The sequence below is a fragment of the Mixophyes fleayi genome, chromosome 3 (assembly GCF_038048845.1).
Source record: "Mixophyes fleayi isolate aMixFle1 chromosome 3, aMixFle1.hap1, whole genome shotgun sequence".
Lineage (NCBI taxonomy): Eukaryota > Metazoa > Chordata > Amphibia > Anura > Limnodynastidae > Mixophyes > Mixophyes fleayi.
Genome location: NC_134404.1, coordinates 291,810,838 through 291,871,785, shown reverse-complemented (window position 1 = coordinate 291,871,785; position 60,948 = coordinate 291,810,838). Strand labels below are relative to the sequence as shown.

The 60,948-nt window shown below is 39.4% G+C and overlaps 1 protein-coding gene across 3 annotated transcripts; it reads left to right on the top strand.

Annotated features, from left to right (window-relative positions):
* The first annotated feature begins 1,334 nt into the window (after nucleotides 1-1,334).
* On the top strand, nucleotides 1,335-56,369 carry RRBP1 (ribosome binding protein 1). Of its 3 annotated transcripts, none has more exons than XM_075203799.1 (24): nucleotides 1,335-1,492; nucleotides 16,469-17,165; nucleotides 24,470-24,618; nucleotides 25,303-25,425; nucleotides 26,095-26,247; nucleotides 27,863-27,981; nucleotides 30,148-30,301; nucleotides 33,335-33,473; nucleotides 34,459-34,646; nucleotides 36,167-36,204; nucleotides 36,647-36,737; nucleotides 38,546-38,638; nucleotides 40,218-40,310; nucleotides 40,835-40,924; nucleotides 42,861-42,950; nucleotides 45,161-45,253; nucleotides 45,649-45,720; nucleotides 48,085-48,180; nucleotides 50,273-50,356; nucleotides 51,015-51,086; nucleotides 51,950-52,018; nucleotides 53,247-53,336; nucleotides 54,112-54,255; nucleotides 55,886-56,369. In XM_075203799.1, the coding sequence occupies exons 2-24, from the start codon at nucleotides 16,490-16,492 to the stop codon at nucleotides 55,922-55,924; spliced, it is 2,955 nt and encodes a 984-aa protein (XP_075059900.1). In that variant the 5' UTR covers nucleotides 1,335-1,492; nucleotides 16,469-16,489; the 3' UTR covers nucleotides 55,925-56,369. The 3 variants fall into 3 exon arrangements, with proteins under 3 accessions (XP_075059900.1, XP_075059902.1, XP_075059901.1); XM_075203800.1 differs by lacking the exon at nucleotides 1,335-1,492 and adding an exon at nucleotides 2,164-2,181; XM_075203801.1 differs by lacking the exon at nucleotides 54,112-54,255 and having other exon boundaries at nucleotides 1,336-1,492.
* Nucleotides 56,370-60,948: the final 4,579 nt, after the last annotated feature.

Here is a 60,948-nt window from a genome sequence, read left to right as displayed (position 1 = left end):
TGTCTCAAAATATCTCCCAACTCGGCAACTCCGTTCTGCACAAGATCTGCGTCTCTCATCCACCCTCATTACATCCTCCCATTTCCGGTTACAGAACTTTTTTCGGGCTGCACCCACTCTATGGAATTCACTCCCTCACACAATAAAACTCTCCTCTGGTTTACAAACTTTCAAGTGTTCTCTGAAAACCCGCTTCAGATAAGCTTATAATATTCCTAAACCACCCTCTTAACCTCACTACATTACCCTATTACCCATTATACAATTTCACACAAGACAACTACCCCCTGACCAACATTGTTGTGCGACAGGATCATTTAGCTTATGAGTCACTTTTACCTTTACAGCCTGGCTGGGCCGAAATACAAAATGTAGCCTTAGGGCTAGATTTACTAAGCTGCGGGTTTGAAAAAGTGGGGATGTTGCCTATAGCAACCAATCAGATTCTAGCTTTCATTTATTTAGTACTTTCTACAAAATGACAGCTAAAATCTGACTAGTTGCTATAGGCAACATCCCCACTTTTTCAAACCCGCAGCTTAGTAAATCTAGCCCTTAGCCCATACTTGCCAACTCTCCCGGAATGTCCGGGAGACTCCCGCATTTTGTGAGAGTCTCCCGGACTCCCGGGCGAGTGTGGCAATCTCCCGAATTCTGCCCACTTCACTAGGAAGTGCCCCACTTCCTAGTGAAGTGGGCAGAATTAGATCCCAAACGCCGCGATTCCCGGTGAATCGCGGCGTTTGGCCCCGCCCCCGCTGTCAAATGACGCAATTTGCGTCATGACGTCACAGGGGGCGGGGCCGAAATGACGCGATTTCGGCCACCCCGCCCCTTCACGCCCCCCTCCACTGGCTGGCTCCCGGAAGGGAGCTGAAGAAAGTAGGTAAGTATGCCTTAGCCTCATGTGTCAAACTCCCATTATCCCATAGATTGTAAGCTTGGGAGCAGGGCCTTCTCACCTTTTTGTCTGTTCTACCCAATTTGTTTATTAGTTTACTATGTTTGTCCCCAATTGTAAAGCGCTACGGAATATGTTGGAGCTATATAAATGATGATGATGATGCCTGTGAATACAAGACTATTGTTAAAATATGATAGAATAATCCTAATACTCCTGACACAAAAACACTATATGATTATCCTCAACTAGAGTTACAACTATAAGTATTAAGGCGGGTTTTTAATATATAGCACATAAAATGCATTTGAGCAACGAGAGCAACGTGTGTTTGAACAGATTGTAAAAAAAAAACTGACCGCACTGAACTCTAGTTGCTGACATGCGCAATAAAGTTTGATTGAAAAAAAAAGCGAGTGAAAAGAAAAGTGCCACGACTCCAGAGAGTCAGCAGTGAGGCTGAGCCGGCTGTGTGAGCAGGTCTGTGCCAGGAAGATTCAGAGCGCAGCTCCCACTGTCTGAGCATCCCCAAGCAGCGCAGTGTGACAGGGAAACCAACGTTCCTGCACTCATCAGTTCTTCATTGTCCAGGTAAGCCGGCATAGCCAGGATATAGGTATGCAGCAATCATGCAGTACAAAGAGAGCCAGCACTGCACAGCCAGTCTGCACACAGGCACTGTCACTTATAGCGCAGCTGGGCACCTTTTGTTGGGTTCTTAAGCACAAACGAAATGCATAATTTCTTTAGCTCTATTAACATTACCTTAAACTGGTTGTCTGAACTATATACGTTATTTTACTTTAACATCTTCGATTCGATTGTGTTTAAATTGTTTAAAAGTGCAGACTTGCCTAAATAATCTGTGGCTCTAACTGTTTTGGATCTACCAAGGTGAGCTTGCTTGGACTTGTAGTTCCTTAGGAGCTGGAGCGTCTGGCTATCAAGGCATGCTGGAACTTACAGTCCTATAACAGCTGGGAAGACAGTGGTTACGTTCTCTACATTAGCTACTAACTAATTGCTGGATATATAAGTATATCATTTGAATGGTACAGATGGCTGCACAGACTTATATAGGGCTGGAACATAACACGCAGAGTGAATGTCTTTACGGGACTTTGTAATATTGATTTTTATAGAAACTATAGTTCTGCGATCTTGTATGGACTTTGCATGTGTTAGCTAGGGAGGGGGTGGTGTCTATTTTCTCTACGTGTCAGTTTAGTGGGATCCAAAAACTGCTAAGCACTGATGCATTCATTGACCCGCAGCTTTGTGTAAGTTTCATACATTGTCTTCTTTAATCACTGTAAAATGTTGCTGCTGTTTGTTTTACCTTTCTATATTGTCGTGTGTGTGTATCTATATATACTGTATTATCTTAATGTGTTAATTGATAGTTATTATGTATGCAGCAGATTGGAAATGGGAAACAGATGTTTCTGCAATGTACACTAGTTAAGCACTGAAATTGCCTTTGTTTAATGAGAGCAGAGAACAGATTATATGGGATTCCTGTCTGAAGGGAACACCCAATGGTCCAAATGGGGATTTATTGTTGCTTCAGACTTTCTTTGGTCATGGAAAGTTTGAGAAAGAGATGACATTTCTGGCGTGGGGAGCTGCAGCCTGTGACCTGCCTGTGGAAGAGGCTTACGTGTCCACATCTGATCTGAGGGACACGTCTGCTTAACCCATCTAGCGGACTGGAAAGATCATGATAATCTGTATCCGAGAACAGACAGACCCCTAGGGGATGGGCCCCATTAGCATATGGGACGGGGTATATCTCTGCTTTCTTTCTCTGTCTAGTCTACATTGCTGCAGTGATTTTGATCGGCTTTGATCTTTTCTACTCAGATGAAGAAATTGCAGGTTTTCTGGATGCTGACTGGGGTTTTGTGGCTTTTCTGTCACATTACAGCTGGAGGCTGCCTTCGATTGTTATATTACAGTTTTAGCTGTAAATTAAAATAATTATCAAGATTCTTTTGCTTAACCAGCTAGTGTTCAGAATACAGTATTTTTTGCACTGCTTGATGAAAACAATGCTTAGTACTTTTTCTATATATATTGAATTTTGTATGCTACAAAATACAATAATTTGAGTTACAACCAATAGCAGACTTGCAGGTTTTCATATTTGTTTAAAATGGACCTTTTTGTAATTATTCCTACTGATCTATAATCAAAGCACAGTAGCAAAGGTAATCTATCTTTTTACATAATTATGGTGCCAACATCAGAATGTGGTCAGTTTAAATTAAACTAGGGCAACATTGCCATGTGTGGGCATAAGTTGCTTGTGGCGGCAAAATCTGGCCTTATGAGCCTGTTCACAGCACCGGCTACTGGCATTGGGCAGCAGATATATGAGTAAGTTATTTATTACTTGGAAACTCTTTATGCTGAAATTTCCAAAAAGAACGAACAAAAAAAGACAAATAATTGCTGTTGCTCCTGGATTACAAAAACATGACAACTGTCTTCTTTGCAGTCACTCTGAGGAGCACTGCAAAACAATTTAATGAGGAGGGGAATGTTAAAGGCACTTTCAGGTCCAGAGGATCACACTAAGCCTGGTAAGGGCAGCAGGGGGCATCGCACTTCCAGGGCTACATCTACGTCAACATTTTCTTTGTTGGGTGCAAAGGTATTGGAGGATGCCATTTACCTTCCATGGTCCCCTCTCTGCTCTCCGCAGAGTGTTGGCATCAGAGCAAGTGCGGAGGTCGAGGGAGCAGCACATGCACAGTGAAGCGCCGGTTGGGCCTTTCACGGCAGAGGGATGCCAAATAACCGCGCACCGACCCTGAGCATCGTTTTAAAGACTGGAGTAGTTTTGAATTGTAATTTTAAACAATGTGTTCCAAATTAACACTTTTCCTTTAAAACCAAAAGTCCCAAACATTCTGCATTATAGTTCCCACATCTATAGTAATATAGTAAGGATGTAGGTGTATGTAATTCACTGATGCACTTTAAAAAGTTATCACTGCAAGAAAAAAAAAATCAATGCGCTAAAGATCTTGCTTGAATGTCAATTTTTTTTTTAAATGTATTTTTATGTAAAATTTATCTCTAACCGATTGGCAAATGTATATGTGTGTTTAAAGTTCCAGATACTTGGTGTTTTAACTATTTTGCGTTAAACCATTTGGTCTGGAGGGATAGTAGTATGTAGTACTAGACTCAGGGCCATCTTTTCCATTGGGCACAATGGGCAGCTGCCCGGGGGCCCCACGGGCAAGGGGGCCCCATAGGCACGGCTCTTAATGAGAACAAAAAAACCTGCAAAAAAACCCTACAAGGGTCACTGAGCAAGTACTGTGCATCTATCTATCTCTATCTCTTTATATCTATATCTGTATACATCTATATCTAGGGGCCCCGGTGAACTGCTTTGCCCGGGGGCCCATAATGTTGTTAAGATGGCCCTGACTAGACTACAGCTAGCTGCACTCTTTGCTTTCAACCAAACTGACACCTGGTCAGGCAATGACCATTGGTATGCATGCAGACATTGGTCTATCAGAATGCTTGGGTCTCCTGACCTGTGAGAGACCAGGGGGTAAATGTATGAATCTCCGGATTCTTCATCTCCGGCGTGTTCAGCCTCTTCAGCGCTTAAATTTAAAGTGGCGCTGTATTGTAAAGGGAAACTTCCCTTTACAATGCAGCGCCGCTTTAAATTTAAGCGCTGAAGAGGCTGAACACGCCGGAGATGAAGAATCCGGAGATTCATACATTTACCCCCAGATGTGTATAATCTGGCTCTTCACATATGCGACTGATGTAAACAACAGGCAGTTAATCAGTGCGGATAATGTCAAGCAGTTCTGTTGTGTTAATAGGAGTATGTTCTATATGAAATATCCTAAACTCTATCCAGCTAAGGAAGTTTATATATTTATCTGAATATAAATCGTTGTTCTCATTTGATTAAAATTACACTTTAATGTCGTCTACATTTGGTACTCTTTTACAGAAGGAAACTAATATGAGGCATACTTCGAGGCATTTAATTGGAAAATTGGGATCACACTGGAAAATTTTCCGATTTGTATGTAAAGCGTTAAAAATTGTCTAAAGTACTTATGAGTTGGTTGGCACATGGAAGTTTATACAAACATGTCACAAGACATTAGGTAGTGAAGTGAAGGAATTTGTGAAGGGTTGCAGCTATTGCAAAATCCCTTCTACCGTGCCTCTTCTATGAAAGGACGAGTCACTGACATTTCTGGTAAGTAGTAAAATAGGGGGTTAGAGAATCTAGAAAGGGGGTAGCTATCAATATTTCATAAATGCACAAGTCTTTGGATTTACTCAATTGTACATTCTTTCTTTCTTGTTATCCTCCAAATCTGTATAATATAAGTAAAAGTGTATGACTGTCCACAGTGTTGGAACTCGTAACTGGTGTACAAATATAGGCTTTTACTAGTGTTATTTTATTTACTTTTTTAACACCCCCCCCCCCCATCTAAACAGGTATGGAAATAGAATCCATTGTTTCCAATGACACCGTACCCACTAACATTTACCCTTGTGGACGGGAGTGGTTGTGGTGCCATTTTTGATCGATGCATGCTCTATTTTCGGTCATTGCACGCAAGTGTACGTGCTTGTTATCATTGCAAGCACAACGCCATTTGACATGTGGTGTCACTGATGTTTAATGCAGCGCTAGTCGGTAACCAGCTTTAAGCAAATGTTGGCTCTCTATTCCTTAGAGCAACCAGGAAGGGATTTGTTGTATCAAGTGTGAGCTGTGCTAAAACTCAGCAAAATAATAGTCCAGAGAAAAACTTGTAAAGCAGCTTTCCAGCGAGTGGCAGGATGTGTATGTAGCCAGCATTAATGTGCCCATTCACGCTGCAAATTTGGAAAATTACTGTACTGGACAGTTTGTGTGGTCATTATAATTTGGGGGGTGTAAAACTAGCGCTGCGTAATGGAAAATCATGTTAAATAGCACTTTTTTGGTGTTCAGTTGCACTTTTGCATTGTTTTACCATCCAGGGCCATGTGCGATTGCATGGAGCTTATCTGCCTTATACTTACAAGAGGAGCCTGGATACACATCATGACAATATGAAATAATTAGAACAAGTCACTGTGGAGCCAGTCACTGGTACAATGTGATGTTACAGGCAATTGTTAATTTAATGAAAGCATGTACTGTACTACCAGTGCAACAAAGACCTTCTGTCCTTGTAGCAAGGTTAGTACACATTGCCCTTGATGTACAGTGTCACTCATTCTTAATTACAGTTTATAAAATCTTTTTAGACATAAATCATTCAAGGGCAACTAAACCCAGGGATTTGTAATGTTCATAAATGGAGGCAAATCACATTGATTAGTGTAATCTCTATACTGCAGATTTGTTATAAAGGGAAATGCAATGTCCACAGCATCAGATACCACAAGAATGATGTTCCAAAGCTTTGACAGTTATGTGTTTGATAGAGGCCAGAAAGTGAAAATTGCTACATCTTAACCTGTTAATGACCAACCAGTGCACTGGTCAAGTCTGCTTGTGAGTCTAGGTTTCTGCTTGGCCCCAAAGAGAATCTCTGCAGGCACCCTCCTAGATCCCGCCCACTGCCCTAGCGCAGTGGGCAGGACTAGATGATGCAGGTCACAGTGAATCGTGTCATCATGTTGTCGCCCATGCTGTGCTGTGAATTACGGCATTGTGCAGTGGGGGCAGAGCCATTATAATGCACATTGTGTGGCCACGACACCCTCACATCTTATGTGCGTGATTTCCTGGAGAGGACATCTTAAAAATTAGCAAGTATGACATAAAGTAAACAATTCAGAGAATGCTCTGAACAAATGCTTTGTTTCCTTTGTTAAACAGCATGGCACATGATAAACACCGTGGAAGGATACTATGGAAAATGGATAAATGTAAAAGATCAACACTTTATTGTGTATTACAGGTTTTGTTGTAGCTTGATAATGGCAACTGAATGTTGTAATACTCAATAAACGATAAAATGTAATACATGCTGTCTTGTGCTAATACACAAGTGTACATTTATAAAAACTAAGGGCTAGATTTACTATGCTGCGAGTTTAAAAAATTGGGGATGTTGCCTATAGCAACCAATCAGATTCTAGCTGTCATTTTGTAGAAGTTACTAAATATATGAAAGCTAGAATCTGATTGGTTGCTATAGGCAACATCCCCACTTTTTCAAACCCGCAGCTTAGTAAATCTAGCCCTAGGTGTCACCTATACCAACCAATCGGATGCTTTAATTTTCAAACATGCACTGTATTTCTTACTGAATTTGGTACACATAAATATTGGTTTAATATAGACAACAAATACACATTATTTTGGTGAGGTGTTAATAGTAGACATCATTCTATTCACCTTTTCTTCCGTTATCCTTGAATTCCATCATCCATTCTTTCTGATGCATTATAAACACTGTACATCTTAGTCGGTTCTGGTTCTACCAGCCTTCTATTTGGAATTTGTAAATTTGAAACATGTCTCATAACCATATACCATATACTTCTTTCTTTGATGCTGAACTTCGACAACTTCCTTCCTGCTCTCACTCAACATCCTTTTTTTGGATTCAAGTAATGACATCTATAGCTCGCCTTTTTTAAATCTATCAAAATCACTACAAAATTGCCCAAAAAAAAGGTAATTCACTGTCCCAACTCTTAATTTGTGAAACATTGAATTAAAAATCATGATTTCATCAGCAATGTTTTAGAAGTCTCAGAGCTTTTTCCAGTAATTTCAATGATGCTAACAGCATGTGCACTATTCTAGTAGTAAATACATAAACCAGGCAGCGTTTCATCCCAAACTTCAGCCAGCCCTAGCGGTCTACAGGCTGATCTGGTGATCACCATAACAGGAGGTCCAGGAGCGAGGGGACTCCTTGCCTTGTGCAAACAAATTCCAGGCTCTGGGGTGCAGACCTGGTGACGCTATGGGACAAGGGATGGAGAAATCTGAGTCTCCCCCTTCCCAGAGACTACCAGCTCTGCACTGAAGAGCACTGGGACAGTTCCTGAGCTCCCTGGTTTGTGAGGGCTTGGATAATGAACAAGATTGGGAGTCCCGGAGTACCATCCTAGAGGGCCTACTATAATGTAGTGTGGACTCTTCTTGCCCATTATACTAAAATACTGTCCAAAACCCAGTATCTATTACACTAAAATAGTAAAAAAAAAAAAAAAATTGCAAAGAAAATTCTGCATACAAAATGACACGTCCGCTCACTAAATCTAGCTGCTTTGTAAATAATCAAAGCTGTGAGTTCCCTGGCGTCAATTTCACCACCGGCCAATAACAAGTTGTTCCCAATGTTAGCCGCATGCGAAAATGTGCAGATGTCAAAATGAATCATGGGGGGAGGAACAAAGATCATATGGCAGACATACAATCCGGTAACATAGGTGGTGGAAAATAAACCATAGGAAAATGTATAGCATGCGTGTTTTCTGTGTTTAACTTGAGCATGCTGGATTGTACGAAATGTAGAAGAAAAAATCAGTAGTTACTATGTATAATGATAAATTTAAAGCTGTCTGGGACTAGGGAAATGTGCAGAATAATACATTTTCTGTGTTGATTGCTGTTTCTTGTCCTTGATAATGATGACCTAAGCTGTAATCTTCCTGTTGAGTAAGTGCCAATGCTGATTTGTAAACTTATTTCACAACTCTTGAATAGGACATATGGTTAATGCAATGTGCTCATTGAAGATGGCTTTGCCTGATCATTCTTGGTTTGTTACTAGATTTAAATCCAACTTTTATGAGGTATATCTTTGTTGGAACATAGTTCATAAACGGTGGTCGGTGGATCACTTGTTTCAATTGAGACAGCTGTATTGTTCTTAAAGCTGCAGTGAAGATAATTATAGTGACTCCAACATTTTATCCAGATGGACATTTCCTTTTCTTTATCTCTGTAAAAGTGCAATAGGAGTTTACTAAAGAAAAAGGCTCCTAGGTGTGTGTTTGCCTTTTTTATTTAGGATTGGCATTCAGGTTTATGGAGTATACCTGAAGCATGAAATCCATGCTCCAAATAATCCATATGTATGTGGCCTAGCTGAATACAAATAGACTGATCTGTGTCTGTTCAGGAAAAAAAGTATCAGGAAATGCAAACCAGAGCATGCATAGGCCACCAGTGTGTATACATTATTGTGCAGCTTGGTCCATGTATTTGCATAGCTGTAGGTGTACAGCATAGGAATGAATGATCACTATGCACATAGTAGTCATTTTCTTGTAATTTCCATGAGGAACACACAGAAAGTAAATCTGCTCCAGTGAGGAGTATAAGGCAAATACAGCTCCAGATAAGATGTATGATGAGCTGTACAAATTGACTTTGTACTCTCTTAGACAGCATATGGTATGTGACTGCTACAGTATGGTTGGAGTTAGTGGTGCTCAGTGCACATTTCTTTAGCTGCAAAGGCTGAATCTATAATATAAACTTACTTTTGCTTTTTTTTGGGCATTTGGCATTTGTGTTTAATTCCATGCCTGCTTGGCATACACATAGGCTGCGCTCTAAAATGCTCATATGAACCACCTCTGGCAGTTTTTGTTTAACATCTTATGAATGCGGAACATTCCATCTTTCCTGAAAAGATATGCACTTGCCCCAACATGGCATATAACTCCTCATTAAGTTCACCAGACAGACAGCTGGAATATTCCATTATAAATAGTAAGTGATTGTTTTTTGGGTTTGTTTTGTCTTAAACATCCTTTACATCAGCTATTTCGGATATAGTACATAAAGTAGGAAGAGTCTTAAGCAGGGCCATCTTTTCCATTGGCCACGATGGGCAGGTGCCCGGGGGCCCCACAGGCAAGGGGGCCCCATAGACAGGGCTCTTAAATAAAATAAATAATCCTGCAAAAAAAATAATAATCCTGCAAATATATCTATATCTATCTATCTATCTATATATATATATATATATATATATATATATATATATATATATATATATATGATACACATATATAGAGGTAGGGGCCCCTCTGCACTGCTTTGCCCGGGGGCCCATAATGTTGTTAAGGTGGCCCTGGTCTTAAGAGCATTTTATTCCAGATAGAAAGGGTCATATTGAAGGATCTGTTGACTTTATGCATTCAAAAGCCAGGTGCTTCAATGTTACCTGTGTATAAATCTTTGAATGGACTAATTCCTTTCTGTGAGGTTAGAGTTTTCTCCTGTTAGTAGAGCAGCTATGAAAAGGATTACAATGCTAGGTAACTAATTGAAAATAAACCTGGCTACATCTCCGGGGAGTCCTTAATTACAAGCAGCACACATTGCACTGCTGCACCAGTGTTTAGAGACCTCACTCCAGATCATAAAAGGCAAAGTTACATTACAGAGAGCTGCTCTTAATAGTCTTGTTCCTCACACATCATTAGTGTAACCAGCTTCTGTGGAACTCTCCACAACTGATGGTTCTGTGGGATCGCTCATGTCATAGAAATTGGACCTTCTCCACTATGCAAATCGTGTTTCTATAAAATCTCATCATTTTATTTGTAAATTTTATACACATAGACTATTAACGTTTACATGTCTTTATAGGATTTAATAATTAATGGTTTGTATTGTGTAACCCTTGGCCGAGATTTTGATAATTGGGTGTGATTTACTAAAATCACATATCTTTAGATAGTTAGCCTACATTGTGTCCGGTCTGGTTTGCTGAAAAAAACTTTTTTTTTTACTTTGAATGGACAGAATATAGGTAAACTGGGATCTAAAAGCTGTGGATAGTTGCATGTTTAATAAATAGTATGGAAGCTAATAAAGGATTACTAGGAAGCTGTATACCTCTGGCAACAAAAAAGTGTTCTTTGAAATATTCAGGGGCAATCTTACATAAGATGAAACGAGAGCTATGCAACAGAATTCCAGGGATAGCAGAAGTTTAGGTCTTTACCTAGCCTCCAGGCCCCTGCATAATTTTAAGTCCTCTCCCTCCCCTCATAGAGTGAGTGCAGGAATAAATGCACATTAACATGTTTTGCTGTGTGCCTCTTGCACTGGCATATGAGAAGTGTGGTATCTGACAATGGGAACCAGGGAAGCACAAGGAAGAATGGATACTTGCACTCCCTTCCCTGTACTTTCTTTGTTCCAGACACTCGTATAATGAAAGCACCCAGAGGTATATTGCACTGTGCATTCGCTGTGGGAGGGAGGCAAGCAGTGTTGACTTACCACTTATAAATAGGTACAGAGTTATATAGGTACATGCATGTTCATAAAGTATAGACCTCTTAAAAGAGATATAAAGGAGTTTTTAAAGATTCAAAATGGAGTATGAATACTAATACTAGCCCTAGAAACATGTTTGACCCTTAGGCCAGGGGCTGGCTGGCAGACTTTGGCTCAGGGGGCAAGCACACAGCACTGGCCCATAAGTAGCAGCCCACAAACACTTTGCATCCGCATATACAGAATGCTATCCAGTGCACGGGTGGCTGCATCACATGTCACTCGATGCATTCTGTATATGCGGATGGCACTGCATATACAGACAGGTGGCCCAAAGGAGGTACCAGACTGAGCGGCCCGGGGGGCCTATGCCCCAGCCCAGCCTGCCCCTGCATTAGGCCTTGGGTGGTGCACAAGCTATTGGTCCCCATATATACGACAAAAGGGCAGAATCAAGTTACATTGTGAATTGAAAATCAAAGTATAAAGAACAAGTCCACTTGGGTCAATTACAAAACATGAATAGATAGAAGAATTTTGCATCATTAATTTAATGACAAACCATACAGGGATGCTGGGGAGAGTGGTCGTGTATACAGTAGTGAAGGCAGGGGTAAGATGGGAAAGAGGAGGGGGGGGGGTTGTTGAGCCCAGGTCTGGGGTCCTTGGACCAAATAGGCAGAACTGCTCACAAGAATAGGGCTGAAATACTCTGAACTTGATCAGATGGTGTATTGGCTGCTGAGGGACCATTGTAGATGAACAAGTCACCCCAGATTTGGGAGAATTTATGAATCTTCTTGTTGAGGTATGCTGAAATCTTCTCCATGGATGCTAGATACCACATTTCATTGAGAAGTTGCTGTCTGGAAGGAGGGTTAGGATTTTTTTCCAATGTTTCGTTACCAGACATCTGGCCACGTTGAGGATCTGAACAGACAGTTTCTCTGAGTGTTTGTCTATGACCGGGCTCCCCAGTTAGAGGCCATTGACCTCAAATGCATTGAGGTCAATGACATGCTCTTGAATGTGCTTTGGGGGTTAAATAGTGCATTCGAGGACATGCGATTGACCTCCATGCATTTGACTTGCCCTGAATGCAGCGCATCACTCCCGACCATAAGTACAAACGCTAATAGAAATGGGCTCCAATGTAATCTGCCTTTTACATGCTTTTACAAGGCGTGTGTTTACACACCAGTGGGTGTGAAAAAGGCCTTAAATTGAAATGCAGGTAGACATTGTTTTACATTGACCTATGAGCTCCTACATCCAGAACCTCATAGAGACTGTATGAGTGAGTATAACATGCAGTTCAATGATCCTCATAGTCATTTCTATTTTATCTCTTTATTTTACAAGCAGTCATTAGACCACATTCAAAAGTGATCACAGCTATAAGTGAACCATTAATATTCTAGAAGAAGAAACAAGTCCATTACCCACATAAAAAGTTTGAAATCTGTTATATTAGTTTGTGAATGCGATAAGAGACTTTGATGATAAAACTAATTTGTCTCTTGCCAGCCACTGTCCCGGGTGGGTTATGTTCACCTCTGCCAACATGTGGAGCAGCTGCAGGGAAGAAAGGGTGATTGTTTGACAATGACACTGACAGGGGAATATGTAATCTGTGGGGAAAGTCAATCGGGGCAGAGGAGGCATGGAATCATGAACAGCTGATGTTAACCCCCTCCTTCCAAAAAACACTGAGGCCTTTTATCATCTGGCCCAGTGGCTACGTCATCTTCTATATACACTATATGGACAAAAGTATTCGGACGCTTGACCATTATATCAACAGGGACTGTAATGACACTGTATTCATATACATATACTTTAATATGGAGTTGGTCCCCCTTTTGCAGCGATAACTCAACTTGTCTTAATTCAACATTTCCAATATTACATTTTTTCTTTTCTTTTTTATTTTGCTTTAAAAAATTTTGAAGACTAACTGTGTCTGTGTATATATGCTTGTGTAGTTTTTGGCCACTCATGTGAAAAGGTGGAGAGTTCGGAGCATATGATTGGTGCATTCTCACATTAGTAGTAAGATTTTTTTTATTTTATTTTTTTTTAATAATATTTTCTATAAAATATTTTCTATTTCAATACCACTAAAATGTAACCACCACATTAGTCTTCTATCACTACTTTCCTGCCAAGAAAGTGTATACTATTTTACATAGACCCCTACCTGTCACTCAAATATTTAGTGTCTGTTTTGGCCGTGTGCTAAAAATGCCCCAGTGTTGGCAGACATGTCTGCCACAAGCGTCTGTCTGCAGACAAGGCACAGTGCTGCTAGTGTTTTCATTTTCAGGAATATTTTCTGGGTTGCCCGTATAGGCTAATACTGCACTGTTCAGGAACAAAGTTTCAGATGTGGAAAGACAGATGTAGATCCTCAGCTGGAAATATGTCTAGAACCAGAGTTCAGGTCACTGACGGAGACGTAGATATAGCATGATCTGTGTCCCTCTGGTTTTCTTGCATTTATACACAAGCACTGTGTGTTTTTGTTTTTTAAATTCAATGCATTTTGTTTATTTAAAAGAGAACACCGGGGAGGGTAATAGAATTTAAAAATGTTACAGGTATAAACAAATAAATATGAGTTCTTGTTTCACCTGTTATTCCTTCTTTGTGTTCCTATAACCCTTAAATGACCAGAAAAAGCTTGATTTACTTAAAGTATAGGATGAAACTCTATCTCCGAAAACTTAGAGGTGGTGGAAAAAATCAAGTCTATTTGCGGGGATAAAAAAAAGCTACGCGCTCTTGTGCAAAGCAGGAAACTCCTCCCAAAATGTGCTCTCTCCAATCCTCTGTACACGACTGTGAACATCCCTATCTGCTGAACTCCTCCCATCTTGCGTTGCAGACTTTAGAGCTCCTGCAGACTCAGCCATCATGGCCCCATCCACTTGTCTGTAAAACTGTGTGCATTTACACAACAGTAGACAACACAACTTTACAAAAGAGGACTTGTGCTACGGATTGAGACTTCGTGGTAAATGTATCAAACGGTGCTTTGTGGGGTGGTTGTAATCCGCCACACATTACCCTCAAGTGCTCCATTTATTATAGGTATAAAAACACCTAAACCGCCAGAGTTTTATTCAACACTGTCTCAAAACCACCAGAAAAAATAGCTTGTTTTAATACCTACTTCTGATGGACTAGTTTTTGATTGCTAATAATTATTTATCATTAATTGCATCGCAACTGTACAGAAATGTATTACCACCTTCGTCCAATTATTAACCTTCAACACAGTGGGTTTACCTTAAATACATTGGGCGGTTTAAAACCTGCTCGTTAAAAGGCCTGAAAATCGTTCGTTTTGATACATTTACCCTCTAGAGATAGTTGAGCTGTAGGTATAGTGGAATAATAAAATCATTCAAATTACATAGATACATTTGGTCTAGTTACTTTCAGCTCTAATTGTGATGTAGCGAGAGAGCCAAGAGCAATGAACACAATGAGAGTGTGGTTTGATGGTATGTGCAGGTATGTACTCCGAAGCAGTTTATGTGTGTGTGTTTTTCCACATGGTAAAAGCCTAAAACTTTTAAAATTTGGTCCAATAATAATGTTTGCGAGCTCATTCACGCCTATCTGCTTATTTTGCACTTTAATAAATGCATAAAATCACTTCGAAATAGGTCAAAATGGAGTCACCTGTGCTGTACCCACCATTGCCTTCTAAAATGGTAATACCTCTTTTGCAATTGAACAACACAGCATGCCCTATTTCCTCTGTTAACATGTGCTACCAGTACAATAACTTGTATTGGTGAAGGCGCATATGAAATTGACAGACAATTCATCACTAATATGCCTGTTCGTTTTCATGCTCTTTCATCCACCATGTTGGCTCTTTTTGGCTGAAGCAAATTCTTTACTGTACAATCTTTGTTAGACAGATAATTGTAGCTCAATGTAGCTGTGTGTCCATCAGTGTCTGTACACTTAAACATAAAAAGAAGTGATTGTGTGGGGGGGAAAAAAAACCCAATAAACATTTGTTGTTAAACTCTCTATTTGTGAGCTGGAAGTTTTAGGCAAAATGCACCAAGAACAATAATAAGAACAAAACAATATTCCTGCGGGAGAAGCTGATTGGCTAACCTAATTGGAGGATATGAATTTAATAAAACAAAAAAGTTGGACATCTCCTGACTAGACCACATTTCACGCATAGAAAAACTGCAAAATGTGGTCTTGTCATGAACTTATAAAATATCGCCAGTCATGAATGAGTGTCATGTCCACCTTTTTTTTTTTTTTTCTTTTTTTAAATTCATATCCTCCAATTAGTCCTAAAACAATAAATGATAATTTTTCTATTACCTTATAGTGGAAAACAAGATTTAAAATGATCAGTGTCTCCTGGGACACATAGAAAAACTTTTTGTGTGCAAGTTCTTGTGAAGATGTTTCTATTTGGCACTGAATGTAGAACCTCTATGTTCACAGTGACTGGCAGTCCCATGGAGCAGACATATAGCCAGTTGCTTTCATGTCCTGGAAATAACCATGGAAGGATTGTCGATCTGATCTGTGTACTTCTGTTGTTAGTTCAAGAATAGCTGCTACTTGATCTGTCGTAAGCATGTATGTCTGGTCATGGTGAATCTGGATGTTTGTATGATGTCTGAAGTTTTACATCATTAGAGGATCTACAGCCAATTTGCCAAAAACATTATTTGCTGTGCGAGCAGGAACTATCTACTACAGTTGTTTTTAAAAAAACAATAAAATAAATAAAAATAAAAACAATACATTTCAAACCACAAAAGTTGACACATATTAATGTGCAAAATCTCAAGCTTGGTATTTTTTTATTTTTTTTTAAATTAGACGTTGAGTACATAGTTCTGCTCACCAGACCATTGGTAACCCTTAGTTGGCATCAGAGAATATTCCATCTTCCGTTCAAGCCAGCTCAATTTCTTTAAGACTGCCAGAGCTTCCTGTAAGGTCCTTTTCCAAATCTTCTTCAATAGTAACAAATCTTTTGTATGTTTTCAATTTTAGGCACTTCTGGTATTATAATAAGCTCTGTTAAACTATACAATATTTCATATGAAGCCTGTATAACTCGCCTGTGCAAAGGTCAGCAGATAGCATGCAAAATATTCAGAGTACTTCCTGGATACAGTAAATACTAATATAATACGATCCTGAAAATGCCCTTTAGTGAAGCAATGTAATTTCCTACAGACAAACAGAATGCTTGGAATGCTTTTTTTCTGGCTTGCATTAAAATGTGTCTGATCTTGTTTTTTTTTTCTTTTTTTCAGATATCCCAAAAGAAAATCAATATGGATTTGTACGATCCTCAGACTTTAGGAGTAATGGTGTTTGGAGGTTTCATGGTTATATCTGCCATTGGTATCGTTCTGGTGTCCACCTTCTCTATGAAAGAGACCTCTTATGAAGAAGCGTTGGCCAAGCAACGCAAAGAGCAGGAAAAGGGCCAACTACCCAAAATTGATAAAAAGAAGAAAGAAAAACTCCCTGAAAAAAAGGGAAAGTCTAAGAAGAAGGATGACAAACCAAATGGAAAATTACCTGAACATGAACCTCCTGTGGATACCAATGAGCAGAAAAAAGTTGAATCGGAACCTGAAGTTGTAGTAGAGGCAGTACAAGTTCAGGAAACTATTAAAACACCAGTTGTCACCCCACCACCCGAAAAGGCCGCACCTTCCCCTAAAGACAAAAAGAAAAAGCAGGAGAAGAAGGTCCAAAAGGTTGAACCATCTCAGGCTCCAGTGGTGGCTGTGACCAAGGCAGTAACAAAGCATGCTCCAGTGTTAGAGGTTCAAGCCAAAGAAGTGCCTGTGGTTGCTGTTACTCCGGTTGGAACTCAACCAAGCCCACCAGTCGCTAACTCGCATCCTCCTAAAAAAGCTGAAGCTGTTGTCAACCATGACAATCAGAAACATGAGGCGGCTCCAAAGAAGAAGAATGTGGCAAAGAAGAAAGCGGAGCCAGGTGTGTGACATATTTATATTTCTTACATATTAATGGAAATATGAAAAAAAAATATATATATATTAGTATTCGTATTCGCTATAGATAAGGAGGAACAACCTTTTTTCTGTTTGTCTACATTTATAAAAACTACTATGTAGTTTGAGTACACCCTGGGTATTTTTTTTGGAAGAAAATAACAATTTTTCAGCATATGTAGAGGACTTTATACAATTCTCTTCCACTGAAAAGAAGTCTTTAGATCCAGGTAATGTTAGATGCACCCTGTCTAACCTATGGTGACTATTATTATTATTATTATTATTATTATTATTATTATCTTTGACTTATAAGGCGCCACAAAGGGTCCACAGCGCCGTACATACAAACACAGGTGACGGGGTAAAGCAAATCAGGTTATTTCTGGGACAGATAGTGAAAGGGATGGTAGAAATCAGCGAGAAGAAAGCCGAAGCTTAAGAAAACAGGGAAACCAGGGCTAGGGAAGCAGGCCAAGAGGTACAGAGGGTGATGGAAAAGTAGAAGGAGCACACAAGGAAGAGGGCCAGGCTCATGAGAGCTTTTAAGCAAGTAATTATATGAGTGACATAAACTGAGACTTGGTTGTTTTTTTATTAATGTGAAATGACTTTACACAAGAGCAACTAAGTTTTACATTTTATCTTTCATTTTAATTCCTGGATGCAATATATCTGCCTACTGCACTCTATAGTTGCTGTGAAATCAGCATGTTGATATGACTGGCCAAATCCTAAGGGTTCAGCCAGATTTGATCTTGCTAAATACCCATAATATCTAGCCGAATCCTTCTTTGTCTTCATAATACAAAAAGAACGAGTTCTAAGGTTGATATAATTTTAGTTTGGCAATGAAATGGCAGTTTCCACTCAATTATCTAAATATTTACACTTGTTAATATAATAGTTTTTGTGCCGAATAACCTGCACCCATTTGATTTACAGATAAATAACCTGATAATTAAGATATATTTTCCCTAAGAGGGATTTTGGTAGTCAATAAAGACTGAAGATTCTGTCATTACCTCTGCTGTAGAAGAGGTATACAAACTATTGCAATATAACCTGCCTTATCTTTTTTTAAATAAATGCCTCTTACCTCTCAAGCACACATTGGCTATTAGTGATACGCAGTGTTGTGCCAGTAATGAATTGCTGATTTCTGTAGTGTGCTCAAGGCTTCTTGTGCAGTGAGTGGTTCGAATATCATATGGGAAACGATGAATTGCCAGAGGCTTTAATTACTGTACAGAGGCATTGTCTGGAACACATTAACTTTATTGATAACCAGGAAATTGTATCCTTTTGCTTTCTAGTGATGAGATGAGACAGATAGAAAGCAAAGAAAGATAATGCAATACACCACATTGGCCATTATTCAGGTGATCCGGCAGTAAAGTGTATGCGCCTACTTTGTGTATGACTTTTTTTGTTTTTTTTCTTCTTGAATTACTGATCATTGCCTGTTTTGTTTGAACTGGCAAAGCCGTTGCAAGCCAGTACATCTTTAAAACTGGTGGTGCAGCACGGTGGATCAGTGGCTAGCACTTCTGCCTCACAGCGCTGGGATCATGAGTTTGAGGAGTTGGAGTTTGTATGTTCTCCCCGTGTTTGCGTGGGTTTACTCCATGTGCTCTGGTTTCCTCCCAGATGCCAAAAACATACTTGTAGGCTAATTGGCTGCAGACCAAATTAACCGTAGTCTCTGTCTGTGTGTGTGTGTGTTAGGGAATTTATACTGTAAGCTCCAATGGGGCAGGGACTGATGTGAATGAGATCTCTGTACAGCGCTGCAGAATTGATGGCGCCATATAAATGATAACGATGAACTGATGCAGGGGTAATGGAAAAATGTGGCTTTTCAGAATAAGTTATAGAAAAGGTGGATTTGAGTTCATAGAGCATGATCGTTTTTAGATTTTTTTCCATGCACTATTTCATGGTTGTGAGCACAGACTTATACAGCCATATATGACAATTTACCATAGTTGCCAACAACCCAAATTGTAAAATTGAGTCAAATTAGGTCATGACCCAGATCTACCTACTCCCTACCTACTACCTAATCCACTGCTCCCTACATCTCCAACCTTATCTCCATTCACGCTCCATCCCGCCCTCTGCGTACGGCTAACGACCGCCGCCTCTCCTCCCCCCTGGTTACCTCCTCCCATGCTCGCATCCAAGACTTCTCCCGCGCTACCCACCTCCACTGAAACCAGCTCCCCCGCTCCATCAGAACTTCCCCCAACTTGTCCAGCTTCAAACGGGCCTTAAAAACCCACCTTTTCCTTAAAGCCCTCCAGTCCCCCACCTAATTGTCCTCCTCCCAGTCTCCGCCTACCCCCCTCCCACTCCTGCCCTCCCTCCTGTCCCCCTCTTACCTCCCTCCTTTTTTTTCTCCTCTCCCCCCCCTCTCCGTCTCAGCCTCCGTTCTCCCCATTCCATCCTCCTACCTTTGCGTCTCTGTCCGTTTTACCCTCCCCTTAGATTGTACGCTCCGTCGAGCAGGGCCTCCTTTCCCTCTGTTCTCCACCACCTTAACTCTGCTCTCCAGCTCCTTGTCTCTTCCGTGAGGTCCTCCTGCCCTTCTACCCCGCTGGGGGCTCTCACCTCTCATCTAGCTGTACATTGAGCTTCTGAGTTACTGTGCTTTTTGTTAACTGTACCGTGCTGTCTCATCCTGTATCGTGTTTCTGTCTGTCCCTGTACGGCGCTACGGATACCTAGTGGCGCCCTATAAATAAAAATTAATAATAATAATAAATACCCAAAACTCAACCAAAATGAACCACACCCATTTTCGATGAGGTTGCATCAATTTTCACACAGCACCGTTTTGATTCCAAAACCCAGGAATGTCTGGAAAACTAATATCACACTGGTGTCCTGGTTTTAATATTAAATAAAAATGGGAGCCCTATCCCTATATACCATCAGTTTGTATATAGCTCTATTGACTATTTTTCATGGGAGATGATGCTTGTCGTCTGGATATGTGCATTATATGTGGCCCTGGATGGATGGGAACCTGACATAACTGCAAAATAAGTGAGCAGATCTTCTCTTATGCTGAAGCAAGGGACCACAGTGTCCTGCCCTAACCAAAGGAAAAGCTATTTATGTAAAGAATTACACCTTTTAACTTGATCTATTTGCAGTTCATTTGGGTCTATATTTGCACTATGATAATTAGATTTGATTAGATTGGTCCCTTAAGGGAACTGTGACCTCTTTGACATTGGAGGGATTCAGAAAAACAATTCTGAGTGATGGCTTAATACATATAATAAAACACATGAAAAGAGCGCATCACACTGACATGTGCTTTGTAGCAGAACACTCAGTAGAGGGCAAGTACCGCTCGCTGACTACTTCTTATATAAATCATTTTTAAAATAATATGACAAACGCAGAGTTCCTGGAACAAAATAACTTAAATTGTTATTAACAATGTTTTTGTCCCTGTATTTCCTGGATGATTGGTGCGCAGCAGTGTGTTCAAGTACAAGTTTTCAAGCATAAGCTAGACAATAATGCAGTGTTGGCCAGTCTGCAAAAACATAAAAGCCTTTCATTATAGAAAAGGCCAAGCAAGATGTGATGTGGAGTGTAATATTTTCAACATTGTAATTACCTAGCAACTATTTTTACTGCTTCTTGCTACAGGTCCTATATCAACCTATGTGCGAGGTTCATTTTTTTACTTACCTTGTCAGCTCAAGCAAAATAAGCACAATCCCATCTAGTCAAAACATTCAATTGTGCTGCCAGACAGACAGCTTTTATATTTCATGACCGAGTTTGTCATCACACCAACAATTTACCCATTAATATGGATTTCTCTTTTTATTTCAAATGATGAGATTTTTTTAGTTTTGTTTTGTTTAAGCGTTTCAGTAATGCAATAATTCATAGAAACGTAGAATTTAACAGCAGAAAAGAAGGGACATGTTTGCCCTTTTACTGCAGGAGTCCCTACCACAACTACTAGGAGACTCTTCCATGTATCACCCTTTGTACAACTAAGTTTTCCCTTCTGTTACATTTCAGTTTAATGTTATAGTGTGTTCTGTTGTATCTGTGAGCTTTGATGCTGCCTGCGGACATGTTTGTGTTTTTTTTTTCCCTTCATCTCTGCTCACTAATAAAATTGTATCTATCGAATTATAAAGTTGGTACTGTTTAAATGGCACTTTTTCTTTGCCTGTGGTAAGCCCTGGCAAGATTAGAGTATGTAGACAGCAATAGCAAATGTGTCACATTTCTATAATCAGCACATGGAATGATGCAGACTTTGGAACCTTGAAGGGTCTTCACCAAGCTAAGTTCCAGGAGGGGGATTTGCACTCGCCCATTTAGATACTTCCTTATAAATCAGTGATGGACAACCCAATATACTTCAAGGACAACATGTGCAGCCCTCCTACCTCCAAAAGGCCGCACATTAACCTTAATTTCAAAACAACTTCGGCACACCTCATCACTGATCCCAAAATGTATCCACCTACCTACAGTTACCTGCACAGCCGAGCCCCCAGAGGAAGGAGGCAGAGAATGTAGTCCAGAATGACTACACTAACACCTCCTCTTCCTCTGATTGCTGGAGTGAATAGAACTACTACTGGCTGCCATGCACTGTACTTATTGTGCCTTGGCAAAAGGGCACCATCTAAACGATTCTTGACTGCTTATTCCATATACTTTTAAAATGTATAAAAGTGTATTCTTGGAGTACTGAGAAGATGACTTTCAGAAACCTTTTATACAATTTTCACAAATAATGAAACGTGCAGCTTTGTTCTATTGTCTACATAGTTAGAAACAGGTGGAAATGACCCTTTACCAGTTTTAATACAAGTATTTATGATGAAATACTTTTGAGTAGTAGCATTTTAGTGATGAAAAGAAACACAAATTTCTCAAGGGATGATTATACTTTGTACAGATGGGTAACTATGAACATAAGGACACTAAATTCTATGTGTTTTACTAGTGTTTTTAAATGCAAAACAAAAGAACACTGAAATGTAACAGGAACCCTTTAGTAGTGAGTGATACAACATATATTGAAATTGGTACGCATAAGGTAATAAGGTAAATCTGGTTTAGAAACCTATAACAAAAACAACATCGGAGACAAACCATACAGGGCTAAAGGTAGTGATTTCAGAGCCTGTGATAGAGGGGTGATTGTTGGAGCTCATTGTCAGGAGCTATGCTTTGTGGCAATCGGAATTTATTTCACTTGTTTTAGGGGCATTTTATTATACACAATGTTTGATCACAGCTGCTGAGCTCCCCGTCCCTGCTATGAAATAAGTGCCGTTTATTATTTCTCAGGGGCATTGTTGCCAGGGACCTCTTGCTACAGTGCTTATGTATCTAAGGACGTCATATGTGGTGCACTACAACCCCCATCATGATGTTCACTTAAAACATCATACTATTGCATTGCATTATATTTATTATAAATATACTTACATATTATAAGAAATAACGCTCTCTTCCACCATACAGAATAATCTTTGTTTTCTAGCAGGCCAGTGGGAATATTGTCGGGGACAAATCTTTAAAATCTGGCGACTACACTGGGGTGCTTAGGAACTATTAAAACATTTTTGGACAGTGCGACGGCTATCGGGATGGTCTGACATCTGAAAAGCCGGTTGCACAATATTCTCTGGAAGAGAGATAAATCAGTGACACATGTTAGGTCACTGGAATGCTGCAATACTTGTCTCATCCACAAGGTTCAGGACAGAACTTAGCCTAGAGATATTTCACAACCTGCTATGCAACTAAAACCTTTTAACCTGAAATGGGATCTCCTGGCCAATAAATTAAAATTCATTGAATTAAGCAATATTAATTGGTACGTCTCTATTCCCTAGAATTTTTTCAACAAGGAATTATTTAAACCGTATTGCCCATTTTTCCACTGCTAACAACAATTGCGTATTTATTTCTATGAAACATTTAGGGACTTGCATATGTGCCCATCCAGATTCTCATTGTCATGATATTTCTAGTGCAGCTTCAAACCTTATAATAAGCATCTTGTACATAGCTCCACTATATTAAATACGCCACTCAGAGATTTATTTCAGCACACTTGACTAAGGGAATGTATATAGAAATGGTTTATATTCGCTTTTACAATAACTCTTTATCCAAACATTAGAGAATATTGTATTCTGCAAATCAATCCTCAATTATACATGGCATGAATTGTAAAGTTGTCAAAAGTGACAGTTCTGTGACGGTATAAAGACTGGACTAAGTGCTTTTATATAGGTCACAGATCTCCAAGGTGAATTTTAATATCTGTAATGTTAGAGATAGGGGATTGTTGTTCCTTATAATACACTTATTTTCTTAATAAACAATGAAGTATTTACACCAGAACTCCGTCTTTACAGGACTTATACATGTATTGCCTTAACATGTGTATTATATACAGATTTCCAATTGCTCACATTAATGGCAGCTGTGCTGTTGGTCAAATATTTGTGGCTTCACCATACATTAAAATTTGAGCAGAGAATGTTTTGTAGGCTTTTTTTTAGCTACAGGAATTCTTAAAAACATTTTGTTTGCAAACTGTTTCCATATAATATCACTTTACAAAACCTGCAACAATGAAATGTTACTTGTTTTGTATAGTCTTAATACAGAAGTGGAAGTGTGATATTGAGCAATTGACCCAATATCGCACTTTGTAAACTGACCAGGAGGCAATAGTAATCCCATTATCGGACATGGTGATAAATGTGGTTGGAAGATGACCGGTATCAGCCTTTGTGAGGTCATCTTCAGATGGTGCTAACAGCAGGTTGCCCATTACTCCGTCGCAGCCCTGGACACTCAGATCTCATTCTGTGTGGCCATGCTGGACAGTGATCATGGGGTAAATGTATCAAGCTGAGAGTTTTCCAGCGGGTTTGAAAAACCAATCAGATTCTAGCTATCATTTATTTAATACATTCTACAAAATGATAGCTAGAATCTGATTGGTTGCTATAGGCAACATTTCCACTTTTCAAACCCGACGGAAAAGTCTTAGCTTGATACATTTACCCCCCTGTCTCTTAGCTCTCAGGAAAAAATATAATTTTTGTATATTCTTTACTTTTTTCTTTTTTAAAAGAAAACTGAACCTCCAGCACTTAGCTATCATGGATCGGATATAAGACTATGCTGTTCTTCAGCTCGTGATTGGCTTTGTGTACGAACATCAGAGTATAACTCTGACAGTGACCTTCATGTCTGTCTTGTATTTTGCAGTTGCTAATGAATTGGATGGTGCTCTTTTCCTGCCGTACAAGACGCTTGTTTCCACCATCAGCAGTATGACTTTCAGCGAAGGAGAAGCGCAGAAGCTTATTGAAATATTAACTGAGAAAAATGGCATCAAGCAAGACACATGGCACACAGTACTAGAACTTTGTTATTTTCTACATTGACAAGTACAATTAATGACTTAAAAAAGATTGTGCTTTGTGTGATTTTAGAGCCCTCTTAGAAAGATAACATTATGACATGCCTATTTTTTTCTTGATGTGTAGCCTACCCTTTTATTAGTGACAAATCGGCTGACACCACTGTTTGTAGGTAGCTAGAACACTTTAAAGGGTATATTTACTAAACTTTTGGCTTGAAAAAGTGGAAATGTTGCCTATATCAACCAATCAGATTCTAGTTATCATTTATTTAGTACATTCTACAAATTGACAGGTAGAAGCTGATTGGTTGCTATAGGCAACATCTCCACTTTTTCAAACCAGCAGTTTAGTAAATCTAGCCCTAAGAGTTCAAAACGGATTATATTACTGGAGCAGTCAGTGTGCAGTATTACATGACTATTTTATTGTATGTTTTGTACTCTGTGGCATGAAACTTTTGGCACTTTAAATTTATAATGTTTTTGTAAGTTAGAACAGTTTTTGATAGTGTTGTTTTGCAAAATAATGCTAACAATACAGAATAACTGTGCCTAAAAGTGAAAAAGTTGTATATGAACAGGGATTACCCTTTTTAGTATTGTTTTGTTGAAGGACACAATATCTCAGAGCGATATAGGTTAATTGTTTTTTTTTTTTTTTAAATCATATTTTCAGGCCACTCAGAAGGGAGATCCAGTTACAGCTCTAAAACGGCAGCTGGAAGAGAAAGAAAAATTACTGTCAGCGGAACAAGAAGATGCAGCGGCTGCTAAAAATAGACTACGTGAAATGAATAAGGTGATTCATTGTGTGGCCTTGGAACACCTAACAAACTGCATAATCACAAATCGCTTTAATGATGAGAGCAATAAACCAAGAAACGTGCTCACAAATATATATGCAAATGTTTTGAACAGTCATCAGAACATAAAAAATGTTTGAGTTAAGGCAGTAAGTGTGGGATAGGCCCTGTTTCACACCATAGACTTTCAGTCTACAAACAGATACATTTATTGTATTAAGCCTTTTAGGCCCCTATTTACTAATGTCCGCATTTTATGAAAGATAGTTTTCAATCCTCGTCGCATAGATAAGGATTGAGCTATATTTCATATTTATTAAAACACCTACACAGGAACAGCAGTTCCGAAAAACTGCTGTTCCTCCGAAGTAAAAAACAAAACTTGCGTATCACTGCCTCTTCTCATGCATTCTGGATTGCGATCTTGTTTCCTCATTACAATCCCTGTGTGCATGAGCCGACCGAAAACCTCGGGCATGGGCAGAGAGACCTTTACTGTACAGCATTGACTGACGAACCTGAGTCATGTGACCGGGAGTGATCATATGATCCCTACACACCTGCGCTGTATCTTCTTTGTCTGCAGGATTTTTGAGAGTCTGAACTTCTCGTTATCTGTATATAGAAAACTAGCTGTTCCATTTTTTCTTTATATTACGTTGCAGGAATTGGCAGCTGAGAAAGCCAAGATAAATAGCGTTGAATCCAAGGCCAAGGAACAGATACTGTCCCGGGACCAGGAGATTAATGCATTGCAAGCCCGAATGCAGGCCAGTTACAAGGATCATGTAACTGAGATCCAGCAGCTACAAGGAAAGGTAAAGTACTGTGTAAAATGTAAAAGGTGATGTGTATTATGTGTAACACGGAATCAAAAACAGTGGAACTTTCTATGGAATCAATAAGCAGTTTGCTTACACAAGTCCAGCAGGCCACTCAATGTTCACTTTAATTTTAAACATATCCACTGTGCTATAAACTTGTAAGCCTGTGTATAGTGTAGTGTACTGGTTATTTGGGAGTAAGCTATAGTCTATGACCACATGCACCCTAGTGGTTATTTCTTATCTCATAAACGCCACCCATCCTTCCATGGTGACTGCCAACTGCAGTAAAACAGTAACGACAATCTAGTCCTTATAATATTGTTAATCCAGATGGACTCTAAATTCTGTAAATATATTTATTCTAGGAGAGCTATCGCAAAAATATTATTTTTTTTATATCGAAAAAATACTAAATATTTGAATTTGGTCATAATTGATTTTCATAAATTAAAAAAAGAGACTTTGGAATAAACCCCTATGCTCAGCAGACACATCAAACCTCTTTTTAATTAGTACAAGGCAGCTGCTGGTGGCAGATTTTAATATACCTGTTATTGGGTGGGATTTTATACCAGTCTTATCAGAATTCTTAAAAATAGGTAGGCATAATGTGTGTGCTGACCATAGGATGATATGAAATAATGACTAAATTCAAATACTTATTATTTTGCTGTAATTTGTTTGTTTTTTACATTTAATTTTTGATTTCTTTTTAATAATTTACAATGACTAAATTCTGAACTGTCTGGGGAAAACCTAGCAGTCATAGTCTTCTTTCTTTTTACCTGTTTACTGTTTTGAAAATAGTAAGTTTCATTTCATGCTTTTCCCCAACCCGTTTACAATCTTGGGTGTGGTTGAAAGAAGTTGAAAAATGTTATTCAGTGTCTAAATATAGATAAGAGTGCGTATGACAGGTGTATATCATATTTTGTTATGGGTCACCCATTAAAAATATTATTTAAATTATTGCTATGTATAGGAAAACATTTTAAATAAAAAATATTTAGATAAAGAACTGTTATTTTATTACAGTAAAAATGTTGTTTCCGTCTCCATTTCTGAATTGAAAGCCAACACACAAGGGTTTATACAATTTAAAAAACGCAATTTGCGTCCCTTGATAAATCGGGTCCATTATATTTAAAATAAATAAATAAATTTGCATCACATTTGCTTGCGTAAATTAATTTTGTTGCCCATCTCAAAATTTTATACATATTATTACAACACTATTATTTATAAGCGCTTGCACAATGAATTGTGCTGTCTGCCACAGGGTTTATAAATTCAGTTTTGTAGAAAGGTCTACTGTTGACAAGCTGTAGTTCATACTGTTGATACCTCATTCAAAATCTTTTTTTAATCCTCAATCTTCTTTACCACTCATATTATTTCTATAAATACACAGTATTCTGTTTTCTTTCATTCTTCAGTAAAGATTTTGTTTCCGTGACTGCCATGTGTGCACAGACTTTGTACAATAACATATTCAGGGCAATTCTTATATTTGTGAGCACTCAGAAATAGCTTCTTGGTTTTTGTTTTGGTTTTCGTTTTTTTGTTATGTCACCCATTTATGTTTCTTTATTGTTTTTAAAAACAGATTCGGACTCTGCAAGATGAGCTTGAAAATGGCCCCAAAGCACAACTTGCTCGTTTGCAGCAGGAGAATTCTATTCTAAGGGATGCACTAAACCAAGCAACCAGCCAAACTGAGAGCAAGTAAGTTTAAGCTATATGCATAAGCTATTGTCATCACTTACTAAACGGTATGGAGATTAGTGTTTCCTTGCTGGCAATATGCTATTGCAGTACTGGCTATACTAAATTTTGTTATCCTATTTTATACTGAATCACACATTTGTTTTGCCAGCATAATATACCCAAAGCCAGGGGCGGATTGGGAACTTAAAGTGGCCCTGGAAAAAATTATTGAAGTGGCCTCATGTCGGCGGGACCAAAATAACTGTAGGTGGGGCCAACACAAAAAGTAGGCGGGATTTAGAACTACAGGAATTTGGTTGTAGTAAAATTTAGGAAAACCTAGACGTGATGACTTTACACACAGTGAGTCACCTCTAAAGCCATGCAGGGCAAATGTATAGTATAGTATAGGTAGCCCCCTAATAGTATAGTATAGGTAGCCCCCCTTAGTATAGTATAGATTGCCCCCCTTAGTATAGTATAGTATAGGTAGCCCCCCTTAGTATAGTATAGTATAGGTAACCCACCTTAGTATAGTGTAGGCAGCCCCCTTAGTATAGTTTAGGCAGCCCCCTTAGTATAGTTTAGGCAGCCCCCTTAGTATAGTTTAGGCAGCCCCCTTAGTATAGTATAGGCAGCCACCTCTTAGTATAGTATAGGCAGCCACCTCTTAGTATAGTATAGGTAGCCCCCCTTAGTATAGCATAGTATAGGTAGTCCCCCTTAGTATAGTATAGGTAACCCACCTTAGTATAGTGTAGGCAGCCCCCCTTAGTATAGTGTAGGCAGCCCCCCTTAGTATAGTGTAGGCAGCCCCCCTTAGTATAGTGTAGGCAGCCCCCCTTAGTATAGTATAGGCAGCCACCTCTTAGTATAGTTTAGGTAGCCCCCCTTAGTATAGTATAGTATAGGTAGCCCCCCTTAGTATAGTATAGGTAGCCCCCCTTAGTATAGTATAGATTGCCCCCCTTAGTATAGTATAGGTAACCCACCTTAGTATAGTATAGGCAGCCCCCCTTAGTATAGTATAGGCAGCCCCCCTTAGTATAGTATAGGCAGCCACCTCTTAGTATAGTATAGGTAGCCCCCCCTTAGTATAGCATAGTATAGGTAGTCCCCCTTAGTATAGTATAGGATCCCCCCTTAGTATAGTATAGTATAGTATACGAAGCCCCCCTCACTTACCTCCAGTTGCTCTGAGCAGCGTCTCTTCTCACGTCAGGCAGACAGGAAGTGAAGTCACCGAACAGCACCATGGGAGCCTAGCAATTGGCTGCCTGTTGCTGCCCACTGAACACCAATATTTTAGATTGCTTTCCTGTACCTGCCTCCACCCGCCGCATCTAAACGCGCCCCTTCCCCCTGGGAAAATCTGAGGTGGCCTCGTTAGGCCATCGGCCTACCGGGAAACTTCCCTGTAAGGTCTATGGCCAATCCGCCCCTGCCCAAAGCCAAAATTGCACAGCACTGTACCGAGTATATACTATTACACACACTAGGGCACATTTTTATCAGCAGCCCACGCAAACACGGGATGACTATAAAACTCCACACCGATAGGGCCCTGCCTGGAATCAAAGCCATGGCTCCAGCACTGCGTAACAGCAATCCTAACCACACATGTTGTAGTTTCTTGCTCTTGAATATGAATGTCTGTTTCAAACTTCCCTTGTGTTCCTTTGAGTTATAATAGAAACCATCCTTATAATGGCACATATGCACATTACCATTCTGTGGGATGCAGGTGTGAGTAACAGTAGAGGGGATTACAGGCAGTGTTCTTTTTCAGGACAAATTCATGTTATTTGTCCTCTTTGTGACATTCTACTAAAGAATGAATTCATTAGGTTTAATGTGTATAGAGATAATAATTACATGTTTTATTTTTTACATACAGCCCCCTTTACTCACCACTTTCATGCTGTTGTATATCTTCTCCATTAGTCTTCCATGTCCTCAGCCATATTTGCGATTAGAATCATTCCCTTTAATTCCCTTCCACATCTTCCGCATTACCAAATGCCATCTGTTTGTATTTCTACCATAGTCTATCTCCTCTGTGAGCTCATCTTACAAAGCCTCATTCTTTTTTCTTACTCTTAACCCTCATCACTCATTTCTTCAATTGTATTCTATATAATACTTCAGTGCCATTTACATGACCGTAACATGCTGCCCTTTTAGGCAGAATGCTGAGCTGGCTAAGCTTCGTCAGGAATGCAGCAAACTATCCAAAGAGCTCACTGAAAAGTCAGATGCTCTCCAACAAGAAGAGCAACGGCGTAAGAGTCTGGATGGAAAAATCACTGGGTATGAGAAACAGGTCTCCCAACTGCAGGTAAGACCAGCATAAAACCTTCTCTGTGTGAAGTCCAAGGCAGAATGCCCTGATACCTAGTGGTCTATACTGATATAGTTTCAAATTGGTTTAGACAAAGGGAGGGGGTGCTGCAGTGAGGTAATTAGGAAAATGCTCTTAAAAATGTCTTTGATGGGATAACTATACAATTTTACACCATATTGTATTAAAAGTGTTTAATTTGGATAAAAATGGTCAATTTATGTCTTTTTTAATCATGCTTTCTTAAGAAAATTGACACTTTTGAGATGTTTCTAAGCCACTTGTGCTCATTACCATAAGATGTGGCAGAAATAATTGCTGTACAACATTATAGGTTATAGAATACAAAGAAGACTAATTCTACAAAAAAATAACAATTTGTAAGCGAGTGACATCATAATTAAAGATCGCACCACGTGCAAGGAACCTTTATAATCTTGTTGGATGCCTTCTTTTTGTGTGTTCAACATAAATATATGACTGTATTTGATGCAGAGATTATAGCTCAATATTGTCTTCATCAAACCTTCCACAGCATTGCAGTTTGGTAGTAGACTTAAAGCGGCTTAAAAATAGCTATCAAAAAACCATCCCACTTTAATACTAAGTCCACAAACACCACCATGTACATAAACATACAGCTCCAGGATACCCTCCAGGTCTCCATAGATGCTGAATGACATTCTTCTTTACTGACATATGGAAAATGTTCCTGAACAATGCGGCCATTATCTAGATAAGTTTCCAGCCCCTCCAAAAGGAAATGTGAAATAAAAGTATCTTTGGGAGAAGAATCATCATAAAGGGCTAAACCCTGGTAAACAAAGCCAAGATTTATACTCTGTAGACCAGGATCACATGGTGACCTCAATTGACTTAAACAGGGGAGGATTTTTGCAAGAATACAGTCTGAATATATGCTAAGCCGATTGCCAACAGTCTTGTTTCTCTTATTCCCAATCTCATCCACCCTGACCAGGTGGGGTTTGTGTTGGGGCGACAGGCACACATTCACTACTGATGGGGAAGGTTCTGCGCTCCAGTGTCCATTAGTTTCCATTATCCACTCACTCCTGCCCCAGTGGCCTCACCTATACATACCTGTCTCAAGGTTCTATGCCAGTGTCTGCTCTGGTCACATGGCTACGGTTGCTGCAATGTCAATGTATCTACTGTGGTACAAATTGTTATGTTGTAAAAATCAATATTCAGAAATAAAAAGAATACAGTTCGAGTACAAAGCTGGTAACTGTAACTACTCCGTATCTAACAGGGCCAACAAAGTGCACAGAATGCATATGTTACAGGCCCTTTACAGGCTCATCGTGAGCCAGAACAAGTGAAAAATTTGGCAAAAGTGTATGCAAATTAGGACTTCTCACCAAGGGCTTCTTTAGGGTCAACAAGATGTCCTCCGTGTATAGAACAGTCTTGTATTCTCTACGATGCAGCTGTTGTTTGTTTTCAATTTGTACATTTTATTATTTTTTTACATTGTCAAGCTTAAAACAGTCATTGCTAGTTGTAAAAGTTTTTTAAATAGCATTGAAGTAATGGAAAATTGAGAAATGTGCAAAATGGACTAAAAACATAACGGATGAATTTGCCAACAAACAAACACACACATATCTCTATCTATCTTTATGTTTGTTTGTTGGCAAATTTCTTCGACAGCCCTGCACCGATTGAGATGAAACCAATGAGAGGTGGTCCAGTTGGGTCCTGGCCAGGCATTAGGGGGGGGGGGGGTTAGGGTCCCGCTGATGTACACTGGGCAGAACTTTGACCCGGGGAGCCTGTTCTGAGCCTTCCACTGGATGGATTTGGATGGTATTCAATATAAAAACAAACACGACACTGGGCAGCCACCTCATGGGTATGTTGGAAGAGCTGCTAAGCTGCTAATTATTTTTAAAATATTGACCGTTACATCCAACTCATTGATAACTAAGGGGAAGATTTAAACACAGGCAGCGCCGAGTACTTTAGCTAGTTTACTATAAACAGCATGGTTACATTAGCAGCACTATGAAGACACAGTTTCCACTAACAAGTTATTACAATAAATATAATATAATATAGTGTTCTTGTATTTACTGCTTTAGCCATTTAATGAGGTAACATTTATTGATATACATGACCATTATATATCTTGTATATTTACCCAAATATGTAGCTCATCTACTTAATACATTTGTTTCCCGTGTTTACCTATCTTTTTATCTCTTTCACTGTACCTGAAATTATTTGCACTTGTCTTATTATATTTGTCATGTTTTGGAAAAACTAAAGAAATATAATTTATAGCTTTGGGTTACATGTTTCAAACCTTCTAAAAAGAAAGTGGTGGTGTTGCCCATAGCAACCATTGCGATTCTCTACTATAATTTTTTAGAATGTCCACGATGGGCAACCCAATATACTTCAAGTGTCGCCCTCCAACCTCCATAAGGGCCACATTTTATCTTTAACGGAACACTTACATGCCCACCTGCTCCAAAATTCCACCACACACCACTCAGTGGGGCTCTTTTGGAGCAAATAACAGATCTATCGCAAAATGCTCCCATGGGTATTCCAAAACTCCCCCTCACCTCTTGCAGACAATAAGTGAGGTCAGCAAGTTGGGGTCCTCAGATGAAGGCTCGCCAGGCCGCCTGCTGCCCACCACTGACGTGCATCTACACAGCTAGATAGCTAGAATCTGATTGGTTGCTATGAGCAAAACCTCCACTTTTATTTTTTAGAAGGTTTGATAAATCTTCCCCTTAGTATTTCTTATTCCTCAGTGTTTTTAAAATTGTTAATCATACTTGTTGTTTATCTAACAACTCATTACCTTCACATAACTTGGAAAACTACATAAAAATGGGATTTTTTTTATGTTTTAGAATGAGTTGTAAAAATAAGAGATGCTATTTTTCTATTCACTACATTTCAATCATATGCTGGAGATTTAAATCTTTCAATTTGAGTATTGCATTTTATGCATGCTTTCTATGTGCTTTATTTTCTTATTGTTGTTTTTAGAGTGTACAACAGGAGAGTGAAACCACATTACAAAAGCGATTGGATGAAATGAGTGAAGAACTGCGCAGGTCTCAGAACAGTTACAAAACTCTCCTTGCAGACTCCGAAAAGACCAAAGGAGAGCAGAAGAACTTGGCAGGTGAGGGAACAATCTGTTTTTTTTTTAGACTTCACAATATTAAATAAACAACTTTTTATGGGATACTCCACTTATTACTATAAATAACATAAATGTGTTGTCCCTCCAGCAACCATTCCTTTTCTGTATAAATGGTTATAATCATATGTTCTTGTACTGTTTTATGTATGATTGATTGCACCAACTATCCGCCACTGCACAGTTTTGTGGCGCCTTATAAATAATGTTGATGCATTAGGAAACTGCTAGAATTCAGAGCACACTTGAGGGAGTCCATTTATATGTATTTTCTCTATGAACTAATATAGGAAACTTGCTATTTTGTTACATTGATTATAAATTGCCTTGGATGAAGCGTAAACATTGGTCATGTTGGTTGATCCCTGAAGATTTGCCAACTACTCTATATGTAAATAATAAGATTTTGTGCTAAATAAACTGGCTTTCCTATATAGGCATGACAAAACTGCGTAAAACCATATTTGGGGACAAATTAAAATCAACGGCCACACCCACTTAACATAACAACACTGTCCAATAGATTAGACAATTATTAACTGCACTCTGCTCAGTCGTAAATCTGCATGTGAAACTACTATACAGCCTGGGTGTAGTATTTGTTGTTTCCACAGATTCACTTTATCTTATTAATAGCAACGGTGAACTTTTTAAAGGGCCAGTAGACCAAGAAAAGAAGTGTCTAAAAGGACATTGTAAAATGACTGGTGCCAATGTAAAGTGTATGATGTATGACATGGTGTTCTGCTCAATGTTAACTGACTTAAGTTTTTGTGAGATTGCTAGTAAATGATTTCCTTCTGTGTCAATAACCATACAATAAGACTTCCTGTTCTGCATACAACACATGCTCACCCCATGGAACCCAAACTATATCAAATATTCCTAAATTATATTTTGAAACAACAGCAGGCTTAGTTGTTTATCAGGTCTGATGTGTGATCTTTTTTGTTTTTATCCTTGACAGATCTTCAGACTAAACTGATGTCTTATGAAGCAGAAGGCAAGCAGAAGTTAGAGGAGTTGGACAGACTGAACCAAAAGCTACAAGAGGTCACAGGTGAAAATACACAACTTTTGGAGAGGATAAAATCCATTGAAGCTTTGCTGGAAGCAGGACAGAGCAAAGACACAGAAAAAGAGAAACAACAACAGGTTAGCATTGCAGTCTCTTTTTAAATTAAATTAACGCAGTTATAACAGTAGACTTTTCAGAACTCTTGCTATGGTTAACCATGTGCTTGCTTAATCTCGGTTGTATGCAAAACAACATATACTTTTATGCTTTCTTTGTGTATGTGGTCAATATTCATAAAATAGAGGTTGGTACAACATGAAAAGGCATTTTCAACACACAGAAACAAATATAAGAGCTTCCATACCACAATATCTATTACATTCTCAGCAACCCTGCCCATTGCAAGTCATTCAGGCTCACAAACTTGCTGTGCTAGACCTCTAGTTCTCGTAAGCTGCTTGAGTATTTTCTCGAACTGGAAAGCAACAAAAGGAAATTGCAAAGGAGATATATATATATATATATATAATTTTATATTTACACACACATATATTATTATGTGCCAACATATATGTAATGGTGATTGTACACAGTGCAGTGTTGTACAATCAGTGGCTGTTTGTTGGTTCACATCAGTCCCTACCCCAGTGAAGTTTACAATCTAATGTTCCTAATATACATAAACAGAGAGCAGCTAATTTAATCAGAAACAAAGTCACTTTCCAGTATGTTTTTGGATTGTGGAAGGAAACCGGAGCATGTGGAGTGAACCCATGTGAACATGTGAAAAACCTACAAACTCTGCAGAGCTCACTACTATGCCCCCATACCACGCACACACAAGGATGTCACTGTGAGAAATACATGTCTGCTGCATTTTGTTGCAGTTCCTTCTGTGCTGTATATATTTAATTGCTGTCAATGTGGACAGCATATGCTACACATAGGGGCATATTCAATTGTTGGATTTCCCTGCGGCGTTGAAAGTATTACCGTTATTACGGTAATACTAAGCCAGATTTCAGCTCGCAGCTCCCTGAAATCCAAAGGTACCATAATAACGGTATTTACGCGCACTATTACCGTAATGACTGTAATAGTGCGCAAGCCGCGTTACTTTTACATGTAACGCCAACAATTGAATATGCCCCATAGAGACAAGTGAATTCATCTCTATTCCGCACCATTTCTTCTGTGTCTTCCTGCCATCCGATTGGACGAACCCTCCCAGATATCTTTCTAAACTTTATTATTAGGTCTTTTATTTAAAGTAATTTCAGGTTTCGTGGTCTTTTAAATGATCACTTGCTTATATTTATTTCTTCTTTTATGCAGCTTTATGCATACATCTTGCTCTTTGCAGTTATTCTTTGTTCCATGCTGTGTATATTGCAGTCTTTATTAGTACATTATGTGGGTTTTTGATTAAAGAATAGTGGTGTAGGTCGTCCATTCAGATCCACCGACCACCTTCAAGTTTGTAGTTTACATGTTTAACGTCTCCTGGCTGAGGAAATTGATTTCCAAGAGGAGACCCCTTTTTAATGTTTGTTTTCCATTACCTTTGAATAAATTGTACAGTAACGTATGTTTGAAATAAAATTAATTTCTGTATTCAAGCTGCAGTTTAAATGATTGTTCTCTTCTTATTTTCTAGGAAAGTAAAGAAGCTGAAGTTGCAGAGTTACATTCCAGGTAAGAGAACTAAGCAGAACTATTGCAGCTACATATTGTGGGTAGTTGGCCTGGGTGCATGTTCAGTAGGTCCAACTGCAAGATTATGTAACAATGGAAAAGCATGATCATTTTGTTTTGATTATGAAAGTACATATTTCACAAGATTAAAATGTTTGTAATCCAATTGCTGTGTCATCCATCACAGAGTAATGTTTGAAATATGCACCCACAGTGTTTGTGGTATTCTTGCTTCTATCAACATTGTATTTAAACTGTGCAACTTGAACCAATTATTTCAGCAGGAAATAGTTATCAGCTGAATCTTCTGTCTGAGGCTACCTCCATGGCGTGAAATTGTCCAATTTTCTGCTGCTTTGTTGTACATATTCTCTCTCTGCAGCATTGTATTTTTTTCTATGCTGTGGTATTTGTATTGCATCTTTTTTTTTTTCCTTTGCAGACTTCAAGACAAAGAGGTTCAAATTTCCTTACTGGAAAAAGAGGCTATTGAGTTAAAAGACACAATTGAACAGCAGAAAAATAAAAATAATGTATGTATTTTTTATTGTCTTACATTGAAGTTTTGTATGAAGTTTCCTGCGTGAAAGTCAAACTATTTTTTTCTTTATGCAAAACGCACTTTTTGTCTGAAGATCAACCTGAAGATTGTCATATCATGCAGTAGCGACATTTTAACAACTAACAGAAGAGTTTCTACAACAAACATTGAGGAATGTTTAGTTTAAGAAATAATTTTGAAAGTTTCATTATCAGCACAGCAGATGCATTAAATTGTATGTATTGTTATTTGGTCTTTTACACCTGGGCCAAAAGTGTTGACAGTGCCGCTCTTTGTGATTGGAGACAGGACATGCATTTAAATAAAATATCTAGCTTTTGCTGCTCCTTTTTATGGTCATATATATGTGTATCTGGATATGCTTGGTCACAGTACTGTTATACCGCATTGTTATTATTGTGACACAAACAGTTTCCAGCTTGACAGCACAATACCTCCTGAGGTTTCTCTTTTGGAACCAAATCTCCCCAACATTCCTTTTACTGGCAATTTTATGATCTTTTGACTTCCAAAAGTGTCTGTCTTGCTCTTGAATTTATAAAGATATTACTTGATGAAGTGATCTGTCAGGAAGCTTTGTATAATATGTGTTTTATGATTATTTGTATCCAAAGGCAGTATCTGAGGATGTTCGTTTGGAGTTAATTAGCACTCATACATGTGTATAAATGGAAAACATTCTAGCACATTTTTATTTAAAGGTACACACGATTTAAGCAGTGCAAAACGCACATCATTATCGTGTGTGTGTGTACATATAGATATAGAGAGATAGATAGATATATACATACATACATGCATACTTTAAATGTTGGTATTTATTGCTTAAGTTTAGTGTTTGTCTTATTTTGCTTACTGACAATTTGTTAAGTTCCTGTCAGGACTGTTGAAAGTCAGACATTCCCCAGATGGTATTCCAGAGATATTTGTGCAATCTATTCATCACTGCCTCATTCATCTGTTGGCCATTATGAGTCTTTCAGAAGCTGTTTATAATGATACTTGTGTAAGCAACAGACATTTTTGGTTATCTATGTCATAGCTGCCTATCCATACATTTTATTTCTTTTTTTTTTTTGTCAAATTGCGGGTGAACACAAATACTTGAAATTCACCTATTAATCTTCATGTTATCTCATAAAGGAAATGTTTCATATTTCAGTGTACTGTATGCTTTAGTAAACTATCCCTTAGCCATTTACTGTTTCTGCGAATGGCTTAGTGAAAGCGCTACAGTACGTGTAATATTTATGAATACCAAGGGCTAGATTTACTAAACTGCAGGTTTGAAAAGGTGGAGATGTTGCCTATAGCAACCAATCAGATTCTAGCTGTCATTTTGTAGAATGTACTAAATAAATGATAACTAGAATCTGATTGGTAGCTATAGGCATCATTTCTACTTTTTCAAACGAACAATTTAGTAAATATACCCCCAAGTGTTCCAGAGACTTGTTAGAATAAGGTTCATTTGACAAAGCTATGAAATTTGTATGTGAAGTATGTTGTCTTCTCTGTGCTTATCCAATGATACGGCAGAAAACCACTGGAAACCCTGAGTAGAAAAGTATAATTTTTCGCTCTTGACTATATGCATTTTAAGCATATTCATATCTGTCATAGTAGTGAGACTCGTTCATAGGTCAGTTTGTAAATGTTGCACAACTCAATTTTGTGTTGGATTGTCTGGGGTTTTAAACCTCATGGCTTTTTCAGTGTAAAAAGATTTCAGTGTTGCATGCCTGAAAATTGTTATCGTTATGAAATTATGTTTTATAGGCTCTACGAGAGAAAAATTGGCAGGCTATGGATGCCCTGGGTCTAGCAGAAAAAACTTGTGAAGAAAAACTAACCTCCGAGAGGAAAGTAAAGGTAAAAGCATAATTCCCATCCCCTAGATCAGGGGTAGGCAACCTGCGGCTCTCCAGGTGTTGGTGAAACTACAAATCCCAGCATGCCTTGCCACCTATCTGCTGGTTATCTACTGGCAAAGCATGCTGGGACTTGTAGTTTCACAACACCTGGAGAGCCGCAGGTTGCCTACCCCTGCCCTAGATGAAGAGTGTGTTTATCACGTGGTAGGGAGCGGTTAGTGGTGTTATCTCTGGCATGTATGAAAACATCACATGTTCCATTGTTTAGTCGTGATTCAATATTTATTATGATTCTGTCCTATATACAATATGACCATATACTGGAACAAGGGGATGCCCATTTTGTACAATTCCGCACTGTAAGCCAGGCTTCCCATGTAGTAGTCGGGTGAGGGCATCTCTCTGTTACCTTTAAGAGACAGCCTTCTTGAGTCCCCATAATGCTCATTACACTGGTCAGGTCAAATAAATTGTCTACTGTCCCTGGAGTCTACACAATTTGACAGTTCCCACAACCCAAGCAGAGTAAGAGTCTCTAAGGGGATTCAAGAAGGCTGTTATTTAAGACTGAAGTCCGGATCCCAGTGGAGGGATCTCTCCACCTATCTGTTTGGTAAGGGAAGTACTGCTAACTGTTAGTGACATGATCAAAGGTGGATATCCTCTTATAGATTGCCAAGCCACATTGGACTCCTATAGGATGTTAAATACAATAAGATATAGGAAAAATATTTTATTTTCCTTGAATGTCTCAAAACTATTCATCAAATGTCTACAAACTAGGGTGCCGAAGAAATATCATCAAATTTCTCTTGAAAAGTAATAGTAGACACTGCTACACATACCCAGATCATTTTAAATGATCAACTGTTGTGTCATGAGTCATAAACCCCATAACAGGACAACTTTACAAACCTAAAAAGTGGTTATTTAATACTGAAACATAGTGCAACCTAGTACATAAGACTCTACTCCCTTGGTATGTGATGACAAGAGACCGTACCCAAATTAAGCCGGTTGGCCTGAAAATAGAAGAAATGGGAAAAGGCTATTACTTTATGTCCTGCCCTTCTATAAATGACTTTAGCTGGTTTCCAAACTATCCATAGATTGGGACACTTCACACTGCAGGATTGCTGTAGCTGCTTCTGTGCGTTACACAGGTGTCTGCACTACAGCAAGGCACCAGATCTTATACAGACAGCAAGAGACAGCAGACGTTAGACTTATCATTATGTACTGCTAATAGGCTGTCGCTTTAGTTGGGGAAGTGAAGTTTCTCTTGTGATTGTTTTTCACTTGTCATTATTCCAGTGGAACCAGATCCCTAATTGTCACCCCCAGCTGCTAGATCGCAGGTAACTAGAGCAGGATGTTCAGCCCCTGGGGATGTGCGTATACGATGACATTCAGTACCGGCATTTGTAAAGGAGGAACCTTGCGTCCTACAGTCAGCCAACTAAATTCATCTTAACTAGTGAATTGTCCCCAACTCGTTTTTTTCCCCCTTTTATTATAGAATAGATTGAATGCTTGAGATTTGCAGAACTGTTTATGCAAATATATTTTCATTATAGGAAGATCTATCACAACAGCTGAGTGAGGTTCAAACTCAGACGAAAGAAACATTGAGGACACTATTCCCACTGGTGACAGTAGAGTCACACCAGGTACAGTATAATCAGGATGTTTCTGTAGACGTGAAAGGTTGTTACAGACTACAGACAATATGTAAAGATCCAGCAATAATACAATTTTATTTTAGAGCACCATTAACCTAACAGTATAATAATTAACATTCTAACTTATGTTAAAGGAACATTACACTGATTTACCATCATCATCATCACCATTTATTTATATAGCGCCACTAATTCCGCAGCACTGTACCTCATTCACATCATTACAAAATCAAATGAAACAATAAGATGTGCTTTGATGTGATAAAACATATCGTGGGAGCGTACTCCCTAATTCAATATTGGACCTAACGGTCATTTGTCATATGATTGGCGCAATAATTGGGTGAAAAACCTGTAGTGTGTACCCAGCTCAATAACAGCTTTTTCACATCTAACAAATGGTATTAAGAGTAATAAAAAGCAAGAAGTATGTAGGACACAAACACATACAATGAGCATAAAATGACCCAGACTATTGTGACATTAATTAACTGTTGTTTTACTCTCTATAGTTGTACAGTGAGTGGCTGCAGGAGTTCAGAGAAAAGTCATCAGACATACTGAAACAGCTGAGTCAGCCGTCGGACGAAACAGACTCTTCAGTAAGTGGCTTACAATAAGACTACTAGATAATTGTAGATGACTGATTCGCTAAGCTGGCGCTACGAGTAACACCCGGCCACCAGCCTCTCGCCACCCACCACCGTAAAGGCTACCCAGATCCTTCATCTGAGAAGGTCCCCAATCTAAACAACTGCTCTTATAAGAGCATCCTGAGCAATTAAGCATTAACGCACCTCGAGCAACATAATATATTTCAGACACAGCACAATTTTCTATCACTCACCGTTACACACACATATATAAGCTTGCCACATAGATTACACATAGCCACCATTTAAGCCTCCACCCTGCCCCACTCTAAACAAGAAATTCCCACTGGGCAGATACTGCTCACCGGTCATTACACATCTATCCCATTAATAGGGATTATTATCACTTCCACAACCTACTGCTAAAAAGCAAAGAGCTAAACTGATTAAGCCATAAAGTTAGAGCTATAGACATCGGCACCAATACTACAACCTATAACCACTGAGCTAAACTTAGGGCTATAAACAACCCTGCCCGCTATAACCCCCAGAGCTATAAACTACGAACAGTAGAAAATACGGTACCACCACCACAAACAATATACACTGCATTAGAGCTATAAACAAAGCAAAGAGCTATAGACGTCAAAAACTGCAAAACAAGCTATAATCAACTGCTAAATTCAATAGCATCCAGGTATATTGTCTGTACCGCTTTTACTGCTGTCTTCTACCCTCCCACACCCCTCTCTACTTCCATCCCAGGTTGCGACACGGCAAATACAACGTAACCACAAATTGTAGATGTAGCAACACACTACACCATGTAGTATACTGGTGTCTTACAATAAACCAATTAGATAATTGTAGATATAGCAACACACTGCACCATGTAATATTCTAGTGTATTACTATAAGCCTACTAGATAATTGTAAATGTAGCAACACACCGCACCATGTAATATACTGGTGTATTACTATAAGCCTACTAGATAATTGTAGATGTAGCAGCACACTGCATCATGTAATATTCTGGTGTATTACTATAAGCCTACTAGATAATTGTAGATGTAGCAGCACACCGCACCATGTAATATAGTGGTGTATTACTATAAGCCTGCTAGATAATTGTAGATGTAGCAGCACACTGCATCATGTAATCTAGTGTATTACTATAATCCTACTAGATAATTGTAGATGTAGCAGCACACTGCATCATGTAATATTCTAGTGTATTACTATAATCCTACTAGATAATTGTAGATGTAGCAGCACACTGCATCATGTAATATTCTAGTGTATTACTATAAGCCTGCTAGATAATTGTAGATGTAGCAGCACACTGCATCATGTAATATTCTAGTGTATTACTATAATCCTACTAGATAATTGTAGATGTAGCAACACACTGCACCAGATAATATTCTATCATTTACAAATTTTGCAATGTAAATACTAAAGCAACACCCAGGCAATTGACTCATCTGGCTCAGTAATCAGCATAGATTAGAAAGATTGTTAGCAAACATTTTAAATGAAATAAATGGGCTGTAGCTGGGAGTTTCTGTGGCATCTGCATAAGAGTGCACCACAGATGTAATCTAGAGTGTAGTCCGTCTGTATATTGTGTTTAAACGACATTCACTGTCCAAGTCTCAGCTGTCTGCAGTAAGGGGTGCACTGTGTTCTGAATTTTAGATAATGCCATTTTGTAACATTGGCTGAATTTTATTATATGTAGATTTCATTTTTATGAATTCTCAAACAAGAAATAGAGCGAATTAAATATTTATACATAATCACCTTCAGGTTCTGATGGAAAAAAGGATTAAAATGGCAACATCTAATCTTAACAAGTTAGACCATTATGTTATAGCCAAACATTAAACCCTGCGAGAAGACTTTGTATATCTGAATTATAATATATGTACTTTCTTGTGTTTAGGAATCATTACTGAAATTAAAAGAGGCTGAAGAGGCCCAGGCCTCTCTGCAAGCAGAATGTGACCAGTATAGGACAATTCTTGCTGATACGGTCAGTTGTTCTATCATGTAATTCCTTTTACAATCACACAAATAGTGCAAGATTACTTGTATCCATTAATGGACATTGTCTGATTTAACAGTGTGTAAAATATTATCCATGTGTCATGCCTGCCGTTTGCCTGTCATTTGCAAGTGATCCCAGAATTAATCCTGCTCAATGGTGATGGAATCCCTAATTTCAAGTGTTCTTTCTAAGTGTTCAGCACACATTTGTGTGGCCTTTTTGAAGCCGTATATTTGAAGGATGAATTTTGTACATCACTCTCTTGCTCCTAACTTTTATTAACTTGTATACCAATAAGTTAATGGAGTAGGTGAAACAAATAAAGATATATGTTATTTTAGACTTGATGGTAGAGTTACTAAAGCATCTAGAAAACAATAACTTGAATCTAATTGGTTGCTATGGGCAACACCTCCACTTTTACTTTTTTAGAAGCTTTAGTAAATCTATCCTCTGACTAATAACAATATCGGGCAGATTCCTACATGTTGTAGATAAACACGTGTATGTGCATGAGACACAGGAGTTACTTTTTGTGTTGCACTGCTGGTTAAACACAGTACGATCCTGACATACTTAAACCAATTGTTTGGTGCGTGAGTCAAACAACCAGATCTCTTCTGATGTCACTGGGACACGTTAGTGCAGTGAAAAGATGATGTGGCTGGCTTTGGGACCACTCAGACTGCGATATTAGGCAAATTGCTTGATAACTATGCAAATATTGCTTTGTTTACTTTAAATACATGTTTTCTAATTAAAAAGATAATTATTACAGTACGGGGTGTTTAACGTTCTACTTAGATTTGCTATGCAGCTGAGTGTCGGCTATTCTCCAGTTTTAGACATTTTCTGTTAAGAAATTTAAGGTCCTGAATCTTTAGCAGCTTGTTTATTAAACTCCATATTTTGAAATGAGATAAATACTTATAGGATATATTAAAAAGGACTGGAGACTTCACCATGAATATCAAGTACTGTAATATCCTTATAGAGGTTAATGCTGGCTACACATACTGCGATATTGCAGTGGATAGTGTGTAGTTGTCCTGATACCGCTGCATGTGTTGCTGGGGAATGACCGCGATGCCTGATAGTAATATGATTGAAATTGGCTGGCTCATTATCAAGTATTAATTGGTATTAGCCAAGATGGTAAATACAGTCGTAAAATGATCTTCAAGCTCACAAGCAGACCCGTGTAATGCTGGAAGTGATCTGGCCGATCAACCCAAGGGGACTAACATCCAGTTTTCATCTAATTTGGACACTGTGTATATGGCCAAATTGGTTATTGTTCCAATTATCCAAGCTCGCGCTGAACGGCAGAATCAGGCGCTGTGTCTAGCACTGTAATCTGTTTGTCTTGTTTCATAGGCTAAGAAAAAGTAGGGCTGGGCAAGAGAAAATATTTATATAACCTAGGGCCAGCCTTGACGAATTCCTCCCAGATGTTAAGAGCCAGCAGTTCTGTAAGAAACAATTTGCTGTGCACAGAGTTATGTACAAAATTGTTAGGGATGGGTTTGACCAGCACATACCAGCAGCGCCCTGCGCACTTACAGAGTGTAACAGCAATGAGTGACACATTGAAACAGCACTAACTGTGCTGCGCGTAGGGCCCAACAACATGCTGGTGTCCAGCATGTGCCTGCAGTGATCAGCATTTGTCAGAAGATGTCTACTCATTCTGCCCTTCATCTGCTGTAAGTGTTGGAAGTCACTAATTGGGGCTGTTGGTTTAAGTACAAATTACCCATATGCTGTCTAGATTGGCAGAGATGGTGCTATTGACTGAAATAGCTGTCAGTGACTGCTGGCACCTCATGGAATGTCTAGGGAGGACCAATCGGCTCTTTTCTAGGGTGACTTCAATGTCTGGATAACTGGTGTGGCTGTTTAGCCTCTGTCTCTCCAGGCTGTAAGAAGTTGCTTCTAGTAGAGGCCGGAGGTCACAGTGGGACTGTAATGCAAACAGCCCAGCACTGCCTTCTCCTCCGATCACCAGGGTGTATTTTCTAGTCCACTTGGATTTTTTGAGCCCTGACATAAAGATAACCTTTAGAACTACAGTATTTCCCTTCCATGCTTGTAACCTAGCTAGTCATGGCTGATGGAATTTAATAATAAGCCTGTATATTGCTTGCCCACAAATTCTAGTCTTACAATGACTACTGTGATTTTCATGATCTTAGGAAGGAATGCTCAAAGACCTACAGAAGAGTGTTGAAGAGGAAGAGCTGGTGTGGAAAGCAAAGCTAGAAGCATCTGAGGAAGAGCTCAGGAAGGTGGGTACAGTTTAACTGTTGCTCATTCAACAACACTCTTTATGGTCCACACTCCATAATAGTGATCTGTTCACATCACATTCAGCCCACTGTGAACATTTGCAGGCACAACAGGGCTTATTTAATAACACAATAGAATGTCCACACATGTGCTGTCACCCAGCAGCCAATGAGGCATCTGTTTTTATTTTCTAAACTGCCAGAAGTTTGGCTTACAATACATGTGCACAATGCCCCATGACACACTATACGGTACAAATGGGTATAGGATAAAGTGGATTCTACCTATATAAATAGGAGTCTTAAAAACCTAGTAATGTCAGTGTTGGAGGCGGCCGATGGCAGCTGTGTATGTGTTTTTTACGCAGAATTGTTTGTATATGTTTTTTTAATAGTCACAAATCCAAGCGAAGTCTCTAGAAGATAATGTAGAAAGACTGAAATTAGATCTCCAAACTACAGACCAGGTATTATCAACAATTTATCTTCTTTTCTCTGCTACATGTATCTGTCTTTTTAGGATAGTGTCACACAGGAATGTTACATATTTTAGCCTTGTGCCTGCAGTGTCTGTAGAGGATCTTAGTGCACTCATGACAATACTTCATAAGGCTAAAACTTACAAAGCAAATGTGTGACAAAAGTCTTAATGTCTCGTTTTTTATTCTATCTGTGCATGATGAATCTGACCTTCACCCATAGCAAAGGTTTGCGTAAGGTTTCTGTCTATATATCATAGTATCAAGGGTTACATACAGTTTCTATGTATAGGTCATAGAAACTGTATGTAACCCTCGGTGCTTTGACTTATACATTGAAACTGTATGTAACCCTCAGTACTATGTATAGGTCATAGTACCGAGGGTTGCATACAGTTTCTATGTATAGGTCATATTACTGAGGGTTACATACAGTTTCTATGTATAGGTCATAGTACCGAGGGTTACATACAGTTTCTAAGTATAGGTCATATTACTGAGGGTTACATACAGTTTCCATGTATAGGTCATAGTACCGAGGGTTACATACAGTTTCTATGTATAGGTCATATTACTGAGGGTTACATACAGTTTCTATGTATAGGTCATAGTACCGAGGGTTACATACAGTTTCTATGTATAGGTCATAGTACCGAGGGATACATACAGTTTCCATGTATAGGTCATAGTACCGAGGGTTACATACAGTTTCCATGTATAGGTCATAGTACCGAGGGTTATATACAGTTTCCATGTATAGGTCATAGTACCGAGGGTTACATACAGTTTCCATGTATAGGTCATAGTACCGAGGGTTACATACAGTTTCTATGTATAGGTCATAGTACCGAGGGTTACATACAGTTTCCATGTATATGTCATAGTACCGAGGGTTACATACAGTTTCCATGTATAGGTCATAGTACCGAGGGTTACATACAGTTTACATGTATAGGTCATAGTACCGAGGGTTACATACAGTTTACATGTATAGGTCATAGTACCGAGGGTTACATACAGTTTACATGTATAGGTCATAGTACCGAGGGTTACATACAGTTTCTATGTATAGGTCATAGTACCGAGGGTTGCATACAGTGTCTATGTATAGGTCATAGTACTGAGGGTAACATGTAGTTTCTATGTATAGGTCATAGTGCTGAGGGTTACATACAGTTTCTATGTATAGGTCATAGTACCGAGGGTTACATACAGTGTCTATGTATAGGTCATAGTACCGAGGGTTACATACAGTGTCTATGTATAGGTCATAGTACCGAGGGTTACATACAGTTTCTATGTATAGGTCATAGTACCGAGGGTTACATACAGTGTCTATGTATAGGTCATAGTACCGAGGGTTACATACAGTGTCTATGTATAGGTCATAGTACCGAGGGTTGCATACAGTTTCTATGTATAGGTCATATTACTGAGGGTTACATACAGTTTCTATGTATAGGTCATAGTACCGAGGGTTACATACAGTTTCTAAGTATAGGTCATATTACTGAGGGTTACATACAGTTTCCATGTATAGGTCATAGTACCGAGGGTTACATACAGTTTCTATGTATAGGTCATATTACTGAGGGTTACATACAGTTTCTATGTATAGGTCATAGTACCGAGGGTTACATACAGTTTCTATGTATAGGTCATAGTACCGAGGGATACATACAGTTTCCATGTATAGGTCATAGTACCGAGGGTTACATACAGTTTCCATGTATAGGTCATAGTACCGAGGGTTATATACAGTTTCCATGTATAGGTCATAGTACCGAGGGTTACATACAGTTTCCATGTATAGGTCATAGTACCGAGGGTTACATACAGTTTACATGTATAGGTCATAGTACCGAGGGTTACATACAGTTTACATGTATAGGTCATAGTACCGAGGGTTACATACAGTTTCTATGTATAGGTCATAGTACTGAGGGTAACATGTAGTTTCTATGTATAGGTCATAGTGCTGAGGGTTACATACAGTTTCTATGTATAGGTCATAGTACCGAGGGTTACATACAGTGTCTATGTATAGGTCATAGTACCGAGGGTTACATACAGTGTCTATGTATAGGTCATAGTACTGAGGGTTACATACAGTGTCTATGTATAGGTCATAGTACCAAGGGTTACATACAGTTTCTATGAATAGGTCATAGTGCTGAGGGTTACATACAGTATCTATGTATAGATCATAGTACCGAGGGTTACATACAGTTTCTATGTATAGGTCATAGTACCAAGGGTTACATACAGTGTCTATGTATAGGTCATAGTACTGAGTGTTACATACAGTGTCATAGTACTGAGGGTAACATGTAGTTTCTGTCTGTATTTCAGCTGAAGGAATGCATTGCTCTAATGGAGGCTCAGCTGGAGACCCAGATGAACACATCTAGCACAGAATGTCAGACCTACTCTGAGGAGGTGGAGAGTGTAAGTATCTTAGAAATATTGCACATCTGGTCTGTAAGGAGTGGACTTTTATATCCTACTAGCTAAAGTGGAACTAAATGGCAATACAAAATTATTAACTATGTTTTAGAAAAGGGTGAACTGTATTGCTTGCTGCAATATTGTGCCAGCCAATCCCAAACCACTGACTTGTATCGGTAGATATGTCCTGTTGAAGCACGGTGTACTGGAGATCATGTTTTAACTCCTACACATATCTGCAATTCAAAGTTAATCATCAGGAAATCAGAAATCACCATGGAGTGCAGTGAGTGTATAAATCATGAGGCCACACATTCTGGACCTCATTTAGAGTCGTACGCAAAGTCCGTTTTAGGCGCATTCAACAAAAAAACACTACCACGCATGTGCAGAAAGCACCAAATCCGCCTCCATCTTGGACGCAATTACCACTTGTGACAGCTTGCGGATCACTACGAGAGAATGGGAGGAACGCGGAATTGTGAAGGCGTGACCATGTAAATACATCCTAGTCGCAGTGAGGCGCAGACGCAACACACGTCAAAACAGGGCTAAAGCTGTGCGGCAGGAATTAGGTGGCGCAAGCGTTAGCTAGCTGCAGGAACTGCTCGCAGCTCGATAGGGTATTAGAGTGGGACGCAACTGGGGTTGTTTGCCACTCGTAATATCCTACCAAGCTGCGGCACACTCCCACTCCCACACTTCTTAAATGGACTTTGCGTCCGACTCTAAATGAGGTCCTCTGTGTTTTCTAATAGACCCAGTAGATGGGTACATTATTTCTTTCACTTTAGATCAGAGCAAGTTGCTTGAATAAGTTAATTTTCATATCCAGGGAGAAAATGTATCAAGCTGCGAGTTACCAGCGGGTTTCAAAAGTCAATCTAATTAATTATTTTTTATTTAAAATATTTTCCTAAACATAGCCGTAATTGAAATAATATTTATTATGAGAGGTCCATAACAAAATATAATTGATTACATCTGTCTGTATAAGCATGGAGTTTCTTCACCATATTTAATCTTCCATGGAGAACCCAGAGGCTTAAATGCCATATGTTGACTAACAATATCTAACATAGGTAAATGTGCACATGTAGAACTTCCTTGATATACACCTGTCATACGCACTCTTATCTATATTTAGACACTAAATAACATTTTTCATAACTTCTTCCAACTACGCCCAATATGGCAAACAGGTTGGGGAAATGAGGCAGGTTGCCTGAAATGAAACTTAAAGTAGTTCAAGAATCTGTACTACAAATAGCACAGCAGTAAACTTGAAAAAAGGGAAAAGACTAGGGGGTAAATGTATCAAGCAGTGAGTCTCCGGCGCGTATGAAAAGTGGAGATGTTGCCTCTTGCATCAGATTCTAGTTATGATTTATTTAGTACGTTATACAAAATAATAGCTAGAATCTGATTAGTTACTATAGGTTCCACCTTTCAAACCCGCCGGAAACTTGCAGTTTGATATATTTACCCCCAGGTGTTTTATCTTCAGGGATAGTTATACGTTCCATTGGGGAATACTTTCAAACTGTTACAAGGGACATCGCTTGTCGCCAATTGTACATGATGTCATTACTAATCGCTGATTATAACAATTCACATTAATATATGTAGCAACTACTATAATGTGAATTATAGATGTGAGAAGTCACATTGAGGCTTTTTTCTCTATATAATAAAGCACAGTGTGAGGATATACCAGCTGGAAGGGATGGGGGGTCTAGAATCTATAATAGGTTATGGGGAGGAGCAAGCAAGGAGCTTACTGGGAGGCATTTACCATAACTGGCACACAAGCAGCTATGCGAAACAGGTAATGTATCCCATAGCAACCAATTACAATCATTTTTATAGTACAGTTTACAAATTGAAAGCAGTAATGTGGTTGCTATGGGTTACAGCACATTGTTTGCACTGTTCCTGAGCACCCATTTTCATAAATGTCTGTGGGCTCTTATTTCTGGAAACTGCAGTTACAGCAGTGTAGGTTTTGGAATGTGTATTGTACACTGTCTCGGTTATTAGTATTGGCATTGATGCACTTTAGTATATAACATTTGTTTTTCCTTCACTATAGTTGAGGCAGCTTTTGTCAGAATCGCAAGAGCATTTGGAATCTACGAAAGGAGAAGCCAGAAAACAGAGCAAAGAGCTTTCTCTGGTAAATTTTTCAATAGAATTTACCTGATACTTTAAATCTGAATAATATGAACAAAAGTCATACGACAGATACAGTTGTTTTTGTGTATATAGATATATAGAGACGTGTGTGTGTGTGTATGTGTGTATATATATATATATATATACACACACACAATATAATTATGTTAGTATTTCCTGGCATGGACACTTTGGGCCTGAGTGATTAAGGAGAGCACAGCGAAAAAAGTAGTGAGTTTAATCCTGGACACACCATGTTACAATGCAAGGGGTGCAAATTAGTTTATCATTTTGCACATAACTTAAGTATTTGTGTGCTACATGAAAAAACAGCCAGTATGTGATCGCTTTATGTTTACACTGAAATTTAAAGTTGATCTAGGCCCTACCCCAACTATAAATCTGTCCACAAATTTAAAATGTACCTCCCCCTCCAATGTAACATGGTTTTGCCCAGGTGTAAAGTTACTCATTTTTCATGTTTAGCTCTCCTTAATGACTCGGGGCCTTGAAGTTTTCTTCCCTGACTGGAACACCCATGACATTGCTGTTAATGGGGAACACCTAATAAAGGGAAGTGGGTTCCATAGTGAACATACCTTTTTATATGGTACTTCTCTTGAAAACATGTCTTGTACAAGATCTCCTGTATTTTTCAGCTCAGACAACAGTTAAGTGAAATGCAGAATCATGTGCATGACAGAGAGTCCCACAGCGTACAAGATCATCAGGTAATAAGAGATCAGAACTACATGACCCACTCTGTATCTATTCTGTTTCCAATATTTAGTGACAATCCTGCAGGATATAATAGCAGGTCAGCATGCTGTTGCTTTTTTATTGATGCAGTGCTCCTGCGGCACCTAACTCCAGCTCTGCTTCACCCACTTCTGGTCCACAGATTGTAAAAGGGCTGGGAAATGATGCTGTCGTTGTCAAATATGGAGCAGGGAAACCACTGATGGAGGCCCTGAACAGCCGGGGAGTAAGGGTAGAAGGACTTTGTTAATATTGGCTATTTAAATTAAAATGTTTTATATTTGCGTTTACTGGTCCTTTGCGGTGTTCTCCAGTCACAATAATTATTGTACACAAATAAAGTCACGTTTCCTTTGTACTTACAGCACTGATTGGGCGGTGTGCTATGTACACACTGTACAGTCCTGATCTCCCTGCTCCCAATCTGCACGCCAGTGCTTTGACATATATGCAGATCCGCGTTTTGATGCGGCCTTCCTGCTCCTCTAATACAATGTGATTTGTTTTATGTGATATTACATTATCGTGCTAGGCTCCACTATAATATGCTATCAAAATTAGACCAAAGAGCTGCATAAAAACTCAGGTCTGCACATCCTTTTCATCCAGGGAGATGAACATTGGACGGTGTCTCCATCTATCCATTTCCTCTCCAAAAATATTTTTAGCAGTGTAGTATATTTATAATGTATTCAATCTATGGTTGTGTCCCTGCATTGACCACATTTAACTTAAACTTCTCAAGATCGTATTTACTTTGATTCAATTATTATTGCCATCTTGGCTCTGTAAAAAGTCGCACAACATCATATATTTCTAAATATTTCCTACCTAGCTGATAGTTCCACAGCCAAGTTTGGAGGAACAGCTGGAAGAGCACAATATAACAGAACAGCTGGAAGAGGTGAGCATGTTTAATAAGCTTTGAATGTGTTATTGTGTTCTTGGATAAGGCAAGGAATATAAAGTAATAAAAAAAAGAAAAGTTGTACAAGCAAAGATGGAGGCGAATCTTTTTATGTTCATAGCTTTATCACTGCACAAATAAGCTGGGTTTTACCCGCCTCAAGGTTTTAAGTAACGCTATCAATTGGAAGGTATGTGTCTGGTTTATACATGGGCTATTATCCTGTTGTATTCATGTAATTTAAATAACAAGGGATGAATACATAAAAATATTCTTATGATAGAACTTTACCTAGATACCTTTTTTTGTTGCTAGTAATTCAGCTTGCATAGCTCATCATTTATTATAGTTCCATTGTTTGCTTTCATTTCCCCAAAAAGCCCTTATTTTATTCCCCTTGTTTTCTGCCAGTCTAACTAAATGTTGGCTAATGGCTAAAGATAGGTGTTTGGTCATTGGACGTGGAGTATGACATCATTAGAGGGCACGGTTTTAACCAGAAAGAAATAACAATATGACAATGGGCAATAAGTTAGCAGACACAACCCACTAAGTATGCTTATAGTCTGCACTGAAGGGGAACATAAAAGTTAACAATTTTCCTGTGTTGGTTACACTGAAGAACATATTATTTGAGAAATTAGTGTACCTTTAAATCTGACAAAGCCGACACGTGAATATACACGTCACATTTGTCCTCATGAGTTGGTTCAGAACAAATTGAAGCTAAAATGAGCTATTAAATGACAAGCTGATTTAATGATGAACACAGACAATGCTTTAGACATGACTGTACACCAAGGGGTTTATTTACTATATGGCAGGTTTGAAAAAGTGGAGATGTTGCCTATGGCAACCAATCAGATTCTAGCTGTTATTTTGTAGAATGTACTAAATAAATGATAACTAGAATCTGATTAGTTGCTATAGGCAACATTTCCACTTTTCAAACCCTCCATTTAGTAAATATATCCCCTAGAGTACATGGAACTTGTACATTATAGGTTCGCAATAGGGTTGCAATCTCCGGGCAGACGGAAATAAGACAAATGTATATGCGTAGTGCCTTCCCATTATTAATTCCTCTCATAATGTTTGACATCGGTTATCAGATCTTTGCATTGGTCAATAAAGTTAAAAAGAAAATAAATCGTCTATATTTTAAGCATTAAAGAATATGGAGATCAATAACTCACCTTATATTTCATATATTAAAAATGGCCAGAAATCCATGTACAGTTTGCAGCAAGAGTTGGAGAAACTGAAAACAGCAGAGGAAACCTCCACTGGCACAGAAGAAGCCCAGCAATTGAAGGTTAGAATGATTTTATTTTACTCCTAATAATTTTGTTATTTCACCATGTTACACAAAACTGAGGTCATTACAATAGGTGGAAACTTCTCACTTGGAGATTTCGTCAGTGCATTAGACTTGACCCATGGAGGGAGGGTTTGACATCAATGTAGTTGATGGCTTAACTTGTAGCGACAGGAATTATTCAGTATCCGTCATGATCATTCCTGGTGTATATTAATTCTGTTACACCGTTCAGCAAGTATAGTACACTGCTGGGTCGGAAGTTACCGCCTACAATCATTACTATTTTGACTATACAAAATGCAATGCTGCTGTAGTTGTCCAGCGCATTTGTTTGTAAACTGTGTATCTGTCAGATGATTGCAGTCCATTATATGTACCGTCCCAGCCTTGGTTATTTTGTTTGCAAACACAATGATTCCAGGGGTTTATATAGCTAAATTAAGTTCCTACTTATTCCAGTATATTTTACATTTAATATTTATTGACATTTAAGGTGTGAGATGCCTGAAGTGATCTGTCTTACAAAATCAGTTTTGTGATTCGCTTTAAGTGGGTCTGGTCAGGTAGGCCTAGCCTACTAATCTGTGTGACATTGTTCTATTGTTGGGTCCAAGTAATATGGTTTCACACACTTGAGAGATCACATGTCTTTGAGGCCGTACAGAACAGGATAAACCTAATGAGCAGGCAAATCACACCGATATGCAGGGTGTATTTTATACACACAACTGGATGTAACTAACAATGTCCTTCACTGGAAATATTGTAGGAGAGACTTGAGAAGGAAAAAAAACTAACACGGGACTTAGGTCAAGCAGCTAACAAACTGTTACAGCTCTTGAAGTCTTCTAAGGAACAACTAACTAAGGAAAGAGAGCACAGTAAACTGCTACACAACCAACTCCAAGTGACGGTACTAACTAACTTACCTTTCTCACTGTCCTCTCTTCACAACTGTCCTATTTAAGCTGGCTAATATTACTAACTACATATGTCTTTCAGACATCTGTGCTGCTAACTGCATACACAATACTTATGGTTTCACATTCACACTATAAAGTAGACCCGTCATCTGCACTCACTGGAGGTAGCCATTTTGTAGGCTGACCCAATGCTATTAATTCACTCAAAGTTAGCGATATTACTATAGGTACTTTAATAACAAATGCTCCTGGTTTTTTTTTTCACCTTGTACATACTTCCCCCATAAAATAACATTGCATTTCAGACATTGGGTCACTATTACAAGCTTCACTGTTATTGTGTATATTTTTAGCTGTTTGTTACATGGGTTTATGTGTGTATTAATCTTTTATTGTGCCTAGATGGTGCAAAAGGCGCCCCATTGATAGTGTAGGCTAACCTCCATCTGGCACTTATTGAAAACCCATAAAAACACAGAAGAAACGCCTCAGGTTCTACACCACAATTAATCCACCTGCTCTTTCCTTTGAATTTATTTTCATCTATTACATTCTGAAAAGTGAAATGTCGCTTTTCTATTTGGGTGCAATATGAGGTATATGGAAGTATCTATCCAGCATCCAGCAAAGGAAACTCATCAATTCTCCCAGTTTAGTACTGACCTCTAGTGCAGGGTTTCCCAAACCCAGTCCTCAGGGCTCCCCAACAGTGCAGGTTTTCCGGATCACATGTGACATAATTAGGACCACCTGTGGATCTGTTACAATGTGTAGGTCAGTAATGACTACACCTGTGCTCCAGCAAGGAGATATGGAAAACCTGCACTGTTAGGGAGCCCTGAGGACTGGGTTTGGGAAACCCTGCTCTAGTGGATGTGACTAGTGATGGCACTAGGTCTGTGTAAATTGATGGGCTACACTCTTTTGGTTCAGACCATAAAATGGCTGCCTCCAGAGCATGTATGTGACAAGTCCTATTTGCATTGTAAATTTCATGTGTGATTTCTAGTGCTATGGGACATCTCCCATCTTGTGCTGTGTTTCAGCTGAAATTTAGTTATAAGTGAGGTGTGAAAAGGTAAATTCCATAAAACTGTGTAAAATATGTAAAATCATTTGTCAAGATAGGGAAATCTTACATTTATTAGTGAATGATATTAAATATGATTTTCTATGAGTGACCAGCAGTAGTTCAGCTATTCATTTTCGTGTAAGCGAACATCCTTTAATTATATTGTATTATTCATATTGATAAACATTTCATTTGCCATTTAACACAAAGTGGAAAGTTACCTTACAATATTCAGCAAAGTCTTTGTAAAAGTTAGAATAAACTGACCCAGCAATCCCAGTCAACTTCTGATTGGGCTCGATTAGTAGGACTCCCTGAATATTCCATCAGCCAATGACTATAATCTATTAGCCTGTGAGGGTCATTGGAAGAACACAGTAACTGGGCTCTATATGTTCCCATCGCTCAGCATGAGTTACTATGTATGGGCAGATTATGACTAGGACAAAGTGTTTGGTGTTGTTCGGTAATCCTTTAAGTAGAGTGTAGGTTATACAGAATAACTTCTTAAACCTTTATATATTTTATTGTGTTTTTTTGTTTTCTAGGAACAAGAAGCCAATATTGATAGTGGAACATCAGTTTGATTCTTTTTTGATTTTTATTTTTTTTTAACCAAAATGCCTTAAACATTCCTTTCTTGAGATTCAAATAGTAATATTTTAGCGAGCCAAAATACTTCAGAAGTTAATGTTTTAAGTAAAATAATATACGTTATTTTTGTTAATCTGAACAAAATACATTCCATTATAAAACCACTGACTGTGTCAGTATGCCATACCCACACATCTACCTTCCGGACTGACAGACGGTGAAGAGATCATATGAAAAGGGACATACTGTGTGCTCTGTGTATGAATCGGTGCAATTTCTTTATTGTTTCTTTTTTGGAGTGAGCGATGTATGAACGAACCTAAACTGGGCAGTAAATATGATGAAAATGCAATATTGTAACTGGTCTCCAGTATAAAATCATGTGAATTGTTTGTTGCCTAAATGCCATTAAAATATTGATGTAGCCATGAAAAAAAACCTCTTCTGACTTTTTCAACTTAATTCTGTGTCTGTGACTAAATTGCTGTGTATTATTTAATAAATGTAGGACATTAACTACCCTATCAAGAGGAAAAAGATTATAACACACATCTCAAAAAAAGTGCCCCTTATATTGTCTGTTGTCAACAGACACATTGGATAATTTATAGTAATTACCGTATTTCCCCATGTATAAGGCGCTCATAAGATGCACCTTAATTTTGGCCCCGAAATTTGAAAAAAAAAATTATTACGGTAGCTGTCAAAAAAGGCAGGGAGAGTGTAATGGCCGGCTGCTCTGATTGAGATCAGAGCAGCCGGGCAGCACACTCTCCCTGCAACCACTGTTCCTCTGTCCCCCGCCTGCTGCTGGATCCCCGCTGCCACTCTCTGCCTGTCCCCCGCCTGCTGGATCTCCGCTGCCACTCTCTGCCTGTCCCCCGCCTGCTGGATCCCCGCTGCCACTGTGCCTGTCTCCCGCCTGCTGCTGGATCCCTTCTGCCACTGTGCCTGTCTCCCGCCTGCTGCTGGATCCCCGCTGCCACTGTGCCTGTCTCCCGCCTGCTGCTGGATCCCCGCTGCCACTGTGCCTGTCTCCCGCCTGCTGCTGGATCCCCGCTGCCACTGTGCCTGTCCCCCGCCTGCTGCTGGATCCCCGCTGCCACTGTGCCTGTCCCCCGCCTGCTGCTGGATCCCCGCTGCCACTGTGCCTGTCCCCCGCCTGCTGCTGGATCCCCGCTGCCACTGTGCCTGTCCCCCGCCTGCTGCTGGATCCCCGCTGCCACTCTGCCTGTCCCCCGCCTGCTGCTGGATCCCCGCTGCCACTGTGCCTGTCTCCCGCCTGCTGCTGGATTCCCGCTGCCACTCTGCCTGTCCCCCGCCTGCTGCTGGATCCCCGCTGCCACTGTGCCTGTCCCCCGCCTGCTGCTGGATCCCCGCTGCCACTCTCTGCCTGTCCCCCGCCTGCTGCTGGATCCCCGCTGCCACTCTCTGCCTGTCCCCCGCCTGCTGCTGGATCCCCGCTGCCACTCTCTGCCTGTCTCCCGCCTGCTGCTGGATCCCCGCTGCCACTCTCTGCCTGTCTCCCGCCTGCTGCTGGATCCCCGCTGCCACTCTGCCTGTCTCCCGCCTGCTGCTGGATTCCCGCTGCCACTCTGCCTGTCTCCCACCTGCTGCTGGATCCCCACTGCCACTGTGCCTGTCTCCCGCCTGCTGCTGGATTCCCGCTGCCACTCTGCCTGTCCCCCGCCTGCTGCTGGATCCCCGCTGCCACTGTGCCTGTCTCCCACCTGCTGCTGGATCCCCACTGCCACTGTGCCTGTCTCCCGCCTGCTGCTGGATCCCCGCTGCCACTGTGCCTGTCCCCCGCCTGCTGCTGGATCCCCGCTGCCACTCTGCCTGTCCCCCGCCTGCTGGATCCCCCCCCCCCCCTGCTGTCACTGTTACTCTACCCCGCTGCCTCTCGATCCCCACCGCTGGCCCTGTAACGCTGCCCCCCCCCACCCCCTGCATCCCCGCCACCTCTGTATAAGACACACCCAGGTTTTAGACCAAAAATTTTGGGGGAAAAAGGTGCGTCTTATATATGGGGAAATACGGTAGTACATCCTTTAATATGAAAAAGGTGTTGTCAAGGTTAAAGACACACTGTTGCCCAACAATGATTCTGTCTAATGTATTAGACCCAAATATGCCCAACCAGTATTTAACAGTTATACTAGAAATTACAGAATTGGGAAACCTCAAACCTGATTTTCGGGGGGAAGATTAAACTGTCCTTTTGTGTTCATATTGGTTTTATGTATTGCCTAAATTGCAGTTCTCTGCTCAGGAGAGAGCACAGAGAGAAGTGCACCATATGCATTCTGCACTGTTCTCACATATGGCATTAGGATCTATATAACAGTGTTAACACAAATATAAGAGGCCCTCGTTAATATAGTATGTGATGAGTTTATGGATAAATCAAACAATCCCCCAACAGCCACAAACCTCATGTTTATAACCTTATTTACTTCATTATATGAACATGGTAGATCCTTGGAGACACTGGATTGATTGGAGTTATACATTTTATTCACATCTTTAGAAAGTTCTCTCTACGATTGATAATATTAGTGTCTTCATATTCCCTATATAGCTGCCCACACAAGAATTGTTACATACTGCTTCCAGTAAGCCTTACCATTGGCTCCCAGACAACATATTAACTGGTTAGCAGTCATCTTCACATCAATCTATTATAGACCTTCTCTAAAGTAGTCCTTCGGTGGCATGTACAGCCCACAGCAAGAAAAGACTGGAAGCTAAACACAGACCTTATTAAAGCTTACCAGGCCTACAATTTATCGTACATGGAACAGAATGAAAATAGTCTTTGTAGGCCAACAACGGCACATAGAAACATTTGTACATGGAAAAAATCTTCAATTCAATGCAAAATATGGCACGTATCGGCATTTGCGTTCCTTGATTAATCAGGCCCACAATGTCTTGGTAGTTAACAGCATTTAGACAATCTGTTGGCCGCAGTGAAAAGGGTAGCTTAGCCAGGCAGTTTGTTTTTCTTTGTTACACACATACAGTGAAGTGGGTCAAGTTTCTTATGTTTTCTTGCTCATAGTAAGCAGATTTAATATATTGTGATTTCTACAACATTTAGACTAGGAACTGATACTGGAGGTTGCACATAGCATGTCAAACACAAGGTGTAATGCTTTGCAGTTGGCCATGATATATAGACTAAAAACCAATAATGAGAATCGTAAACCTCCATGTACATGGAGCATACAGGACTGTTAAGTTGACCATACCTACAGAAAATGTACATTCCCCATGGCCTGGAAATTGTATGGATATTCTCAGGAAAACCAATTGCCACCCACACCACCAAATACCCAGTCCTGCATTACAGTGATGAATATTGTACTAAATTCGATAAACTGACCATTGTAAGATCAGTTTACAGGAAAAATATGCGCACAATTATCTGTGTTCTTATTATTGTAAGAAACAATATAGGTCAATACAGAAAATAATTTGGGAGTTGATACAACTTTATTTCTTTGATCAGAGAATTGTAAATTTGGGTTTCGGCTTAAGCAAAATAGTCTTTCACCTGTACACAAGCACAAACAGAAGATTATTACATCCTCCTACAATGCATGCAAATGTAAATAGTAAGTTAATTTGCACTAATGAGCCACTACAGTTTTTTGACATTTGTTTCAGGCTTGGATGGGTCATTGAAGTTATCAGGAATTTATTATATGTCTTTTACATGAAGGGGAAAAATGTGACTTTATCATAATGCCCTCACAATATTCCACATGTATTTCTTGTCGCTACCTAGTACTGAAATAAGCTTTTAAAACAAGCAGAGAAGGTCTTCACCTATATTATCCATCTTTCCCATAGAGTTGAATGCACTGACAGGTACTTGGATGCCCCCAGGACTTAACTCAAAGTAGTAAGAGCTTATGATCAGAAACTGGCAGCGCGGAGATAGGAGGCAAAGAGAGGAACAGCTCCCAGCGAGGAATAATCAGGGCCAAGCCAAAGTTCATGGGACAGAAGCAGGCTAAGATAGTTGTGAGTCAGACCAATAGGTCAGGGCTACAGCAGGCTGGAATATTCCAAAAGTACAAGCCAAGTGGTGAAAGCAATCTGCAAACAAGCGAGGTCCAGGAAACAAGCCAAAGTCAAAAGCAGAGAATCAGGTTCACAGATCAAGAATCGGGTACACCAATATGCAGGGCACGAATGCTATAACTTGCAGGAAAGCTAAGCCCTCCCTCCCTTTTAAACATGTGAGCCAATCAGAGCTGGAGCAAGCAGGCACACTCCTGACTCAGGCACAGGTGAGTGCAGTGAAGTAATTGCAGCATGCAGCTCGTGTAAACAGCCGGGGAGGAAGCGAGAAAGGCGTTCCAGCCACCTAGAAAATGGCCAGGACGCGAGATCTGAAAGTGACTACCCTACCCCAGAATTCAATAGCTGACAAGTACTTGAGCCATTTGCGGCTAGTGACAGTATTACATTACAGTTCATCTGTCACCTACACACACAGCACAGACAGCCACGTGTGGGCTAAACCAACATTTTAAGCCCTGGCCAAGTGACCACATGCAGGTAGTCTTATACAGTTTAGGGTATGAGGACTCAAAATGGACATTGCGATAAAATCAAAACAAAATACTCTAATAGCTGGTTAAATTAGTCCACCAGTAACTGCTACTCTCTGACGCACTAAGCTCGAGATGAACCAATACCAATACTACCTCTATTGTACAAAAAGGAGCTCCATTCATAGTTGCTTATGTGGAGAATTGAGAGCAACTTTAGTGACAAAAGCACTGGAATAGTGTAGGCAGACAGGTATATTAGTCCCAGATTTCTAATCTACATGTTTTAAAACCCCAGGGAGAGTATTTATATTTGCAAAAATTCTTCCCAGAGAGCTGATAAGGGTCCTTGGGGTGTAGATGGAGAGAGAAGGGTGGGCTCAATTTAAAAGTCTCAGTCCGGGTCTTCTGTCCTGCTGTCAGAATGATTAATATTGGCAGCTGTGATTAAA

Bases quoted from the DNA above. Each gene is read 5' to 3' on its own strand.
- RRBP1 (XM_075203799.1), top strand. From the start codon at position 16,490: ATGGATTTGTACGATCCTCAGACTTTAGGAGTAATGGTGTTTGGAGGT. The intron at 26,248-27,862 runs GTAAAGTACTGT...TTTTAAAAACAG, and splicing joins TCCAGCAGCTACAAGGAAAG to ATTCGGACTCTGCAAGATGA. The intron at 54,256-55,885 runs GTACTAACTAAC...TTTGTTTTCTAG, and splicing joins ACAACCAACTCCAAGTGACG to GAACAAGAAGCCAATATTGA.